This window comes from Phoenix dactylifera, chromosome 2 (assembly GCF_051530095.1).
Source record: "Phoenix dactylifera cultivar Ajwa chromosome 2, Ajwa_hap1_PhDact_Kaust_v1.1, whole genome shotgun sequence".
Lineage (NCBI taxonomy): Eukaryota > Viridiplantae > Streptophyta > Magnoliopsida > Arecales > Arecaceae > Phoenix > Phoenix dactylifera.
The window spans coordinates 42,976,307-43,030,362 of record NC_143191.1 but is presented as its reverse complement, the minus strand read 5'-3'; the positions used below and the strand labels follow the sequence as shown (position 1 = coordinate 43,030,362).

The 54,056-nt window shown below is 43.4% G+C and overlaps 3 protein-coding genes and 1 long non-coding RNA gene across 7 annotated transcripts; 2 read left to right on the top strand and 2 right to left on the bottom strand.

The window, feature by feature from the left end:
* The first annotated feature begins 5,203 nt into the window (after nucleotides 1–5,203).
* LOC103703656 (aspartate aminotransferase, chloroplastic) lies at nucleotides 5,204–32,632 on the top strand. Of its 4 annotated transcripts, XM_088716505.2 has the most exons (13): nucleotides 5,251–5,366; nucleotides 5,454–5,524; nucleotides 5,634–5,681; nucleotides 7,413–7,613; nucleotides 22,163–22,357; nucleotides 22,547–22,585; nucleotides 22,679–22,768; nucleotides 22,872–22,980; nucleotides 23,100–23,209; nucleotides 23,807–23,950; nucleotides 24,018–24,184; nucleotides 24,298–24,562; nucleotides 24,759–25,064. In XM_088716505.2, the coding sequence occupies exons 5-13, from the start codon at nucleotides 22,223–22,225 to the stop codon at nucleotides 24,888–24,890; spliced, it is 1,191 nt and encodes a 396-aa protein (XP_088572631.2). In that variant the 5' UTR covers nucleotides 5,251–5,366; nucleotides 5,454–5,524; nucleotides 5,634–5,681; nucleotides 7,413–7,613; nucleotides 22,163–22,222; the 3' UTR covers nucleotides 24,891–25,064. The 4 variants fall into 4 exon arrangements, with proteins under 4 accessions (XP_008784801.4, XP_088572630.2, XP_088572632.2 ...); XM_008786579.6 differs by lacking the exon at nucleotides 7,413–7,613 and having other exon boundaries at nucleotides 5,204–5,366; XM_088716504.2 differs by lacking the exons at nucleotides 7,413–7,613; nucleotides 24,759–25,064 and adding an exon at nucleotides 32,322–32,632 and having other exon boundaries at nucleotides 5,209–5,366.
* On the bottom strand, nucleotides 27,276–39,397 carry LOC148714832 (uncharacterized). Its single transcript, XR_015975649.2, has 3 exons — nucleotides 38,962–39,397; nucleotides 33,824–33,920; nucleotides 27,276–28,734 (listed from the first exon to the last, which is right to left on the bottom strand). It is a non-coding gene; the product is annotated as an uncharacterized LOC148714832 (long non-coding RNA).
* Nucleotides 39,398–41,837: 2,440 nt separating this feature from the next.
* LOC103703658 (putative receptor-like protein kinase At1g80640) lies at nucleotides 41,838–44,801 on the bottom strand. Its single transcript, XM_026803193.4, has 8 exons — nucleotides 44,051–44,801; nucleotides 43,818–43,950; nucleotides 43,670–43,733; nucleotides 43,462–43,558; nucleotides 43,255–43,357; nucleotides 43,031–43,149; nucleotides 42,821–42,910; nucleotides 41,838–42,727 (listed from the first exon to the last, which is right to left on the bottom strand). Exons 1-8 carry the CDS (start codon nucleotides 44,231–44,233, stop codon nucleotides 42,563–42,565), a joined length of 954 nt encoding a protein of 317 aa, XP_026658994.4. The 5' UTR covers nucleotides 44,234–44,801; the 3' UTR covers nucleotides 41,838–42,562.
* Nucleotides 44,802–52,002: 7,201 nt separating this feature from the next.
* LOC103703659 (uncharacterized) lies at nucleotides 52,003–53,419 on the top strand. The gene has a single exon (XM_008786583.5). The coding sequence runs from the start codon at nucleotides 52,239–52,241 to the stop codon at nucleotides 52,875–52,877; it is 639 nt and encodes a 212-aa protein (XP_008784805.3). The 5' UTR covers nucleotides 52,003–52,238; the 3' UTR covers nucleotides 52,878–53,419.
* The last annotated feature ends 637 nt before the right edge of the window (nucleotides 53,420–54,056 follow it).

Here is a 54,056-nt window from a genome sequence, read left to right as displayed (position 1 = left end):
GCAGCGTGTCAGGGCAGCAGTTATGGGGGTCGTATCCGTAGCTGGTGGCGAGGAGGAGGGGCGAGACTGCCGGGGCGCCGCGCCTGAGGATGGCCCCGCGACTCTGGGAGAGGATGAGTCTGAGGCCGACTATGTGGACTGTGACCCATGATGATACTTGCTTGGAATTGTAGGGGGGCGGTCAAGCCGTCCTTCATGTCTGCCTTCAAACGACTAGTACAGGTCCATAGTCCAGAGATCTGTTTCCTATGTGAGACCTGCTTATCGGGCGATGGGCTCAGTCGTTTGAGACGACGCATGGAGAGGGATTGGGAGACCTATGCAGTCGATTCCCAGGGGCTGTCGGGAGGCATTTTGGTTCTATGGAGGCGGGGTGTGGCGACAGTCGATGTTTTCCACAACTGCTCCCAACAAGTAATTATGATCGTATCACGACCCGACGCCGCTCCATGGGTACTGTGTGGTGTGTATGCTAGTACGGACCACCGGGCCAGGAGAGTCCTCTGGCAGGAGATCACCAACCTGACCGCCCAGGGCATTCCGGCGGTAGCAATTGGTGATTTCAACTGTATCCAGAGTGAGGATGAGAAGCGGGGGGGCGCTGCCTTCACGGATCGAGTGGACAGGAGAGAGTTTCAGGATTTTGTGTCGCGGAACGGCCTGGTAGATTTGGGTTTCACGGGACCACAGTTTACCTGGTGCAATAATCAGTTGGGCAGTGCTAGGGTTTGGGAGCGATTAGATAGGGCCCTTGCGTCCCCTGATTGGATCCTCCGTTTCCCTACAGGCCGGGTTAGTCACTTGCCTCGGACCACTGCCCACTGCTACTGTCCACCTCATCAGGCCCTACGCATCGCAGCCCCTTCCGCTTTGAGAAGGTTTGGCTGTCGTACCCCCAGTCCTGGGATATTGTTTGCGACGCGTGGCGGGCCCCGGTGCACGGCGATGCCATGCAACGGGTCTCACGCAAACTTGAGCTGACTAAACGGCGCCTTCGCCGATGGAACCGTGAGGTTGTGGGCAATATCTTCCGGCGACTGGAGGGGGTTGAAACTTCGATCGCTGAGCTACAGAGGAAGGAAGACTTAGGAGGCGTGCTTCCGGAGGACGATATGGCCAATCTTCGGGGACTTCTTGCGACTCACCACTCGCTACTACGGCAGCATGAGATATTCTGGCGACAGAAATCTCGGGTGCAGTGGGTAAGCAAAGGTGATCGTAACACCAGGTTCTTTCATCGGTCGACGGTTATCCGGAGATAGAGGAGCATGATCCACTCTCTGCGAGCTGGGTCTGGACATCGAGTGGAGGGTGAGCCTGCCATCCGACAGGTCTTACTCGATTTTTTTCGTACTAGATGGACGGAGGATGAGGAGGCCAGTGATGGGGACCCCCCTCTAACGGCGGACGTGTGTATTTGTGATGCTGAGAGTGTATCCCTGACCCGGCCAGTGTCGGCACAGGAGGTACAGGAGGCGGTATGGGCCTTGGCCGCAGACAAGGCCCCGGGACCTGATGGTTTCCCCCCCTTCTTCTTTCAACAGTATTGGAGTATTATCCGACTAGCGGTGGTGGAGGCTATCCAGTGTTTTTTTGCCCAGGCAGCATGCCTGAGGACTGGAAGGCCACCTTCATCACGCTAATACCTAAACGCCAAAATGCGGCTGAACCTTGTCACTTTAGGCCCATCAGCTTGTGCACAACCCTATACAAGGTTGTCGCAAGAATTATGGTAGGCAGAATAAAGCCCCTCTTGCCTGGCATCATTAGCCAGGAGCAGGGGGCCTTTGTGGCCGGCAGAAATATTTCCCATAATGTTATGTTGGCCCAGAAAATGATGTGGGATCTCCGACGAGCATCGAAGCGGCACAGCCTGATGGCAGTCAAGTTGGATATGGAGCGGGCTTACGACAGGATCAGGTGGAGCTTTCTTCAGCGGGCGTTGGAGGCGTACGGCTTCCCCAGGCAGTGGATCGGCTGGGTTATGGGGTGTGTTCGGGGGCCAAAGTTTTCTATCTTGGTCAACGGCACACCATCACCTTACTTCAAGTCCTCCATAGGGCTACGGCAGGGATGTCCCTTATCCCCTTACTTGTTTATTATCTGTGCTGATTTTTTATCCCGGTCTTTGTAGAGAGTGTGCGCCAGCTGGGAGCTGGAGGCCTATACCCCAGCCATGGGGGCTCGCCCTATCACCCATTTACTTTTTGCTGACAACTGTCTTCTTCTGGCCAGGGCACAGACTACAGAGGCTCGGGTCCTTCGCAGAGTGGTGGCGGCCTACTGCGCGGCGTCCGACCAGAGAGTGAATTTTTCCAAATCTACCATCTCTTTCAGCCCCAACACAGAGAGCGGAGTCAGACAGGAGATCAGAGGGATCCTCCAGATACCGGAGCAGGAAGGGACGCTTACCTATCTAGGCGTGCCTATTACTGGCCGGAGGCTACGGGTGGCAGAGTGCTCCGGTTTGGTGCAGTGGGTCCAGAGCAGGCTGGAGGGATGGAGGGCGTCCTCATTATCCATGATGGGGAGAGTCACACTGGTCAGGGCAGTGCTGGGATCTATACCGGTGTATCTCATGGCCAACACAGTGGTTCCCAAGACGATCCTGTTAAGGATCGAGCGCCTTCTTCGGAACTTCCAGTGGGGGTCATACGGTGGAGGTCACGGAGTGCACCTGGTCGCCTGGGAGCAGGTTTGCCGTCCCACTAGTGAGGGTGGTCTGGGAGTGCAGTCCCTTATTGAGAGGCGCGAGGCATTCATCGCTCGGCATGCGGCTCGATTCATATTAGAGCCACACGGCCTCTGGAGTCAGGTGATGGCAGCCAGATATGGCCGAGGGGCTTCAGGGTTGGCACAGCGGGGTCGCCGAGTCTCCTTCATGTGGCGTGAGATCGGGAGGTACCTGCCATCAGTATCGGCACACATCAGGGTTCTGATTAGCGACGGCCGGAGTATTGATGTGACCAGCGACTCATGGGTGGACTCCTTGGCCCTGAGCTGTTGGCCGACTATGTTTGACACAGAGGCAGTTGAGGGGCTACGGGTGTGCGACCTCCTTGCACCAGGAGGGGCAGTATAGGATGAGGCCAGACTCAGGCTATTGTTCGGGGTACACCTAGCTGCGAGGATTTGATCCCTCCCGTTACCAGGATGCGGGGGGCTAGATGTCAGGGTGTGGGGCACCTCGAGCCGGGCCAGTGTCAGGCTGGGAGACCTCACGCGCGTCATTCAGCCAGGGTACGAGCCGGGGCCGGACTGCACTTGGATTTGGAGGTCCGGACTTCACACGAGGGTAGCTCTCTTTCTATGGAAGGTGTTATGGAACCGACTTCCTACGAGAGTAGAGCTGAGCAGGCGAGGTTGGGGGGTCCCAGCTGAGTGCGGGACGTGCGGAGCTGAGGAGTCAGCGGACCACGTGCTCTTCCAGTGTACATGGGCGAGGTCGACATGGCAGTGGGCTGGGATCCCGCAGGGGGCCCGGAGTGAGCGGCTACAGTTTCTCAGGGTGATACGGCAGTGGTTAGCCAGTTTATGGACCCGCGAGAAGGGCATTAGAGCTACTTGCACAGCACTTCAGATCTGGCTGGCAAGGAATGCTCGCACTCTTGGTGAGCGCAGGGTGTCACCGAGGTTTGCGGCAAAGCTCGCTCGAGCAGAGGCCTCGGAGATCAGACCCGCCCCTCATACAGACAGACCTTTGACAGCTCGGGGCACCTGGGGTTCCCTCCTGCTTCGGCAGCTTCTCAGTTGGTGTTTTTCACCTGGGTGCCCCCACCCTTGAGCTTCCTCAAGGTCAACTTCGATGGGTCGGTTTTGGATGGTGGCACGCGAGGCGGTGCAGGCTTTGTCATACGGGGCCCGCATTCCAGAGTAGTGGCCGCAGGTGGCTGTCAGTTGTTTGATATATCGGTGCCTGGAGCAGAGCTGCGTGCAGCCTGGGCAGGCCTTCGACATGCGCGGGTAGTACTGCGGGCCAGCTCGATTATTTTGGAGGGTGACTCGGCCACTGTTGTCCGGTGGATTCAGAGGGGATTGGGGGGTGAGAGCACAGACCATCCCTTGATTCGCGATATTGTGATGATGAGTGAGGGGGGGCCATTCTGGCCAAGCATGTATTCAGGAAGGCCAATGGGGCAGCCGATTGGGTGGCTGCCCATGCGGCCCACCACTCGGGGTATGCCCTCTGGTCGGGGGAGGCGGAGCCGCCATTGGCACTCCGTGAGGTATTGTATTTTGATCTTATTGGGTGTATTCGTATCCGTACGGTATGAAGCATCCGTTTTCAGCAAAAAAAAAAAAACAATCTCTGAAGTTTAAAATATTTCTCGCTTGTGAGTTTTTTTTAAAACTAAAACATGAAAATATATAAATCATGAGAGTGAAAACACTAATTTTAGAAAAAAAATACGTTAAAAAGTTGAACTCTATTAATGAATTAGAAAACTTGTCCTTTTTCATTTTAATCATAAGAATTCAAAACTTCTAAATTCTAACTCAAAAGTCCTGTTTCAATTTTTTTTTCTTTTTTCTTTTTTCTTTTTTCTTGACCATTATATCGGTTTCTTCCCATTTCAGTTGTCTCCTTTCACGTTTTATCTTAGTTGTCTTCTAAATTCTAACTTGTCCTTTTTTCTTTTTTTTCTCTATTTAATTGTAGCCATTAATTGCAATTAATTATATTTCTTTTCTGTGGTAAAAATTAATCATATTTCATTTCGTGCGTATTTTATCTATTAAGATATGGACAACTTATTTGTAGCCCATAGGATATATATATATATATATATATATATATATATATATATATATATATATATTTTATATCGACGACTTTTTTTTTTTTAAATACCACCAACTCACAAGAGTCTCGCGTTCAACGCTTTACGCAACACCATTTTATTTTCTTTATTGTCGTTCGTTCGCCGCCCAACGTTTTGCCATCTACGGCTGGACGCGGAGAAACCATTCGAATCCTGAGTGTGCCTCCTCACCGCCGGTGTCCTTATCCTCCTCCACGATCGAATGGATCCCTTTCCTACTTCGGAAAAATCACGGTGAGATCACAGCCGCCCATCCACATGATATACGATGGACCGTCGCCATTTACCAAACGATTGGCTGTGATGTTACGCTTGTCTCAACTTCCGGAAAGAAGGCCCCTGTTTCTTAAAGCTACCGCGAAACACGGGATCCGTATGCCTATGACGGAGTACGAAGCCCGTGGCCCTCCGATAGGCAACCAGCTGCCATTCTCTCCGCAACGCTATATAGGCGTCGCCAGTGATCTTATCGCTCGCAAGATCCCTCCCTTGCTCAGCCTTGGCGTCAATTAGGGTTTTTGATTTTGTGGGTCTTTAGATCAGGTATCGTATCGATTTCGAGTTTCGCGATTTCTCTGGTCTTTTTTTCAAGATCAGTTATTTTTAATTTCTTGTTAAATTCTTCTTCAGATCGAATGGCTTCATCAGTGGCGCCTCTCGCGCTCTCCGCCTCGGCGGCGGCCATCCGGGAAAACCCAAAGGTTTTGATTTCTTTTCTTGTTCTAAATTTCTTTTCACGTTGATCTTGTCGTTTTGAATTCCAATATCTTTATTTGGTTGCTCGAATGAGAGAATTGTGTCATTGAGCAGCGGATTGGAGTCGGGAAGAGGGGCGGCAATCTCTTTTTTAAGGGAAAGGTAACTTTTTTAAATATTTGTTGGTGTTTCTATGGATTTCATTCAAGATTTTTTTTTTTTAAAAATAAATTCCTGCTGGTTGTGGTACGAGTGTCTTAATATCAGTAATTTGTTCTCATAGGGGGATGCTTCAATGAATAGGTTGGAAAAATTAAAAGTATTTGCCTGCACGCTTTAGTGTTAAGAGAAACTGTTACCCGTTTGTTCATTTACCATTATCCTTTTTTATTTTTGCATTATAGCTATTAATGATTGACGGAATTATATGTTAAGGCCTCTTCTAGGTTTGAAAGTGTCTAAAGTTGCCACTTCATTGGACTATAATATTTTAATTGCGTTTTTAATTTTTTGAAGCATATACTGTTATCCAGGTATACCTGTTAATGAACAACACGTTAAGTGTATTATTCATGATGATCTATAAATAACTAGAAAAAAGGGTGAGCTAGACTGGTCTTCATCTCAGCAAACAGTAACTGAATATAAGCAAATTAGACGATAAAACATGTCCAAGTTTCTATGCAGCTTCACAAACTAGTTACTTGAGCCTTAGGCAAGCAATTATTAGCCATGCTATCATTTTAGCAATTGATAACTTTAGGCAATGATTGGCAACTCTGTTCTGGTGGGGTTGAATGAGTTTTGATTTTGGTTGTTTTGCCTCTTATTTTGCTATTTTAACTGAGGAATGTTAAATGTGCTATAAAAGTTTTAAAGAAAAATTCTTTATAGAAAAAGGGGCTAAGAAAATGTATCAGAATTATCCCAGAGCATATTGTCTCTGTTGGATTTTCAGGTGTATATTCAACTCATTTTGGGCCAAAGCTATCAAATAATACTTTTTTGAACTCAACATATTGGAATTCATGTTTGCAGAGTGTAACACATCATTACATCTGCTGATGTCATTTGGTGACAATTTGAGACTGTGAGAATAAAAATATATGGGAAATTTGAGGTCAAGTTTTACAACTTTACACTCAAATCTAGTGAATGTACTCTTCAGAAGGCCCTACTTGATAAACCTCTATCCTCATATTTTCGCTCGTGGAACTTACAAGCACCCAGAAAGTCCCTTAAGCCTTAAAAAAATGCCTATTGCTATATACAAAATATAAATGCTTCAATGCTTTTAGAACTTGAAAATTCCATGTCGAGTTTGAGCAAAATGCTTCTTGGAGGTTGAATTTATTCCTCGTGAGTAAGCTTCTGTTCTCTTAACTCCAAAATGGAGAAATTACATAAAAAATGGCATTAATTACTTGAATATAAAGATTTTAAGATGATCTATATTGGCCAAACACTACTTGGGACTACCAAGACCAATAAAACAGTCATTATTTTGGATTTAGTTCAGATGGAATTGGAACTTTCTGGCCAAACTCTTGTAATCCCTATGATTTGCATTGATAACTTGAGGCAAAAAGGCCTTTCATTACCTATAAGCACTTATGTCATCCAACATTGGTTTTTTTTTTTTTGCATGATTTTGTGGCCTACCATCACAGGAACATCTTAATTTGTTCTCTTCAGAGATAGATAGATAGAGAGAGAGAGAGAGAGGTTGAAGTATTGGTCATATCTGATCCAATGTTATTTTGTCTAGACTGATGACTACCACATTATATCACAGTAGTATACATGACTGTTAGAGAAACAATGATTAGTTTGTGGTTCAGGATTACTGATGTTATTTTGGCTAACAGCATACGTGAACACATCACTTAATAGGTGATAGACAACATATTTTTTATTTTGGTGTATCGGTGTCTTCCTACATACGGCCATGAGTACGCCCGGAATAGTCACCGTACAAAATACGCTCTAGTGCCGATGGCACATGCTCCAATGCCCCCCAAGTGACGGCTCCAGAATGATGTGCTGCGAAGGAAGCGACTCAGTCCGCCACGCTGTTCGCCTTTCGAAGTACATGTAAACTACATATGTTGATCTTGAACTTGTACTGGATTCATTTTAATGTTGTCCCTTTTTTCTCTTCTATTTGAACAATGGGGAATACTTTGATGAATGGCCTTTAACATATGTTCTCACTGGATTATATTATTGTTCTTGGTTTTATTTTCAAGAAATCAATGGTTCAAGCATATCTCAAGACACATTCTAATATTCTAGTAAATGCGACTTTAATACATCCTACTTGCTTTTATTTCTTGTTCACTTTTATTTTGTCCGTTGATTATCAACTTTCACTATCTGGAAATACAAAAACTCGTTCTTCAGTTTTAACTTCAATTAAATCATTTTTCATAGGTATTGGAAACTCATCTTAGAACATTTTGAGATCTATGGAACTTTTTAAGAATGCTAATTCTCTTGGTTCCTGTACAACTCCATCCAAGATATTGGAAAACCATATAGGATACTACTACTTATGTTTCAATTCACTCTGTATATATATGCATTTGTGCTCTCTTACTTTAACAGGATGCTGAAAGAACTTTTTATCTCGATGGCTACAGTTTATCACAATAATGTGTTGAAGATGATGAGTAATTATTTTTGGTTATTGTCTTATGAGTTAAATTTTAAGTGATTGTAATTTCATATATCTGAACATCATGAGATGCCATTTAAAAACATAATAAATGTGATAAGACATAATTCTCTAGGTGTAAACAGGTTCTCATTGTTCTCTTCGTGTAAATAGGCATGCAATATTTGCATCAGAAATTACATCTAATTCTTAGTTTGTGGTTTCCTTATAGGCAACATTATCTTCTATCTTGCAGTGTATCTAAACCTGAACAGTGGGTCCATCTAATAGATCTTCAAAGTCATAAAAAAATAACTTAAAATTTCTCAACTTCTTGTATGTTCTGACAAGCTGTGATAATGATGCGAACTTGATATCAAACTATATATATATATATATATATATATATATATATATATATATATATAACATTTTTACAGCAAAAAAGACAGTTATAATTTTTGTAGATTTTTGTTTTTCTTGAGTTAAAGTAGCTTTGGTCAAAAATGTGCTCTCTTTTTCTGTGTCATAAATTTATTCTGCATTAGTTACTTAAGTTCATATTGTGGAATATCTGAATAGCCATAATATTTTGAAAGGTTGTGCACCTGATGTCAACCTCAATCACCAAAATCAGCCATGTTATGTACGAGCTTGAGGAGGTAAATTCTGGGTAAAACCAGGAAGGGTTGGATGTTAAACCACATGAAATGATTTTAAATTCCTGAACAAAGCAAATGAGGCAGTGCACCAGTTGGCCATATGCTAGTTTTTTGCATAAAGAAATCGACCCTCCAAAATTTAGATAGACTTTATGAAAGTTTAGATGAAGAGGGAACATGTTAACTTTTAACAAGAGGAAAAATATTCCTCTCTAAGAACGATTTCTAGAGGGTTGATAATAGGTTACAACTGGCCATAAATTTGCTAAATCCTTCCTTGAAACCTTTGCTATAATCAACCACATATCTGATGGAAGAGACTTGACTGATGATACTTGATGGGGGGCAAAATGGATTGTCCTGCTCACTACAATAGGGCCATCCAATTTTAGCCAAATAAACCTCAGCATCGGTTGAGCCGGGCCTCGATCTCGCTAAGAGTCAATCCGAGCTCGGACTTCGTCGAGAGCTCAGCCGACCTCAGACGGGTCTCTTCGCTGCTACGATTTGCGTCAACCTTTTTCTGATGCTCATAGCAACGACCCGAGCCTGAGCTCGGGACGCCCAACTGATCGGATTATGAACCCAAGGGCTCCTTCGACCATGGGTATATTCGCCGACGCGCTCCGATTGAGCTCGGGGCGCCCCCTTTATGCTCGCCAATGTGCCCTGGCCAAGCACGGGGCGCGTTTATATTCGCCGATGCGCCCTTGCGAGCCCGGGGCGCCCTTATATTTGCTGACGCGCCCCGACCGAACTCGTGGTGCCTTATCCAATAACGCACCCCAACTCTCGGGCTCGGGGCGCTCTACCGAGCACACCTCGGAATCAGGGATGCTAGGCCGACCTCAGTATCCGACAAGCCGACCTCGCCAAATATATGATGCGACCTCTCACTGAGCTCGGTCTTGCCTACGGCCACATTCATGAGCCTGCCCACGCTCGCCTACGTGGCCGTACATTGCAACGCTTCCGCGCCATGCTTTGCTTGCTGGCTAACGCCAGTCAAGGACAACGCCATACTGCTTCAGCCATACCCTGCTACAATTGTCAACGCCCTACCGTTCACAAGAACGGACTGTACCGTGCGCCTCAAGCAAGCTCTAGCTACGTGTCATCTGGCTTGAAGCCGTCTCCTCTCATGATGAGAACGGGCCATACCTCCGCTACCTGGGCACCTCTACAGGGACTATAAATAGACCCATCGGGCAACGCATAGGGGACTTTTGATCCATTTGAGATCCACTCTAACTTGAGCGTCGGAGAACCCTCACCGGACTACCGGTGAGGCTTTGTGCACGTACGCCATCACGCAGGAGGTGGCTCACCCTCTTCCTCAACATTTTGATAGCTCCTTCGACTCCTCCGGTGTGGTCACCGTCGGGCCAAATTTGAACCATAATATTTGGTGCTAGAAGGAGGGCTAGAGTCGTGATCATGAGCTTAAGGAGTCATGGAGCCCCAGGCAACCGGGTACCAACGCCCAACCACTCCCTTCAAAGTCCACCCCCTGCAGCACCTGCACCAGCGGATCAGATTCCTCATGTCCAGCCAGAGCAATTTGATTTGCTTCTTCAGCAGGTCCAAACACTGGCCGCGGCCGTCCAAGGCCTGTAGCGAGGTGGGGTCCAATCTGCACCCCCTCTTCGCGGGCGTGAGTCCACGGGACGTCACCCGCGGCGTTGTTCTCCTGCCAGGCAGCGCACGATGGACGAGGAAAGGGAGCCTTGCCACCATCAAAGCTCTTATCGAGCTCGATCCCCAAGTCAAGAAAGCTTGCCGCGCAGCCGCCGCCCTGAGAGCCTGCACCGAAGGCCGACGCCCCGATCGCGGGAGCAACTATCAGAGGCGGGGTCCGCCCTGTGCCGAGCTGCCTGTAGCGTCAATCAAGAGCCGAAGAGGCCCCGTCGACCACAGGCAACGACACCCCTACCTAGGCTCAACAAAAAAGTCGAGGAGTTGGAGCGATAGATCCAAACGCTTCGAGATCAAGCTCCGAAGTGCGACGTCGACTTCACAACCGAGTCTCCATTTCCTCAGTGGGTCGCTGATGAGCCGATCCCCCAGAGGTTCAAGATGCCGCAAATGGAGCCATATGACGGCTCATCTAATTCTCTGGATCATCTGGAGAGCTACAGGCCCTCATGACACTCCAAGGGGCTACAGGTGCCCTACTTTACAGGGCCTTTCTAGCAACTCTTCGCAAGGCAGCTCGCCTCTGGTTCTCTGGGTTGAAGCCCAGCTCGATCCTCTCCTTCGAGCAATTGGAAAGGCAGCTCGCCACCCACTTTGCTGCAAGCCGGCGTCAGCGCCGGACCTTAGACTTCCTCTTCGCCATTAAACAGAGGGAAGAACTCCTACCTCGGCTACATGGGAGGTTCGCGATCTTGACCAGTCCATCGCCATGTCGGCATTGATGACTGTAGCTTGGTCCTACAAGTTTCTTTTCTCCATCGAGAAAAGCTTCCCCGCCAACTTTGCAGAAATGTTGGCTTAAGCTTGGAAGTACACCAAGGCTGAGGAAGCCATAGCCTCTCGGCGCGAGGCAGCCGAGCAGCCTGCTAAAATGCAGAAGAAGCGCCACGAGGAGCGCTCTCGGCCAAGGAGCAAATCTCCCCAGCGCGAGAAGAATCCTCCTCGGCCCAGGAGCCCGGTTCGCCTGAGGTCTCCTTCCCAAAAGCTCAGTAAATACACTTCCATTCGGAAGTTTGGGAAATACACTCCTCACATCTACCCGAGCTGAGATTCTGATGGAGATCGAGGGTCGAGGCTACCTCCGACCCCCGCCAAAGATGCAGCTCTTAGCGTCGCGGAAGCGCTCAGACAAATACTGCTGCTTCCACAAAGACTACGGCCATGATACGGAGGACTGCTACCAGCTCCGTGATGAAATTAGGCACTCATCCGCCGGGGCCGGTTGAGTCGGTTTATCATAGGCTGATTTGAAAGGAGGGCGTCTGAGGAACATAACCATGACCCGAGGAGCAAAACAACAACCGGCCTGTTGCGGTCGTTATCCACACAATCGGCGGAAGGCAACCAGAAACACCTGAGGTGTCAGCCTAGAGAGAAGGAGCTTCTTCGAAGCGCCCGTGCACCGCAGAGGTCATCTTCTTTTCCGACGAAGATCTGAAGGGTGTTGAAACCCTCCATGATGACACTGTAGTTATTTTTCTTACCATAGCAAACTATGATGTAAAAAGAGTTTTGGTGGATAATGGAAGTTCTGCAGACGTCTTGTTTTATGATGCCTTCCAAAAGATGGGAATGACTGAAGCGCAACTTGAAAAAATGAGCACTCCCCTAGTTGGGTTCATAGGAGATTCTGTACCCGTCGAAGGGGTCGTCAGCCTACCAGTCATGGTCGGAAGGCTTCCCGAGAAAGCACTGTGAAGTTAAACTTCCTTGTGGTTCGGGTCGCTTCGGTCTACAACGCCATCCTTGGCCGACCAGGGCTGAACGCCCTCTAAGCTGTGGTGTCTACCTACCACTTGCTCATGCGGTTTTCCATAAGACGAGGAGTCGGTGAAATCCAAGGAGATCAGGCGGCAGCAAAGTAGTGCTACATGACTGCACTCAAAGGCAAGCAGCTAGCCGAGCTCCCTTCTCAAGCACTACCCATTGAAGGGTTGGAAGTGCGGGATGAACCAAGATAGCAACGAAGTGAGCCCAACGAGCCACTCTGCATTTTCTTGAGGGATGACCGACCCGAGCAGACTGTGCAGATTGGGTCTGGCTTGAGCCCAGAAATGCGAGCTCATATGATTGAATTTCTTCGGGCCAATGCGGACATGTTCGCTTAGTCGCCTGCTGACATGCCTGGGATAGACCCTGAGGTGATGGTCCACCGACTCAAGGTACACCCAACCCACAAGCCGGTCAGGCAGAAGAAGCGGAGTCGTGCAATAGACCGGCAGCAGGCGGTGACCGAAGAGGTCAACAACCTCCTTAAGACTGGCTTTATCAGGGAGGTCACTTACCCCGATTGGCTCGCTAATGTTGTCCTTGTGAAGAAAGCCAACGGAAAGTGGCGCATATGCGTGGACTACACCGACCTGAATAAAGCCTGTCCAAAGGACAGCTTTTCTCTTCCAAGGATTGACAGCTCGTCGACGCCACCTCCAAACATCAACTTTTAACCTTCATGGACGCCTTCTTCGGATACAATTAGATCCGGATGACACCAGAAAACGAGGAGAAAACCGCCTTCATCACTGACAAGGGCCTTCACTGCTATAAAGTCATGCCTTTTGGATTGAAGAATGCTGGTGCAACCTATCAGCGGCTTGTCAGCAAGATCTTCAAGGATCAGATCGGGCGGAATATGGAGGTCTACGTCGACGACATGCTAGTGAAAAGCCAGGCGGCCAATCACCATATAGCCGACCTGGATGAGGCATTCTCCACTCTCCGAAGGTATCAAATGAAGCTCAACCCCATGAAGTGCGCCTTCGGAGTCACCTCAGAAAAATTTTTTGGCTTCGTGGTGACACAACGGAGAGTTGAAGCGAATCCTGAGAAGATCCGGGCACTGCAAGAAATGACGCCACCAAGGACAATCAAAGAGGTGTGACGGCTCGTTGGTCGGGTAACGGCCCTTGGAAGATTCGTCGCCCGGTCAGCTGAGCGATGCCACCCCTTCTTTAAGGTCCTCAAGAAGCCAAAGAATTTTGTATGGTCAGAGGAGTGCCAGCAAGCCTTTGAAGAGCACGGATGCTACCTCGCCACCCCTCCTCCGCTTACAAAGCTCCAGTATGGGAAGGTTCTCTACCTATATCTTGCGGTCTCCCCAACCGTAGTGAGTTCAGTACTAGTCCGAGAAGAAGATAAATGTCAGAAGCCCATATTCTACACCAACCGAATTCTGCGAGATGCGGAGACTAGATATTCCAAGTTAGAGAAAACTGTCTATGCACTCGTCACCTTGGCCCGTAGGCTTCGACCATACTTTCAGGCGCACACCATAACCGTGCTGATCGACCAACCCATGAGGCAAATTTTGCAGCGGTCTGATCGAGCCGGAAGAATTGCAAAATGGGCAGTTGAGCTCGAAGATTTTGATCTTGGGTACCGTCCTAGACCGGCGATCAAAGCCTAAGTGCTTGCTGATTTCCTGATGGAGTCCACCTTATCGGACGACCCTCAAACCGAGCTCAACCAGGCAGAAGAAGATGCTCTCGGACAGCCATGGATTCTACATGTCGACGGCTCCTCGACCTCGAAGGGCAGCGGCGCAGGTCTCATCCTCGCCAGCCCGGATGGAGTGGTGGTAGAGCAAACCTTGCGCTTTGAGTTCCCCACTTTCAACAACGAGGTGGAGTACGAAGCTCTGATCGCCGGACTAAAATTGGCCAAGGAACTTAACGCCCCCGGCCTGAAAGTTTCCAGCGACTCTCAGCTCGTGGTGAGCCAAGTTCTGGGAGATTTCGAAGCTTGGGAGCCATCAATGATAAAATACCTTCAAAAGGTACGGGACATCACTTCAACTTTAAGCAACTTCGACATCCAGCATATCTCCAAGTCAGAAAATGCAAGAGCCGACCTCTTGTCGAAGCTAGCGACGTCCAGCTCGGTCGAGGTCCCTAAGAGCACCTTCCTGGAGTGCTTGAAGGCACTAAGCACAAAAGGCCTTGAGCTAGTACTGTGTGCAGAGACCGAGCCGAGCTGGATGGACCCTCTGACATGTTTCCTACAAAACGGAGTCCTCCCCGTGGACAAGCTTGAAGCCTGACGACTTGAGCGTTGGGCGGCTCATTACATCATATGCGAAGGCAAGCTGTACCGCCGATCATTTACATCGCCACTCCTCAGGTGTCTCCGTCCTTCGGAGGCAGACTATGCGATGCGGAAGGTACATGAGGAGATCTGCAGAAATCATCAGGGAGACCGAGCCTTGTCATAAAAGATTCTGCGGCAGGGATATTACTGGCCCACAATGCGAAAGGATACGGTGGAGTTCGCCTGAAAGTGCGACCGATGCCAACGCTATGCCAATGTCCAACGCAGACCTTCGGCGCCATTGACGCCAATCAGTGCCCCCTGGCCTTTTGCCTAATGGGGAATCGACACTTGGGGCCTTTTCCTCCAGCTACAGAATAACGAAAATTTCTCATTGTCGCCATCGACTACTTTACGAAGTGGGTCGAGGCAGAACCTGTAGCCCAAATTACCAAACCAAAAGTGCGGAGCTTCGTCTGGAAGATGATAATTTGCCGGTTCGGGCTTTTCTGAGTCATCATATCCGACAACGGCCGCCAATTTGACAATTTTCGGTTCGAAGAATTCTGCTCCGAACTCGGCATCAATCATCGCTTTACATCGGTGGCTCATCCTCAAGCTAACAGGAAAGCAGAAGAGACCAATCGGACCATCCTACAAGGGCTCAAAGTTAGACTGGACCGGGTAAAAGGGCAGTGGGCCGACGATCTCTACAATGTTCTCTGGGCATACCGGATGACTTTCCGAGTTTCCACTGGAGAGACCCCCTTCAACCTATCTTATGGCACAGAGGCGGTCATCTCCCTCGAGGTCGGGTTGCCCTCGCCCCGAGTCGAAGGCTTTGATGCTACAACCAACTCGGCACAGCTCCGGAGCAACCTGAATCTACTTGAAGAAACAAGAGAGGCTGCTCAGATTCGTATGGCGAGGTACTAGCGAAAAACGGCACAATACTACAAGAGAGGCCGCTCAGATTCGTCGGCAACCTCGTTCTGAGGAAGGCTGAAGCCTCCCGACCTCTGGAGCAGGAAAAACTCGCCCCAAACTAGGAAGGACCATACCGAGTCATCCGAATCCAGCGGCCAGGAGCTTACAAGCTGGAGTCTTTGGATGGTAATTCAATCCCTCAAAGCTGGCATTCTGGAAATCTCAAAATTTATTATCAATGAAAACAGCTTCCAAGAACTGCAAAATGTTTCTGAAATGCTTCGACTAGTTTGGCATATTTTAGCCATCTTCATGGCAAGTTCGCGACTATAATATAATGACGTCCTGAATCCGATCTTGGGATGCCTCGCAGAGTCGACTAAGAGCCGAAGAGGCCCCGATGACCGTGGGAACGAGCACACCCATGATCTGAGTGGGGGGCGCTCTGCGGCATCAACGGGGAGCCGCTGAAGAGCTCCTCCAACCGCAGCTGTCTACTAATACGCCCTTGATTTGAGTGGGGGGCGCCCTGCGGCATCAACAGGGAGCTGCTGAAGAGCTCCTCTGACCCTAGCTATCTACGAGTACGCCCCTGATTTGAGTGGGGGGCGCCCTGCGACATCAACGGAGAGCCGCTGAAGAGCTCCCCCGACCACAGCTATCTACGAGCACGCCCCTGATCTGAGTAGGCGCCCTACGGCATCAACGGGGAGCCGCTGAAGAGCTCCCTCGACCGCAGCTATCTATGAGCACGCCCCTGATCTGAGTGGGGGACACCTTGCGGCATCAACGGGGAGCCGCTGAAGAGCTCCTCCGACTGCAGCTATCTACGAGCACGCCTCTGATCTAGGGGGGCCTCTGCGGCATCAACGGAGAGCCGCTAAAGAGCTCCCCTGACTGCAGCTATCTACGAGCATGCCCCTGAACTGAGTGGGGGGCGCCTTGCGGCATCAACGGGGAGCCGTTGAAGAGCTCCCGCGACTGCAGCTATCTACGAGCACGCCCCTGATCTGAGTGGAAGGCGCCCTGCGGCATCAACGAGGAGCTGTTGAAGAGCTCCCCCAACCGCAGTTATCTATAAGTACGCCCCTGATTTGAATGAGAGGCGCCCTGCAGCATCAACGGAGAGCCGCTGAAGAGCTCCTCCGACTGCAGCTATCTACGAGCACGTCTCTGATCTGAGTGGAGGGCGCCCTGCGACATCAACGGGGAGCCGCTGAAGAGCTCCTCCGACCGCAACTATCTACGAGCATGCCCCTGATCTGAGTGGGGGGCGCCCTGCGGCATCAACGAAGAGCCACTGAAGAGCTCCCCCGACCGTAGTTATCTACGAGCACGCCCCTGATCTGAATGGGGGGTGCCCTGCGGCATCAACGGGGAGCCGCTGAAGAGCTCCCCTGACCGCAACTATCTACGAGCACGCCCCTGATTTGAGTGGGGGACGTCTTGCAGCGTCAACGGAGAGCCGCCGAAGAGCTCCCCCGACCGCAGTAACCTACAAGCACGCCCCTGATCTGAGTGGAGGGGCGCCTCGCAGTGTCGACTAAGAGCCGAAGAGGCGCTGTCGACCGTTCGCGAGAAGTGATGCCACGGCTGAGCCCGAGGCACAATGAGGTGCCAATTGGGAGGCATTCGAACTCCCTCGACCTCAACAAAAGTTCGAGTGCGGCCCGACCTTGGTTCGGGTACCTTAGCAAGGCTTACAGAAATCTCCAAGGCCGAAGAGCATCAAAGCTTGCAATGGCCTTCTATCCTGAAGACGTCCTAGAAAGCTACAGTACAAAAGCCAAAACAGAGTTCCGAACTCAATTTTTATACAAGGACTTGAAGCCGGCCTGATGCCCGATCTGGGCGCCTAAAGTGCGCCAACAGACGAGCTCGGGAGTAGCAGGCTCCGTCAACTCTCCAAGGCCAAGCCGGAAGTGAATGCCGAGCACAAGAACTTCGACGAACACCAACACGGCTCCTGCTATGCAAGCTAGGCCCAGACCTAAGCTACGCAGTTCGAATGTCGGTAACCGGACACAAAGCAGGACGAGCTCGAAAGCCTAGCCAGATTTCAAAGATAAAGCAAAATGAGCTCAAATACTTCATTGATATCAAAGGTACGGAATGCTGAAAGAAACACATACTTCATTGATATTAAAAGGGCCAAGGGCCGGGTACGAGAAAAACCAACCTTGAGGTCGGGTTGAATACAAAAGGTCCAAGTGGCCGACCTTACAAAAAGAAAAATAAGCAGAAGAAAGCTTAGCCGGCTCGGGCCACCTCGGGCTCAACCTCGAGGGTGGCCTCCACCTCAACTTCGGCAATGCCCTTCGCCCCGACCTCGGTGGCAGCCTCCATCTCGGCCTCGGCGGTAACCCCTGTCTTGGCCTCAGCGGTGACTTCAATAAGGTCCACCACCTCGACAATGGGCTCGTGCGCCTCCGCATGCTCGCTTATCTCGACTTCAACTCCGACCTCCGCCTCGGTGCCCCCATTCAGACATGGGCGCAAGCCGCGGAAGTCGACTCCAGGGCAGAGTTTCTGGGCCTGATCCTGGCAGTTCTCAAAATCCTGGATCATGGCATCAGTCGCCCCCTTCGCCAGCTCGTCCAAGTAATGCTCGGACTCGCGGAAGTTTTGGACGGCCCCCAGGACTTGCTCCTTCGCGAGCCGGTCGAGTTCCTCGGCCTTCAGCTTTAAAGCCTCAGCCTCGCGCCTCTGGTCAGCTAGTGCGGACTCCAGCTTCGAAATATGACCTTTAGCGGTCGAATGAGTCTGGAGGAGCTCAGCTTCCATCCCCTAGATTTGGGCGAGCCCGACCTTGATAAGAGCTTCGGCTTGTTGCTGCCCCTGCTCGGCAGCCGCCGACTTCTGCTCTGCCTCCCCTAGCCGCTGTTCGGCATTGGCAGCTCAGGCCTCGGCTTTCTCTCTTCGCCGCTCTGCGACCCCACTTCCGACCGCAGCTCCCGAATTTGCTTTCGGGAGTTGAGCACGGTGTTCGCCAGCATATCGACTAGATGGAGGGACTGGCGCAAGAAAATAGAAGTTAGCCGAGGTCAAGCATCCACGTAGAAGTGACATCACTTACCAGAATACTAGTAGTATAGGCCTCGTCGACAACCCCCATAAGCCCCAGCTCCTCCAGCTGAGTTCGGTCGCGCGGAAGCAGGGCGCATCGGACGAGCTCGCGGGCGACATCGCTGGACTCCAGCACCATGTCATCCTCGAATAATTGGTACCCGGGTTGGAAAGGCTTTCTCCCGGGCTCAAAGAAAATGGGACAAGCTTCGGGCGAGGCTGCGCCCCCAGAAGATGGAGCCCCGAGCCCGCCTCTTATCTCGGGACTCGATCGGGGCGACCAGACGACCTTCCGGGCACTCCGAGCTCCAGCAGGCTGTGCAACCGCCCGCTCCACTGCGCCCCTTTCTATGGCCTGCGGGGGTGGCTTGACCTCAATCGGGAGGACCTGCTCAGGCTCAGGCCGAGCAGGTTTGGCAATGACGATCCCAAGCTTGCGTCGTTTAGCACCAGAGCCCGAAGCAACTCGGGCTTTCTTCGTCTTTTGCTCGGACTGAGCTCCATCTGAGGCGGCCACTCTCTTGCGGTAATTTGGCCATTAGAGTCTCGGGGTCGAAAATCATCCCTGCAATTTCTGACAACGGAACTTAGTCAAAATTCAACGCAAAAAGGGAAGAGGAAGAAAGGAAAACGATTGCATCACCCTTACCCTTGGGATGAGCCGAGCTCAAGCCGACATTCATTAGGACCTCCTCGCTAAGCAAGTCGGAGAGCCCTCAAGTTTCTTCCAGGCCGAGCAGCGTGTCTAAAGTCGCCTGCTCGAGTTGTGACAGCTTGGGGAGTTTGTTATTAACGGCGACCCGCGGCGAACCCCAGGTCGGGTCAAACCCCCACAACTGCTCGGAGAAAAGAAAGAAAAATCTACGCTTCCACCCGTGGATGGAGGAAGGGGCGCCTCGGAAGAGCGTGCGGCTTTTCTGAAAGGAGAAGTACCATCATTCTTTGTCCGCGGGGTTGCCTTTCAATATGAAGCAGCTTCGAAAAACCTGGACCGATGAGGGTAGGTTATGTGCAAAGCACAAGATGAGGAAGCCAACTATCATCCTCTACGAGTTCGGAGCAAGCTGCGCTGGGACTAGGCGATAAGTCGCCAGGAGCTCGTTCACGAACCCATGCAGGGGGGAACCTTGGCCCTGTCCGGAGTGTTTCCACAAACACCCCGATCCGACCTTCAGAAGGGTCATCGCCTCGAGCCCTAGGCTCTGGGAGCTCCAGGTTGAACTGAGAAGGGATGAAGAACCAAGCTCGAATCAGGCCCAACTCCTCTTCACCTATGTCCGAGTCGATCCCATACGGATTATGATTCCCCTTGAGCTCGGCTTCCTTCGCTGGCGAAAAAATTCAAGCTCGGGGTGGGCCCGCACTAAGCACAAGGGCTCTCGAGGGCGATCCCATTGCCTTGCTTATGGAAAAACAAAAGAAAACATAAAAAGAACTCCTCCGAGCAACCGAAAAGGATAAAGACGCATACCTAGAGTTTTCACCGAAGAAAACAAAAAGAGAAAGCTCGCCGAGAGGTTCACCGAGAAGCTCCAAAATACTCCAAAAGCCTCTCAGAAAGCTTGAGAGCGACGACGGCGACCGAAAAGAAGAGAGAAAACAGAAGATCAAATAAAAGCCCCAAAGGTCTCTCGAAGGCTTTATATAGCTTGCTTTAACGGCTCCGATCGGCTTCCCCAAGCGACTAAGCAGCCAGATTCCACCACGCGGCAAGCCCCGGAGTCGTTCAGCAAATCTCTTCAGATCGCAGCACTAAAGGCTGATCATTATGGCGAACGCTTTCGAAAGACGGGACATTAATGATTGGCCCCTCGCATTCCACCCAGCAATGCCTTGAAAAGAAGCGCGCACGCAACACATTAAAGAGCTCCTACGGCCGCTCCCGCTTCGATTGATGTGACGGCCTGATCTACTCAAACTCGCCTTACGGAGCACGATCAGAAGTAATTGGCCCCTGATAGGGCGAAGTATATTCAGCTCGGTGTGCGCATCTTCGTAAGCACTTGGCTAAAATGTAGGACAACTAATAGTCCAGCTACTTCCTTTGCTCGAGCCAAAGGCCAACTCGACCTTGAAAGTCGGGGGACAAATGATGGGGGGCAAAATGGATCGTCCTGCTCACTACAATAGGGCCACCCAATTTTAGCCAAATAAACCCCAGCACCAGTTGAGCCGAGCCTCGGTCCCACTAAGAGCCAATCCGAGCTCGGACTTCGTCGAGGGTTCAACCGATCTCAGACGGGTCTTTCCGTTGCTACGACCTGTGTCAACCTTTTTCTGATGCCTATAGCAACGACTCGAGCCTGAGCTCGGGGCGTCCAATTGATTGGATTACGAGCCCAAGGGCTCATTCGACCACGGGTATATTCGCCGACGCGCCCCAACCGAGCTCGGGGCACCCTCTTTATACTCACCAACGCGCCTTGGCCAAGCACAGGGCGCTTTTATATTCGCCGACGCGCCCTCGCCGAGCTCGGGGTGCCCTTATATTCGCCGACGCGCCCCGACCGAGCTCGGGGCGCCTTATCCAATAACGCGCCCCGACTTTCGGGCTCGGGGCGCTCTACCGAGCACACCTTGGAATCAGGGATGCTAGGCCAGCCCCAGCACCCGACAAACCGACCTCGCCAAATATATGATGCGACCTCTCACCGAGCTCGATCTTGCCTACGACCGCATCCACAAGCCTGCCCACGCCCGCCTACGTGGCTGTACATTGTAACGCCTCTGCGCCATGCTTTGCTTGCTGACCAACGACAGTCAAGGACAATGCCATACTGCTCCAGGCATACCCTATACAACTGTCAACGCTCTACCGTTCACAAGAACGGACTGCATCGTGAACCTCAAGCAAGCTCTAGCTATGCGCCATGTGGCTTGAAGCTATCTCCTCTCATGATGAGAACGGGCCATACTTTTTCCACCTAGGCATCTCTACAGGGATTATAAATAGCCCCATCAGGTAACACCTAGGGGACTTTTGATCCATTTAAGATCCACTCTAACTTGAGCGTTGGAGGACTCTCACTGGAACTACCGGTGAGGCTTTGTGCAAGTACGCCATCGCGCAGGAGGTGGCTCACCCTCTTTCTCAAAATTCTGGCAGCTCCCTCGACTCCTTCGGCGTGGTCACCCTCGGGCCAAACTTGAACCACAACAATACTGACAATGATTGATGACCATGAAAACAACATTGATGATAGTGATGATGGAATTATAGAAAGCTGAGGAGTTGAACCAATAGAATATACAAGGATAGAGAGCAGAGTGAGATTTTATGAGCTTGTGCTGTGACAACTAGAATAAACCCTGACTTGGATCCCATATTGGATTGATCATGGGAGAACTTGGATAGGTTGACCTGGATACGGATATGAGAATGGATCTAAAAAAAGCTTGCTGGCAATGGGTATGTGTCCTTGGTAGGGATCGTGATGGAGGAGGATGCTTGAAGATATTTATGGATAAATCTTGTTGGTTCTGTTTAATATTGCTTTTTAAATTCATTATAGAACTGCTGATCGATAGGAATTTTTTGATTGTTGCTACAACCATTTCATTTTTATATTATCTATGCTGGGAGATTTTAGTAGTAATCAATATGTGCTTTGCAGGCTTTTGGTCGAGTCAGTTTGGCTGTTGCAGTTAATGTCTCTCGTTTCGAGAGTGTGACTATGGCACCTCCAGACCCGATTCTTGGGGTTTCCGAAGCATTCAAAGCAGACACAAGTGATGTGAAACTTAACCTTGGGGTTGGAGCGTACAGGACAGAAGAGCTCCAACCTTACGTACTAAATGTGGTTAGGAAGGTATGAATCCTGTTGATTATTTTGGAGAACTTCACCATGTAATACTTGGTGCACAAGACACCGCAAGCAGATTTTGTCATCCCTCAGGCTATGCTTTTCTGTTTTTCCTGTCAATTGAAAATTAAAAGCTCTGATTCCTTTGACCATCCAATATTAATTAAGGTAATTAATTAGTATTTTATTCTGCAGGCAGAAAATCTTATGCTGGAGAGAGGAGAAAACAAAGAGGTTATTTGAAACAGCCAGCTGAAGGGGTTTTATGGAGTTATACATCTCATTTGCTATTCTTCTCTTACCTTTGGGTTCTGTTTGATGATGCAGTATCTTCCTATCGAAGGTTTGGCTGCATTTAATAAGGTTACTGCAGATTTACTCTTTGGAGCAAATAATCCTGTCATCCAACAAGGAAGAGTATGCTGTTTTTTCTTATATTTTGATTTAATTTGCATCAAATTATGCAAATGGAGGAAATAGGCATGATTATTTTTTTCCTGCTATGGCATCTGTAATTCAGGTTGCTACTGTTCAAAGTCTTTCGGGGACTGGATCACTTCGTCTAGCTGCAGCATTTATACAAAGATATTTTCCTGATGCAAAAGTTTTAATATCATCTCCCACATGGGGTATGCATGTTCTCTTCCTAAGCATCTTTTGGCCTGCTGTGCTGTAATATCTCTTTGTCAGTTTGTCTACATACACTGGATCTGCTAATTTTTTTTCTTTTTTATTTATATGTGAACAGGTAATCACAAGAACATTTTTAACGATGCCAGGGTTCCTTGGTCTGAATATCGTTATTATGACCCGAGAACTGTTGGATTGGATTTTGATGGTATGCTAGCAGACATAAAGGTATACAAGACCTTGCTTTGGAGTCAACTGAACTGGGCGTCCTCTTGTATTCTTCAAGAACACCAATAATGATGCCCATTGACAGAGAAATTTTCCATCTTTTCTCGTGTCAAAATTCTAATACCCTTATTTGATATTACATTCATCAGTCATTTTCCTCCTGTATGTTTCTTCTTACTGATAGATCCTAAATCTATGTGCTGCCTCTTGAATCGTTCTTTTTCAGATGCCAATTTCACTTTTTTCTTTAATTTTTAGAATTGGAATATCTCAGTATCTTATGTTGCTAAGTTGGGAACCTTAAGTTTCAAGTTCCTGCTGGTTCTCAATTCACAGCCGTCCACTTCCATCTGCACCGGCCAGTTTTAAGTAATAATACTGTAAGAAGAGGTCTGAATTGATGTGAAGAAGTCTGATAAGATTTATTTAAATTAATTGATTACTTTCTTTAAAAACATTGCCGTGGTTGATGATTTCATTGCTTTGTAGAACTGATTTATGGTCTTGATAAGTAAAATTCCTACTTCCAAAAGATGAAATAACTATTTCTCTTAATATTTCCATCCAGTTTATTTAATTATTGATTTGCTTTTGTAGGCTGCACCAGATGGATCTTTTGTTCTGTTGCATGGCTGTGCTCACAACCCAACCGGAATCGACCCAACTCCTGAACAGTGGAATAAAATTGCTGACGTCATTCAAGAGAAGAATCATATCCCTTTCTTTGATGTTGCATACCAGGTAAAGCAGCTTCTATATGAATATTGTTTGCTTTACAAAATTTGTGCCTGACCTTGAAATGCTGCAGGGATTTGCCAGTGGAAGCCTTGATACAGATGCATACTCTGTTAGGTTGTTTGTTGAACGTGGTTTGGAGCTTCTGGTTGCTCAGTCCTACAGTAAAAACCTAGGGTTATATGCGGAAAGGATTGGAGCTATTAATGTTGTTTGTTCATCCTCGGATGCCGCAGCAAGGTACAATAAATGAAATTGCATGATTAGCAATTAGTTGGGTTGTTCTGTATGTGGCTAACAGTATACTCTGATTGTTAGTTGATGCAATTTCAATATATTCTTCTCACGATTAGGGTGAAGAGCCAGCTGAAAAGGCTAGCCCGGCCAATGTATTCAAATCCTCCTGTCCATGGTGCTCGGATAGTTGCCAATGTCGTTGGAGATCCAACTCTTTTCAATGAATGGAAACAAGAGATGGAACTAATGGCTGGGCGAATAAAGAATGTAAGGCAGAGACTCTTTGACTATCTCTCACAGAAAGATAAAAGTGGAAAAGATTGGTCTTTCATTCTCAAACAGATTGGCATGTTCTCCTTCACTGGCTTGAACAAGGCACAGGTAGACACACTCCTCTGAACTAAATGATATATTGTTTATATGTGGTTGGCTATAGAAATGAAGATTTTCTGAAAAAAAAATTTATTTTGTAATTCTGCACCATCTTCAGTTTACAAATTCTCATGACACTGCAAATCAGAATGAGCGGTCATATTGCCAGTATATTTTCTCATATTATCTGTTTTTGTCTTACCAGAGTGATCACATGACGAACAAATGGCGTGTATACATGACTAAGGATGGAAGGATATCTTTGGCTGGTTTATCTCTCTCTAATTGTGAATACCTTGCAGATGCTATCATGGATTCATTCCACAATGTCAGTTAGAATGTATCGGATGTTGAGTTGCTATATTCTGTATCGATGGCAATGCTGGGACTTTTTGATCTTGTTCCAGCTGTTACCTTGAATCATGGTAGCGAATCTCGCCGTAATTAGTTTGCTCGCTTGCAGCCATTTTGTGATGAGAATAAAATAGTGCATTTCTAAACAATTATTAAAGCATTTTGTGTTTGTGTGCAATAATAATTATAGCCTTGATTGTCTACAAAGGCCTTATTTTTTGGTAAATAATTAAGAAATGTTTCTATATTTAATTGTTTACATTGTAAGATATGGATATATGGCTTTTGAGTAGAGAAGATCGAGGATTATTGATGACTTGCTCATGGATTTTATGAATTTTAATGCTCAAAAAGAAAAGACGATGCGACTCCACATGCATGGTGGTGATTTGGTCAGGTGGATGAATGACTGGTAGTATGAGAGACGCATGTCTGCCTCAGCATAGGACTGCATTCTGAAACATAAATGGATAGACGCTTGCTCTTTCCAATGTAATTATGCTATCAATTATATTAACAAATTACATTTTTTTCAAAAGTGCTAGCTTACGAAGTTGGCAAAGTTTTTGGCGGTTGCAGGCGTCCTATCTTTGTGAATGGATGGGAAAAAAAAAAGGAGAAATTTTGACTCTATATAATAATAAAATAAACTTTATAAGTATGGCATATTACATGCATTTGAATAGATGCGGTGCACAGTGCTTCACAAATGCATGTATTGGAGGTTTAGGCTGTATGGTAGATATGGTAGAATGGACGAGATCATTATCAAGATCGTGTACTAATAAGATTAATTTATGATGGCTAAGGTCGGTAGAACCACCAGAATGAATAAGTTCATCGGCATCACTTGTTTTGATATGGTTTTTGGATTTAAGTTGCCTATAAAATGCAAGAACCTGTTGAAAAAGGTTATGAGGGCGGCCATGGGCATTATCACAACTTTCGTCCCTTCCTCCTTTCGTCCGGAAGAATATCATAGATCAGCGGTACAGTTGCATGGTGCTAAGGCAACGACAGCTGTGACCAACGCAAATGCCATATAGCAGCCATTGCCTATGCAAAACTATTACTCGGCTGCTGTTGGGTGTTCATGAGGCAATTGGGGTGCCCGGAAGACGGACATAGTTGCCATTTATAAAGCCATGCTGTCGTTGTAACCATACGTGGCATGATGGAAATGTTTAATCCCGCAATCTAATCACTCTCTCTGACAGCTAAACCTAAGGTTGACTTCGCTCGATTTTGTGCTGCAATCTAGCATCAGTGCACCGGGGCGCAATACACCTTCGTATTGCTTTTCAATAAAACATGCCAAGCGGATATTTGTACCTCGAACTGAACTACATCTGCTTCATTATTGTTTAGGGCCTGTTTGATTGCACCGTAGTGATCAAAGTGGAAAGGGATTACTTTTGGAGAAATGAGTTTGGAAATGTTGCTTTTGCTGGAGTGATACTTCCGTCTGAAAGAGGTGGAAACTAGAAAGCTGTAGTTCTAGAAATGGTTGGAGCTGAAGCTGGATTCTAGCCAGTCTAGTCGTGTGGTTGTATTGAAAGTGCTAGGATGCAGACATGCAGTCACCCATGAAGTGATCAGTAAAGTTATCCATAGCTTCTGATGGATTATGATGGCTAATCCTTGCATTGTATATAGAAATATTAGGGGGGGAAAAAGACTGTGATCCTAACCTTATATAACATTAGCTTTATATATAACTAGCACACTGCCCAGGTACATTAATGCCTCTGTCCAGCTGTAGTTAGGAGTTTTGCATCGCAACATGGGCTCCTCGAATTGAGAAGAAGATGTATAATCATTTTGGAATTACTTTATTGTAAGAGAGAATGAGACTGACGAGAGAACAAGCTATGACTATTTGTACGAATCAAAGTGTTGTAAGAGGTCATGGTGGAAAATCCCCCTCCATGTATTATTGATTGATAATATTAATAATAGCAGCATTCAAATTTCTCCATGATGCTCTTATTGTATTTCTTTTATAAATTTACTATTTTAATCATGTGAACAAATAGAAAAAAAATCTATCAATTAATAACAAGAAATCCTTGATCGAATATCAAGTCTATAGTAGCTACATCAGGGAGCACTCAGAAATCAGGGAGCATCATGGCTCCTGCCCTAAAAAAGTCCATAGCTGATAGATACAACCACAGCTCAATATGCAGTGTACACACACACACACACACACACACACACACGCGCGCGCGCACGCACGCACACATACACATACACATACACGTATACGTATATGTATATACACATGTATACATACATATATATATATATATATACATGTGTATATATATATATATATACACATATATATATAGATATATATGCACGATCTCAGGATAAAAGGTCATGAGGCTCCTGCAACTGCAAACTCTGGGAAGTCAATTATACACAGCTTTATTCTTGCATGTAGAGAGATTTTTACTGTTTTGAAACCGTGACAACAGGTTGCAATGGAGCAACCCCTTACTGTTGCACCAAGCCTCACCCAAGTGTTGATCTCAACATACATTGTAATATGTGCCCCACTAATGTGAAGGTGTTATTAAAGTAGCAAGCATTAATGTTTTCCTTCCTCTATCCAAGGTTTGAAGTTTTGGCCGAAAAGGAATAGTTTCTGCTGGTTCATGCCTGTTCCAGCGAGCTTAAGCCAAAACTAACTATTTTACTTTTTTTCTTTTTTCACAAATAAATATTTGTGCAGTGCTTTCTAAAATTCATTAACACACATTTACCAAGGCTCTAATGATCTAATCCATGTTATTTTAAAGAGATATATGTAATTAGTTTTATGTACACTTATTAGTTTATGCATGATTAAGTGATATATGATATTTTACTCCATATAATAGTAATTTACACGAAATGATTAATGCATAAAGCTTCAAGAAAAATGAATTGTATCGAAACTACTTGAATAATATAGCTATGATTCTACATGACTTAAAATAAAATAAAATGTCGTGAAAGAACTTGTCTTGAATTTTTTTGAATTTTTTTTTTTTTTTTGACAGAAACTCTGAAACTTAGGCAAATTGTCAAAACCACCCGAACTGCCAAAACCAAAACTCTATGGAGTGAACCAAAACCAAAAATTAATCCATACAATTATGTAATTTTTCAATTTTATAGGAATGTTAATTTCAAGGATTAAAGTACTGCATAACACTGTCATCCTGTTCTGTAATGAAGCTGTATGTATTGTGGGTGCCATGCCCACCTGTGCAGTGTTGCATCGTTTGATGGCAGTTCTTGGCACACATTGGCATGGCAACATGCCAATTCAGATGGCATTGTGCCAATGCAACATTGCCATGTGCAAGGCACTGGCACAGTGTATATCATGTTATGCCATTCTAACTAGCATTTAAGTCTATAAATATACCTTGAAAACATATCAAGATATAACCCAGCAATTATACAACAAGTCAATTGTCTTCTTGAATGCATAGATTTCAAAGATAAGTTCTTACTAATGTTTTCCTGAAATAAGGTTCTTAACAATGTTTCATAGCCCATCCGTACAAATATGATGAGAGTGGAAAAATGACAGGAAGCCAGTATAATCTACTGCTACCGCTTTTTATGGTAGCCTGGACAATGTTCCTCAAAATCCTATGCATCTCAGTCAACAATAATATAATATACAGAAGTATGTATGAGGAAAGCATATAAACTCATAAGTTGGAAGTTGGCACAAGTAGAAGAATTAAAGGAAATGATGACTTACTATATGCTGCATCTTGCCTGCAAAACCCGTCTTGAGAAAACAAAATCCTTCTTTGTGCCACCTAAAAAGCAATGTCTAGAGAATAAGACACAGATAATGATATCATCATTACAAAAAAGCATAAATTTTTGGGCCAAGTGAAGATTTGATGCCGATATGGTATCCAAACTCGCATTGAGAGATACATGTCCATGAACCCAAAACATGATGTTCTGGTTGGATACAGGAGTTCAGCTAAAGTAATTCCAACATGCTGAAGCATCAAGCTGAAAAGGTTACACAACAAATAATCACATAAGGATGATAACCATCCAACAGAAGTAGAAAATAAATTGTTGATCAACTAAAGGGCTACCTTAATCCAGATAAACTTAACATAGGGATTTGCATTCATGATTAGGTGCTTGAACAGGGAATTTGTTCCCAGAAACTAGTTGGAGAACATAAAACACATACACATAGGATAATATTTTTTTCTTTAGGGAAATGTGGAAACACAAGACCAGGATTTTTATTAAGGTTAGAAAATTGTTTGGCCCAAAAGAAAAGGCTCACTTATGGCAAAAACAAAAGCACCAAAACTAAACCAAGGGAAAACAAAGTCCACATAAAACACAAAAAGATCCGGGAGTGAAGCTAGGTAGAAGTCCCAGTGGCCGAAAGAGAGGAAGATATTTTTCGAAGTCAAAGAAGTAAGAAATCAAAAAAGTCTCTCCACACAAAATTACTCAATCGAATAGGAAACCAGACATATTGATTTGGTCCAATCCAAATTTCATGCTAAGCTTCGGCAGCAGAGATCATAAGCTTCTTTCCTTCTGAGGCAGTTTTGAAAACCTTTTGCTTCCTCTCAGTCAAAATATTCAATGTACACCCTTGGGGGGAAAATCATGTGGTTTTCTTTGTTTCAAATAAGAACAGGCTAGATTTCTATAAAGGAATTCTGAGAGAGAACAACCTACTTTATAAACCTTTCCCTTAAAATTTTCACCTAGTGGAGAAGAACAAATATGTGTGCACAAAAATATAGCATTTCAACCAATCTTGAGTACAGCTCCAAGTTGTTTCAGATGGAATTGGATCACGTATTAATAAAAGGACTTTTAACGGATCTTGAAAGTTCTTACAGGATAATGTCAACCCTCCTTAGAATATGAGGTATGATTTGGTTAAGTGGAAGAAGGTGCCAGCTCCTAATGAACATTCACAAAACTCATGTTCAGGGAAGAAAATATGGTATCATAATTTCTTGCTAATTTGGCTTGTGATAACTCTCTGAACACTTTTTTTAAAATTATTTTTCTCAATTTTCATTGCCTCTTCTTTAGAAGGCACCATCAGGTAATCAGGTAAATGTGGTTGTGCCAACCCCAGGTATGAGAGATGCTAAATCTTTGTATCCTGCACTTTGTGGTTCTTTTGAGAATCCATTGTTTCTTTGCCGATAAATAGGTAGGGATGTGTCTAATATCCAATCACATTATCAGGTGATCAATTAAAAGTGCACAATAAAATTTCAGATTCCAGGATGCATAATGTACATACTACATGTTTTGCCACTTTTCAATTATTGCATCGATAAGAAGCAAGTATGCATTGCAAAGGAAAGCATTTATTTTGGGACTTCTCTTGTATCAAATGCGTTATCTGATCACTGTATACTTAGTCAAAAAAATAAAAAATCATCAGAAGACTTCATATTAGGAGTTTAATGTATTCTGACAATGCATAGAGAGGATCAGAAAGGATAAAAAATTTAGCATTGTTTAGGTATTAGGATCCAAGAAGGGGTGTCCAAAGACAAACCAATATTCACTCACCAAAACATCTTGATTAAGGAAATCCAAAATCATCAGGAATCCCAGAATATTCCCAAATGGAATTCATGACATCACTCAGTACTCATTTTCTTTCTTTTAGCTACACCTTCTTTGTTTATTGGCAGCTCCATCATTAAATTTATGATTCAACACTCTATGCCTTCATTTAGATGTTGGAAGATCTTATTGGTCCAATAAGATCTTCCAATGGGGAATCTCTTTAGAAATTGTGGTGAAGCGGGATGTTATGGACTCATAGCCCAAATAGCATAAGCTATTGGGTGGAGGATCGACCCAAGCTTATAAACTCATGTGGCACTCCTTGATTGACCAATTTGGCATTATAACAATCTCCCTACCCAACCTTATGACACCCTCATCATAGATTGGCTTCTCCTCGAGAGGGGGGTAGGCGTGCACCCATGGCCCAGGTCCTACTCGACCTTGGTATCCCCTAGTGAGAGGCCCACATAACTAATAAGGCTATGATGCACACCAGGCCCACTCTGATACCACCTATCACAGACTCAGCACAAAAAGCTTAAGCTATTGGGTGGAGGACTGGACCTGCTTTTAAACCCATGTGACACTCCTTTATCAACCTATGTGGGACTATGATAGGGAGCTCTTGAAAGAGATATGGTTCTTAGATGGACCAACCAATTTCTTGTTTTCAGGGATAACTAATCACTTTTGGTAGGTGATTTATTTTTCCCTAAAACTAGGGATTAATTGCTTCTCCAACCACCCTGTCTTTTTTGGCCTCCCCGATTTATGCTTGAGTTCTAGAATATTTTCTCAAAAAGATGCCCGCCAGAATATCTTATCAGACCGACAAGATCTTTCAATATCCAAACAAGCCCTACAAGTGGCAAAAGGGAATGCAAACAATCTTTGATGTCATGTTGCCGTTAAGTTTCCTCCTCATAGTTGTAGGAAAGTCACAATGCATCTTCATCACATGATTCACGACACCCAAATTCTTCATCATCATAGTCCCAGGCCCCTTAAACCTTCATCAAATGGTCGGGGGACATCTTACATCTTCATCAAATGGCTGAGATATCTTAAGTCATGATAAGATGGTTTTCTGACACCATAAATCTTCATTACACAATTTGAAGACAGTTTGAGTCTACATCAAACAGTTAGAAGGACATTGTCTTCACTACATGGTTCACACACGACATAATTTTTCACTAAACATTTGGAGGACACTAAGTCTTTTATCAAACAATTCATAGACACCTTAAGTCTTGATACACAATTGATGGACACCGTAGGTTGTCATGACACAATCTGGCAAGTCATACATCTTCATTATCAATGTTCATTTCTCTTGCATCACCAAAAATGTCTGAAGACCTATAGATCTACAATATAAGCTCAGCACCTTCCATGAAAGGCCAAGTTTCATTACTGATGGCCTATGTTGAAGTTTGCTTCTCAAGGTGGTGAAGGAACAAGTTTTGAGACATCAAGCTTCATCTGTTATACTCCATGACGAAAGGGTACACTAAAATCACTAGGGACAGGTACTCCTTGAGGTTGGTTAAAATCTATGTTATAACTAGAACCTTTAATATCAAGAGAGCTCCATTTGAAAATAATTCAAGATTGATAGAAGCCATACTTGAAACCCATCAGGTTTAACAGGGAGATTATACTATCCATTTGTCCTTACTATAGTTTAATTTGTTTACATGCTCCAACAATCCCCTACCAGGATCATCCACATTTCTACTTCCAGCAGCTCTTAACCGGAATTACAAGACCATCATAAGCCACAACGACATTGTTTTGACCTCTAGTGCTCTCATCCTGACAGGAAAATGCGTGAAGACTCAGTACCAGAAACACACTCAATACCATTCATGTAGCTAAGGGATTTCAGTGCTAAAGATCTATGCCAGCGCTTAGCTCCTAAAAGGACAAGGAGAAGTCTGGAGGCATCTGAGACATTCTCCATCATTATCCATAAAGATCAAGACTATGATAAGAAGTTTGAAGACAAACAACATTACATCCACTGCATGACTATAATCCTTAGGTTGCTAAGAGGAACACATTTTGGTTTAATCATTTGTGTACACTGTGCATAATATTAATGATATAGCATATGGTGCATTTATTCCTCTATTCTGTAACCTTTTCCCACACTTGCACAACTATATGATAAGGTTGGGTACAGGGATCTCAACCACTTAATCAAGGGTCATCTGATTCACGGATCAAATTTAGTGAAGTCATACGACACATTTCACCAAAAGTTACCTCAGATCATCATTATCTATGAGAAATTTATTGCATACATTGAATCCTATTTACAAACCCAAAAGTTGCACAGACATTTGGTTCTTAGACCTTGTACATGTTAAAGGTCCAGATTAATGATGTAACACTTCCAAACATTTTTCCATGGTAAGGTTGGGGTGACACTTCTAGCAGACACTTGCGATGTCTTGCTGTGAAAGGGACTCCCAAATTGTCCTCAGAGTCCCACCTCCTTCCATACTGTGGTTTGGACAATACGTCTGGAGTTTGGAGCTTGCCTAAGCACAATCCAAGGAACCTATAATGAACTGCAAGAATAGATCATGCATGATAGGCTTTTCAGAAATACTCCTTTCTTTTCTAGGGACCAAATCTGATTTGTAGATCCATTTAACAGAGTATAGATGACAAAAGCTTTACAACTAAATCATATGACAGTCAATAGAAACTCCATAATGCATCAAGAAAAATATTATGAAACATAAAAACAACTTAGATCGATAATATGCATGGCTTCCTTATACAGACTCATATAATTCACTTTTTTCCCATTCGTATAAGCTTCGTAAAAGCTTGGGCACATCACCTCATTCTGGGTCAAACATGTCAGAAATGCACTGAACAAAATATCAGCTAAGGCGCTTATAAGATCATTTAAACATTAGGAAATAAATCATATTCAGAGTCGATATTTAGTCTGCTGTGGCCACTCCCTCTAAAAAGATCATACTCAACTTGTTAGGGAAGTTTCATGAACGTTGGATTATCAAGACAATGGAAGCAAATAACTTCCATGCACAACACATAGAATAACATGCCAATGCTTCAACCAAAAAAAAAAAAAAAAGAAATCAGCTACAGATGTTATTGGGATTAATTACATAGCATACACAATAATGGACATGCATAGACATCTTAAGTGAAAAACACTTAGGGATCATGAACACAGAAACTATTTTCTAAGTCACAGTAGGTTAAGACAAATTCAATTGCATATTGTCCGGTCATGCCATGCACCTACAGACTACCATAAGTTTAGGTTGTATGGTTGCATACCTGTATCTTGGCCTGCCCAAATTCCTCCCATCTGTCTATGTGCCTCCCCAAGAGAAACCCAAGTGAACTACCAAAGACAACTGTGAAAACTTAATCCCTGGATCAAAATCATGATCACAATTCTTTTTCTTTACAAAAGAAATGCAACAAAGATCAAATAAGACAGCAAAAATTTCCTTTGAATTAAAATTTCATAGAGAGAGAGTACCAGATATTGTACAGTTCATAGTGGTCCTGTGAGTTTACAATGAACAAGGGAAAACAACTTGCATATTTCCCATCATAAATGCATTATGAAGTCGAACATGTGTGTTTACAATGAACAAGGGAAAACAACTTGCATATTTCCCATCATAAACGCATTATGAAGTCGAACATGCATCCATCATTGGGTTAGATCATGGTCTGCTGAACCGACCTGTACCGGTCGGTTCAGCCTGTACTGAACCGGTGCCGACGGGCACCGGTACGGTACAGCGTATAAAAACAGTTCCGATTCAAACTGGGTCAGAATCGATTGGTTCCGTAATTGGACCGGCTTGAACCGGGCCGGTTCGCACCGGTACAAGCCGATACCGATGCGAACCGGGCACCGGTCCAAGTCACTCTTTCCCCGCATGTGGGCGCGCGGGGCAACGCGCCCCACGCACGGAGAAGAGCGCCCACGCGGCTGGAGCCCGCGTGGGCGGCATTTAACGCGTCCGCGCGGACGCGTTTTTTTTTTGGGAAACGCGCGCGGACGCGCGAGCAGAGAACGCGCGGCCGCACGCGATTTCCCGGGCAGGAACCGCGGCCGCGCGCGCTTCCCCAGCAGGGAATCGCGCCTGAGCGCGGTTCTCCGCGCAGGGCACCGTGCCCACGCGGGCTGCCAGCCCACATGGGGGCATTAAATGCCACTCTGTAGCATTTGACGGGTCCGCACACGTCCGGGGATGCGCGCGGATGCGTTTTTTTTGTTTTTTTTGGGAATCGCGCGTGGACGCGCGACAGGAGAACGCGCGCCTGCGCGCGATTCCCCTCGCAGGAACCGCGCCCGCGCGCGATTCCCCTCGCAGGAACCGCGCCCGCGCGCGATTCCCCTCGTAGGAACCGCTCCCGCGCGCGAGTCCCCAGTAGGGAACCGCGCCCGAGCACGGTTCCCGCCGCGGGGCACCGTGCCCACGCGGGCTGCCAGCCCGCGTGGGAGCATCAAATGCCACAGAGTGGCATTCTGTGGCATTTGACGCGTCCGCGCGCGGACGCGTTTTTTTTTGTTTTGTTTTTTTTTGATGTCCGCGCTCCGATTTGGTACCGGTTCCAAGCCGGTACCAGAACCGGTACCGAACTGGAACCGTACCGGTGCCCGTGCTCACTAGTACGCCGGAATGTGATAGTCATCGCATGGAATAAAACTCCTCTCCCAGTGAAGAATGCATACAAGATAACTTTCATTCTTAAAAGTACAAGTCGAAATAGTAGATGATCTTACAAAGATTAAATAACTTGTGCTGTTCATGTGTATGTGGACGTGGGTTTGTGTTGGTGTATGTGTGTGGCCGTGGTTTTGTATGTATGTGCACCGGCATGCATGTGTATGGAAGCGAGTGAGTGAGAGAGAAAGAGAGAGTAATCTCCTCCTTTAGAATCATTTTCCATTAGAACAAAATATTCATAAATGTATGTACACTCACAATAATAATTTATTGGAAAACCTAAAAACCGTAAAATGTGTACGCTAGTCAGCCTGCAGCATGTGGATACAAGCCTGTGTGCATAAGTGGTTTACTTTTTCTGCACTGAGCTTTAATATTTGACACAATTTTCAATTCTTCATAGTCCTCTGCTTGTATCATTCTGCAACCACTAAAACACAAGGTACTGACAATTGCCCATCTTAACTAGCTTTGTACAATTATCTGCGGACTACAAGCCAGTGCAGTGAGATATCTTAGTCAGCCATCTAAGCATGCCTCAGATGATAACAAGGCATGGTTTCTGCAGTGTTAAATATCATTCAGTGGTTGTGAATTCCCAATGTAAGTCCCTCAAACCTCTTGGAATAACAACAGATATTGTTTCAGGAAAAACAAAAGTGAAAAATCAGATAAATCAATCACAGAAAACTAAGAAAAAAACAGTCTGTGCGTCTAAAATCTTTTGAAAGTGAATCAAATGTGTTGGATTTTGACTCATACTTGGGTAATTAACAAGAATATTAACATCATTAACGTTGCTAGCTCAGACTCTTATCTATCATTTACAAAGGACAACATGTTTACACATCTAGACTATTTTCAGGTAATTGAGTAGATCCTCCTAAACAGATTGAAAATAATGTTAGTGCAGCAATGCATGTAATTTTCATGAAAAAGATTTTAAATATTGATAGAATAGATGAATCACACAATTACCACTGATAGCACATAATCAATGACCTGACCATTTATGCAGAAATTATTTTTTTCGGTGTTTCAAAGTACAAGGTTTTAGAAAATATAATGTTTATAAATGGTAAACTTAAGATCAAGAGATGCCGTACCGGCCCGAATCGAATGGTACAGGATGTACCGTATCATACTGGTTCGGTACCGGTACCCAGTATAGGTGGCATACCGAATATCGGTATGCCAAAAAAATTTTGTACCGTATGGTCCGTATTGTACCAACACTGTGTCAGTGTGGCATCAGTATAGGGTCTGGTATCGAGACGGCGAACCTTGCTTAAGATATTATCTTCCAAAAAAATGTATTAGAACTGGTCTCAAAGGCAAAATCACTTTCTTCTCCTTTTTTTGATCTGGTCCAATCGGTTGAAGAACGTGAGAATGTAGAGTCCCCAGATAAAAAATAGCATTTTTTCATTAGATTACTTGAATAAATAAATCGTATTAGAACAAATCCATACCTGAGAGGAGGAAAGAACGATAAACCTATAAAACAAAAAGCATACCAAAATTCCATCACTAACTACTGTAATTAAAACTGACAATCCCCGTCCCATCTACTAATTTAAATTTAATTAATTCTTTGACGATTACCCTATGATCGACATTTCGGCACCCCAGCACCTCCATCATGAGAGAAGGACTTATAACACCTTTCCTAATGGGTTTCTGCATAAATAGGGGGAAAAAGACTGCAATATAAATATCTCAACTCCAGACAACTTGAATTCTTCTCATGTTACAGACATCATAAATTTGGCCAACAACTATGACATTTACAGTATCATATTTCATAATTTATAGGCAAAACTGATAAGTTAAGAGAAATGAAAACAAGCACAGTAATGAAGAACTAACTCAATATACAATTAAAAGTAGACCAGAGAGTAAGTTCTCTGCATCTAATTGGAGGAGGCAGGCCTGTAAAAAGTCAATTTAGGAATGCATCTGCAGTTAATAGGTTCACTGATAAAATTGTCAACTGTTTCTTGATTCAGTCTTCTATGCTATAGTAGCTTTTGTACTTACTGTTTTCTTCTCATTTGAAAACTCCTAAACGTTTGTAGCATGAAGTCCTATTAATAATCCAGGTCGAGAATCCATGTCAGCAGTCATAGGGTCAAGCCTGTCATAAAATTTGACAGCTTCCTCGATAGAGGCATTACATGGTGTAAATATGTTAGGTTAAGCTGGTAGGCTTTGAATGATTCTGAGTCACATGGGCCTTATTAGTACATTGATAACAAAAGCTACAAAATATTTTTCTTAGTTGTATTATAACAGGAGACACTAAGTAGTAAGTACAGTGTTGAGCCAGAGAAAACACTAATGCGTGATGGCTAACATGAATATTTTGATGATTTGAAGTGTCCTACTCTTTTTCATTCTGTTTATTTTTGGAGTTTTTGGGAGGATGGGGATCATCTAGTGTGATGAAGCTTTAGGGTTAAGGGCAAGGAACACCTGCTCTATCTTATGCAGTTTGGAGTATTCAGTGAGAGTAAAGATTCGGTGAGGAGAGCCGATGTGGAAGAGGAAGAAAGCATATAAATTTTTAAGCTCTATAAAGAATTCTTGATTCGATTTGCTAGACTTAAGGCCTTGAATTTAATTTTTGAAGAAAACAGATCAAATGGTTCAAAAGTTTCTTTTATATGTTATAGCTATTTTGGCTTTAAAAAAGAAAATGAATTGAGACAAAGCTAATGATCAAAAACTGTCATGTTGTATTTTCATGCTGACTAAAATCATCATCAATAAGAATCACTTGCTGGAGCAAATCTTCAGAAACTCTTGCTTCCTAGTCCCAGCAATTACTTGCCACTTCTATTTTAAGTGTGATATATCGCATAGAAAAGAACATCATGATTTTAATTATAAACTTATGCACTATCCAATTTAGCAGTTAGGCTAAACTTCAAAAGAATTCTATTATATTCCCTTAATTTCATTAAAAACTCAACTAAGACACATATTATGCCACAGACAGAACAAAATAATTCAAAAAATTGATGAACCAAGTGCCAAAAATAAAACATTAGTTTTCTACTCATAATCACGTGGTTTCTTTATAGCAGGGAGGTATTAGATGGATTGAATGTGCTTTGGACAATCAAGCATCGTGAAGAACCCTAGTTTGTCCTTACATGCATCTCAACATTGCCTTCATTATGAATATCGAAATTTATAACAACTAATGTGCGTTCTTTCAACATCAAAACAGTACTACCGTTCAAATGAATTCCAAGTGGTGGCCACCGATACCAATACATCAACAGGAATTCCCATTATTACATCACACCAAAACAAGAGGCACAGAGAGAATTTTAATACCAAAGCAATATAGCTCAAACAAAATAAAATCCAAGGAAACCATCAATGCTTTAGAAAACACACACGCACACGAAAAAAGAGAGAGAGAGGAAAGTGAGGGGGAAAAATTTTCCTGCCATGCATTTCTTGTAGCCAAGCCAATTCGATCATTACCATATTGCAGTAACCACAATTCTAAAAGAAACATAATCAAGAAAATCTCAAGAAAGAATCGATGCTTCAAAGATCATAACGAAAAGAACAAGAAAAATGGCCAGGATCTTTTGTGAGGGATAGAACATCCTAACGATGCCATGGTTCTCCAGTTCTCCTGTGGATCCCTCTTGGACATGGCGACGTACTTGACCCTAAGTAAGAGGAACCGGAGGTGGCAGTACTCACGGCCGAAGGAACTGACGCCGACGTGGTAGACCCAGCAGGAGTAGTCGAGCTGCCGGCCGCTCCAGCTCCGGACGACGATCTCCTCCGACCCGTTCTCTGACGCCGTCCGACCCCTCGCCGGCCGCCGATTTCTTGGACGACATCCTTAGCCCCTCCGATCCCTCTCAAGAAACCAAAAGAACCCCAAGAAAAGAGGAGAGGAGAGATGTGTCTTTGGAAGCGAAAGAACTGGGAATGAGTCCACTCAACGTTAGTCTTTGGAAGCGGGAGGGGAGGTGGCGGAGAGGACCGTTGTTTCTTGGAAGGAGAGGCGGTGGGATGATAAAATTGTAAGCATAAATTTAAATAATAGAAGAATAAATAATTTTTTAAAAAAACAATATACGAATTTTAAGCAGAATATGTTTAATAATTAATTGATAATTTTAGTTCATACGTATCATCAACAAAAAAAAAAAAATTAACATAGAAAAGACGAACTCGACAACTACAAAAAAAAAAAGCAAAAAAAAGTTTTATTTAAATGGTTATTTTATAAAAGTGATATAGCAAGCAAAAAAAAAAAAAAAAAAATCAAGATAAGATGAAACCTGAGGAAAAGTCATTTGGAAGGATATGATTTATACACAGAGTTTTTTTTTTTTTTTTGCTTAGAAAACAAAAAGATAATATCCCATGGATTCTAAAATTATGAGATTTTTTGTTTGTAAATTTTATTTCATTGCTATCAATTTTCTCTTCTCATATCGGCAATATTTTTTTTTTAATTAGAAAACTAGATACACATGCTTTCTCCCCCCACACCCTAAATTGGTGACTTTTTCTTTCTCCCCATTTTTGGCATTCTCTTTCCCTAGTTCAACATGTTTAAAAATATTGTGCCAAATTTATTCTAATGTAGATTTATAGTTTTTAAAAAATTAAAAGGTTAGAAATGTCCCCTTTTGAAGTAAATTTCCAAATTACAACTCAAAATAGTTTTTACATTGAGAACCTGCTTGTCTATTGTTCTATTTTCTTTGGATATTAGAATTTGATTATAACAAACAAACTTTCAAACTGAAACTCTTCCCATTTGATTACTTTCATATTTCGATACTCAAATAAACGACTATAAATCTGACATTATATTCAAATATGCTATACACTCAGGCTCTAATTAAAAAATTTATTATGTCAAATTATAATAAAAATATGATTTCATTTATGGTAAGCTAAGTCCGAGAGAAGCTAGGCTAAGATTAGATCATAACTGTTTTTGCTAGACACGGAAATTGGTAGGATAGCGATGGGCCTGAGAATGACCATGGATGCTATTTAAATTTAGTGACCGTAAATAAACTACACCTAGTTTGTAAAATATCACTGGATCCTTTTAAATATGTTATTTCTAAACTGAATTATAATTTATAACACATGGGGTAGATTATAAATTGACAAAAAAAAAAGTTACAGTTAGTTGGATCTTATGAAAAATGGGGAATTTGACAGATCTAGCAAATAAAGATCCCTCTTCCTTAATTTTATAGAGAGAGATTTCACTTCCTAAAATACTTCTATCATATACGTGGTAGTTTTTAATATATTTAGATATCCATGGCTTCCTAAAATATTTTTTCTTAGCAAATAAAGATTCCTCTTCCTTAATTGGGTAGAGGGAGATTTCACTTCCTACAATATTTTTTCTAGATAACTCTTATTCAAAAAAATTATGGATATTTCCGATTTTTTTTAAGATTTTTTTGGGTAAAGGTGGAAGAACATAAATGGTCTCGGTTATACCGCAAATAAGAAAATCCTATACAATTAATTTGTAGTAGCAAAGATAACTCTGAATGTACATCATCACTCGAGGAAATATCATAATTTAAATCTTTACTTCATCATTTTATATGAGAGAGAGATTTTTCTGAGAAAAAAGATATCGGACGAGTTTTAATCAACTTGCATACATAGGGAAGCTAGCATGAGCAGGATGTTGTAAGTGCAGTAATATATAGCATAGAACATAAATAACATGTTTAGTATGTCCTTGAATCATCTCCTCTCAAATATGTCAAACAGAAGTGCCAGAATCTGCTATCCAGTCTCAGGTTTCATGATTAATGTGTTGTCTGGTAGAAATAGCTTTCAAGTCAAAGCTTCCATGGTTATCAAAATATTCTAGTTTTTCTAACAAAGTAACCAATCAGAATAGGAGTACCGGAGTTCATCAACCTTCAAGGGTGCTTTTTAGCTCCATATCAACCTCAATGGGTTTTTTTTTTCCACCTCCTTCCCAGTACAAAGCCTCAATGATTGATTTAAAATGATTATTTTGCCATGTTTATTCTATTCTTTTAACTCAACAACTCACATTTTCTCTCAAAAAAAAAACAACTTACATGTAGGTCCCTTCTTTTATTTCTGTAACAAATAATCAGATTTAGGGAGAACTTAGAAAGTTACTCTGAGTTTCAAATATACAAGCTTTAACAGATGACCCAATCAAGTATCATCTCGTCCTGATTCAGATAAAATTTAATTAGATTCCTTTATTAGGCAACATCGGGCATACGATACTCCAAAATGTTAATACAGTTGAGCTTTAGGTAGATTTCTGGTTCTTAATTATTAACACATATCGGTAACTTCTTACACATTTTGCTCAAAAAATCATAACAGCATATTTTCATGTGTTGTTATTCTTGAGAAATATTTTCATGTCTTTTTGCATATTCTGCACACTGTAGTAGGTTTAAAGAAAGTGAATGAACCTTCTATGAAAATGGCTGTACTGATCCATCTTCAAGATGTTTGCACTCTCACAAACAAGGGCCAAAGCAAGTTTATTTCAGATCACCTCAAAGTTTTGTCATGAAAGTGAAATGGTATTCTGTTACACCCCAAGAGGAGATCATTGTGGAGAGAGGATGTCTAATTTGTAAAGAAGTGGAGATAAGTAGGGTAGCACCCCAGGGAACATTGTGAGAGATGATTTACAAAGCCTATATTTCTCTCCATGGGGAATTAATTAAAAGCAAAGAATTATAAAAATAACTAGGACTGTTAGTTTGATCTGTACAAGTGAGATCAATGGCCCAGAGTATGCTGGTTTGTTTTCTCATCAGTTGCCTCGATATGATATGGTCCATTTCGGATTCTTCAGCTTAAATTTTTCAACAACTTCAAAAGAGCCTACATAAGTTTGATTAAAATCCATAACCTCGTTCCATGTAACTCATATCCATTTCTTTGGAATTCAACAACTGCCAAAAAGCTTACATAAATTTAGTTAAAATACATTAAAGTATTTCCATACAGTTCATTTCCATACAAGTGATCTTTCGGAATGCAAGAAAAACAACTGCTGCACAACTTTCTTATAACTGCATGAAAGAAAGAAAAAATGTTTCTTATGAATCAGCCCATCTTCTACAAAGAACTCTGTCAACCAAGCTTCAAAGCAAGCTACCAAGAGAACAACAATTTGGAACTCATTGGGGGCAACATAGGGACAGAACTAAGGAGAACCTGTGCATAAGCTATATAGATGATGGATCTGCACTCACTTGTTGCAGGCTTGCCATGTTCATCAGGTAAATGGATTGTGATATGCCAATCAAATGACACAGGATTCCTTGTTTGCACAGGCTAATGGCTCCATAACTCTCGTCGTGCCTCCGAGTTCTATCGGCACAAGAGGAATGAGAGAATGCAGGACATCTGTCATCAGTGGCCTGTAACCAGGTTCTGGTTGGACACATAAAGCAGCAATCGCTGCAACCTGCACAACCCCATATTATACTGGTAAGCAAAGCACAACAGAGAAAAGTTTAACATGGTAAGAAAATGAATCATTTAAGTCTAGATGGCAGACCTGGCATAAATGTTTTAGCTCCATAGTGTTCCTGATCACAGGATCCACTATGCTTGGAAGCTGTAATCTGTCAGCGAGCTGAGGAACGGCCTAGAGACAACCAAATGAGGTCTTCAGGTAAGGCCATGCAGGGCAAGGACATTTGGACGAAAATAATGATCAAAATGAAATTTCTTGAGATAGAATGGTGCCAAGCAAAGTGAAGCATACCCAAGTGACAATAGATTGGCATTGAGATGGTGTTGGTTTCTCCACTGGTTTTCTTCCCATCAGGAGCTCCAAAAGGATCACTCCAAAAGCATAAACATCGCTTTTCTCGGTGAGTTCCCCTGGATATCCATCTTATTATCTTAGATAATGATGCAGTTTGTTACATAAAATTTGTAACAAAGAATACAATTCTGATCACAGGGAAGAGCGGATGGAACTCTTACCATTTAAGAGGCACTCTGGAGCAACATAACCCAGAGCACCTGAACGCTGGAGGTTAGCTTTGTTTTGACTACCAGCAGCTACCGCAAGGCCAAAGTCAGAAATCTATGTCCATGAAAGAATCCACGTAAAATGAATGGTACCTTTTTCATGTGTCGCTGAGAAAGGTAAAGCAGAGATAGCTAAAGTTGATAATAGCTAATAAGTACCTTCACATTAAACTCAGAATCTAGAAGAATACTAGATGATTTTAGATCTCCATGAATAATTGGCGGGTTGCAGTGCTCATGAAGAAATTTTAATCCTCTGTTTGACAGAAATGCAAAAGCAATAATTGTAGAGGAGATTAAAAAGAAAATTAGGAAGTTGAAACTACTTATGAACTGATCTGGAGGCAGAGAGAGAGAGAGTATTTACTTTGCAGTATCAACTGCAATTTTCATACGAATGTGCCAGGATAACGCTGACCCACGAGAAGGTCCTGAAATAGCAGCAGGAAAGAAAATAAAAAGTTCAAGCTTTTCTTGCCTTCTTGCACGCTATACAGGAAATGCACAAGGTGTACCGTGCAACTGTGTCTCCAGAGTTCCATTTTCCATCATCTCATAGACAAGGAACCGAGTCCCCGCATGAACACAATAACCCACAAGAGAGATTATATTTGGATGGCATATTATACTCAGCAGATCTATCTCATTCTGCAATATATTATGAGCATAAGAAAACGAAAACATAAAATGGATATAGAGCATAATGTTTTAGTAGAGAGAGATATCAAACAGACTTGGGAAAAATTACCTCAAACTCTCTTTCATACTCCTGCTTGCGACCACTTAACTTCTTCACAAGAGCAGTAATGCCTTCATCAAAGTGAGCTTTATACAGGTATCCAGATACTCCACTAAACTCAGAAAACTGGTTACTAGCAGCTTCTAACAAGGTGTAATGAATCATGGGAAGCAATCCTTTCTTGCCTACCATCTTTCCTGATGTTAAAATATTTGTAGAAAAAGGCAAAAACAAGAGAAAAAGAAGAAAAGTGATTTTATTTTTCTATTTCATGATACTCGGTAAATCTCAGAAGTTATATATAGTCGTTTACAGACTCTATACAAAAAAAATAATATATCATTCTAGAATGATATGAGCAGCTGTTATACCAAAATAATAATAATATAGAAAAGAAAAATAATACTTGCTAATAGAAGTTGTTATGTAATCCCAAAATCACTCTAACAAGATCATGCTAGCAAAAGAAAATAATATTGACTGATACAGAATCACTCTAATCAAGAAAAATAACATTGACTGATATAGGAACACGCTAACAAAAAAAATAATATGGGTTGATACAAGTTATTACATGATCCCTAAAATTATACTAACATTTTTTTCTTAAACTCAAGATGGTACTACAAGTGTCAACTTAAGTTTGGAAACTAGATTACAAATGTATCTAGAAACTGACATACTAGGTCAAAAGTTGAAGTAGTAGCTTAGAAACTGACGTGATAGACTAGGAACTGACGTAGCAACTCAGAGGCTGACGTGGGATAGATCAAGATCTGATGTGGCAGAATACGAACTGCTATAGCATCTCAAAAGCTGATGTAGCATATTAGGATTGACATAACAACTCGAAAGCCAATATGGTAGACTGATGTGTCTGACTGACGTGATAAACTGACATATCTGTCGATATGGCTGATTGACTTGTTAAATGATGCGGCAGCGAGAAGACAGATAGAAGATGACAGTTGTAGCGAGAATAGAGCTCCGAAAGAAGGCAACCGAAGGTCAATGATTCTCGTGAACGGAGGCACCATAGAAAAGAAGTAAGAGATTTTGAACTGGATGGCGAAGGAGCCAGAGACAACAAATGGAATTGGATATGAAGAGAAAGAGACCGAGCTACGATGAGGAGAGACGATCGAAGATCTGAAGCTGAGAAAAAAAGTGGTGGAGAGAAGCTACGGATCCATTAGAAAACAAAGGATCTTCGGGTATTAATTTACTAGAAATAGAGAATATGTGAAAATAGAAGATCTGTGGATTCACTGAAAAATAGAGGATCTTCGGGTTAGAGAACAATAGATCGACAATAGAGGTCTTCAATGCTTTTAGACATAGCAACGACGACCACATCAAAGACGGAAAAGATGCTAGTGGCAGATTAGGTGATCGGTAGCTTTGATACTATGTTAAAATAATTGTAGAAGAAGACGAAAATAAAAAAAAAAGAGAAAAATAATTTTATTTCTTTATTTCATCATATTCGGTACATCTCAGAGGTTATATATACTCGTGTACAGACTCCATATAAAAAAAATAATATGGCCTGATATAAGATTATGCTAATAAAAAAAATAATACTCATTAATATAAGTTGTTATGCGACTTCTAAAATTACTCTAACAAGATCAAGCTAATAAAGAAAAACAATACTAATTGATACAGAATCACTCTAATAAAAAAAATAATATACAGAAATATGCTAACAAAAAAGTAATATGAACTGGTGCAGGTTGCTACACAATCTCTAAAATTATGCTGATACCTGACTTACTCGATGTTAGAGTTAGCATAATCTCTTTTGCATATCTAGAGCACAAAAAGTTTGACACCAAAGTGTGACAAAAAGATAAGAATCCAAATGAGCGAGCAAAAATCAACTAGTTCAAAGGTGACTGCCAAAACCACTGAAAAATTTAGTAAAAAAATGAAAGAGGAAATCAAAAACAAAAGGAGAGAGCATTGAAAAATGTTTATCACAAGAATACCTGATGGTCGAATGTCCTCCGAATCCGAATTTTGATGACTTTTACGCTGAAAGGTCCAGCCACAGCATATCGATAGCAAGATGATAGCAAGTGCAACAGAAGCCAGGATGATCGGCAAAACTAACACTTTGTCTAAATGGTGATTATGATGCTTTAGTGTTATCTGCATCTCTGCATTCAAAAGATCACACCACAAAGGAAATTGAGCAAATTTGCAACCCTGTGAAGAGCATGTCCACACAGAAGGCTGAGAAATTTAATTTCTCAGAAGAAGTTCAATAGTAACTCTGTTTTTTCTCCCTTTTTTTGCAACCTTAGTTTGCATAAAGGATTATCAAGATACAAAGGAAAAGTTTCCTGAATGCAAAGAATAATTAACATGCCCTGCCAAAAGAAAAAAAAAAAAAAAGGAATTATACAGATGATATAAAGGATAAGCTATCCTTCTTGGTGATGGTGACGTTATAATAATGCAGCACAGTTATTATCAGATATGCCTGATCAAAAGAGACATAGAACAAAGAAAACATTGCAAAGAACCAAACTCTCTTACATTGTATGGTAGATTAATTATGAAAAACTAAGCAAAGAAAACTGATAGATTTACATCATCGATGACTCGTTAAATAAAGGGTAAAACTAATAAGAGTACCTGGAGGAGGTGGAGAAATTAATGGAGAAGACACGTAGATGGGATCTCTGGCATTGGTGAGAGCTGTGGATATGAGAAGGAATAAGGCCCAAATTGGAAGAGTTGGGTTCATACCTGCCCCCTGAGGCATAGAGAGTCGTGTGTACTGTCGATAGGAGAAACAGGGGTATAAATAGTATTTTCTTTTGGGAGACAAGGAGGGGTCACGGCCTTATGGGAATAAATAGTGAAGAAAACAAAGTCTGGAGTATAAATACAAATGATGAACGGATGAATTCCTCCCTCTCTTATTTGAATGGCATCGGTTGCCGCTAGATCTCTGGTTTATGCATTGAAGGCGCCACGCGCCTGGTTAAGTCGATTCTGGATTGAATCTGCCAATATTGCCTTAGGCCTTCATTGGGCTCGTGCGTGCGTGAGCTACTTACTTTCTTTGAATGGCATTGGTTGCCGCTAAATCTCTGATTTATGCATGGAAGGATTCCTTAAGAATAGATCGCGCCCCTCGAAGAATGAATCTCGGTGTAGCAAGTAATGACGGCCTACGCGACGCGCCCGATTAACCCGTTTTCGGATTGAATCTGCTAATATTGCCTTAGGCCTCCATTGGGCTCATGCGTGCATGGGCTACTTACTTTCTTTAAATGGTATCATGCCCCTCGAAGAATGAATCTCGGTGTAGTAGGTAATGACGGCCTACGCGACGCGCCCAGTTAACCCTGTTTCCAGATTGGATCTGCCAATATTGCCTTGGATCTTTATTGGGCTCGTGCGTGCGTAGGCTACTTACTTTCTTTGCTTCACCGGGTTAAAAAGGTTGAAGGCTATATAATAATATAAAGATCATTTGAGTTTCATCTCTTTTCAATGTGAAATTAAAAAAAATATATATTAAAAAAAAATAAATTTGAAATTTTGAAATACTCCAACACACCACGGTATATTTTTTTAGGTTTATTAGGGTATCTTTTGAGATTTATTTCTGCGAAAAAATACTGCAGTTGTGAAAGGGAGGGAAATGATGGCTGAAAACATGATTGCTTTTATTCTTGGGAGCAGAAAAATAAGCGATCATGTTGCAGGTGGCAGTTAAGAAGAGCACAAAATAGATGAACGCATGAAGAAAGCTGAGGTACAGGGACAGGGCCAGGTTAGATAGCTTTTGAATGATCGAAATTACAGGGATGCCCTTGGAAATCTTTCCATCAGGATGATTTATGCGTAAATACGTGATGTTAAATTCAATTTCCTCAGAAAGAAAAAGAACAGAAAAGATTGATTTCTAGATTAAAAGGTTTGTAACACGGAAACAAAGATAGGCAATTAATCTATACTATGGAGAAAATTTTCTTAAAGAAAATACTTTTTTTACCAAAAAAAATAGAGAATATTCTTAAATATTTTCCCAAATTATCGGTCTCTCTTTAGTGTAACCCAACAAAAATAGAATATTGGTCAATCAACAAATACTTTCCTTTCAAAATAATAAATAGCTTGTAAGTTATCCTATCTTTGCTTTTTATTGATTGATTCTCTCCTCTCTAATCAAAATTTTATTTTACTTTTTAGATTTGTAGAATTATGTTATTTAGAATTCTTCCATCTCTATATAGTTTATAATAATAATCATTTCCTCTTATGTTTTTTATTCTCTTTAATCCATTTTATGTAATTTTATTTCTATTTATAAATTTTCTTTTATATAATATGTATAAAATATAATTCTTGGTAGTATATTGCTCCAACATCAAGGGGGGAAGAAATATTGGTTCCCACCTGTTGCTGGAAATTGGACCTGGGGGCGACCGCGGACCGAAGGGAAGGAGCTTCGGCTGATGGTGCAGCGGCGGACTGCTGTCTCCGGCGGACCTGCAAGAAGTCAGTGACCGGGGGTTCCGGCGCCGGCCCTCCGAAGCTTAAGTCAAAGGAGTTTTTTTATGGAAAGAAGTAGTGGAGAAGTAATCGAGAAAAGTAATGGCCGGGGGCCGAAGGGAAAGAAAGTCCTCATGCCTCGAGTTCTTCCCCTTTTTATAGGAGGGGGTGTAGGGGTTATCTGTGATTGGACGTGATTGTACGAATTAATGAGGGATCGTAGTGATTGGACATGATCGTGCGAATTAATGAACGACCGTAGTGATTGGACGTAATCGTGCGAATTAATGGATTACCGTAAACGGCCCGAGATTTTGGGCTGGCTGGCGATCCGTTGAGATCGTGTGCATTTAAATGTTGATAATCGTTGAGGCGGAGATAGCGGGATTTGATCCCGGATGAGGAGGAGGAGGACTTGATTTTCGGTGGAGTGGGGAGGTCTGCTTCTCCCTTTGACGGGGCCTTTCTTGGCCTTGAGGTCGATCGGGCTTAACTCAGCCGAGATCGAAGTTGTGAGCTCTGGGGTCGTCGGTACCGAGACCGAGTGTTCTGAGGTCGGACGCTCTGTGGTCGGGTGCTCTGAGATCGGACACTCGAAGAGTATGCTTGCTGTTGTCACGTTTGTCATCAAGTGCCGGCGATTTGACCACGTGCTTTGAGTGATCCATTTTTCCCAACACCACCTATACTAAAATTTCAAGAAGTATTGGCAATCCATTAGAATATGATTTTTTTTATGAAATATCTTATTAACATCAAATGGTTTGATCAATTAATGCTGTAGTATGGTAGCCTTTGTCCAACTCCAACATCTAAAATTTCGTAGCTTTCTTTTATCCAAAATCAAGTGACTTTACCAACCCAAGAAATTTAGCTTCTTTAAGTCTTGTATTGTAACTTGACCATTTTACGATCTATTAACTCTTGATTTAAAACCTAACATTTAATAAAAAAAAGTTCCGCCCAATGTAGTTGCGCAAAAAGAGAAAAACTAGACTGTGATGGGTTTTATGAACTAAAATTTTCTGCAGTTGTCGCCTCTTTGCTTAGTAATTCGAGCTTTTGTATTTGATTCTTGAATTTTGTATCTCCAAAAGCGCTCTTTCTATTAATAAAAAAGGAGAAAAAAAAAAAGAAGCAACAGTTCTTTATACAATTTTATATTCATCCTTGAACACTTGCAAGAACAAACCCATGCGATCTTAATATCTATTTTATTCTTAATTAAATGATGCTTTAAAATGAAATATAAAATTTGTTTTAGTAGTTCTAAAATTTCATAACTCTAAGAACACCAGTTTATCAAGCTGGTAAAGTAGATCATATATGCGTGTATGCATGAGGTGAAGCATGATTTATTAATATGAAATTAATATAAACAAACTCGGCTCAGTCGACTTGAGCCCACTTGAGCTTTATCTTTACATGATAATCACTGCACACAACATTCATGAAGAAAGCTAAAAAGTATTTAGAAAAACAACGTTCAAGTGAAGTGCGATGAATGTAAATTACTAAAACAAACCAAAAAAACTTAAATATTCTTTGAGTCATTGCACAAAAGGATAAAAATTAGGTTCCAAAAACTCCATACTGTGGATCATCACCATCATGTAATCACCGAATCAAAAAATAATTAAACACATGTAAATTTAATACGTGCAGGTTAGCTACAGGTTACACAGGATTATTACATGTAAATTTAAACATGTTATATGTTAATTCTAAATGTGGAACCATGGTATAATATTACACAATCAGAAATTTCAAACATTATTGACATGGAAATAAAGTATACCCACTTAATTGCCTAATTTTGTTACAAAATATGAGCTTGCTACAATTGTTGATGCATCTAATTACATAATTAGATCATGTCATGCATGTAACATGTTGCACCTCTCTTGTTGAATCCTAACCATGCTTCCAACCCGACAATGATCCATGCATGTGGGATTAAGAAGAGCAAGACCCAACATGTAGATAAACAATTATAAAATTATTATTATTTTTTTAGGGATTTTCATACAATACGTGTACGAATATATTCAATAAAATCAAAAAACAAAAAATTACGGAGTGCTCGAGGTAACTCCTCATCCACGGTCCATAAAGTGCTCTTAGAATGGCTAGTCACATAAGTGGCCACCTAATCCGTAGCTTCGTTAGTCTCCTTGATTAGCCATATAAGCGGCCACCCACCAATATAAGCCTACTTTACTCTCTCGCATTTTATAACAAACAAATCTTAATATATCGATCTCTTATCAGACATCCACCCATCATATGTGAACTAGTCCTCGCATCATGGTCCCTACACGTTAATCATAGAGTGCGTGGATATGGTTTGAGGTGTTCACATGACCGGCTTCAGTGGGTCTCTGTCACACGTGTTCAGCACGTGAAAAAGTCGGTGCTCACATGATGCTTTTCCTGGTCCTCGCTTCCACGCGGCGTTCTTATCGGCAACGAATCCGGTGACCGGCTCTGGCGGTGCCTCAAGCCCCCACTTCCCAGAAACCGAAGACGGTTCCTCCGAACCGCCCTGGTAGGTCGGTCCACGCCATTTTGGCCATTATTGAGGCCCCAATCCCCACCATCGCCAGCTGTCGGTGCCTAGTCTTCCTCACGCCACTACTGACGGCGACTCGCGTCCCTCACACCACGGGAATCGACGCCCCTTCCAAAGCTGCCCTTTCGTTTTCCAATTATCACAAAATCGCCAATGGACAAAATGCGCCTCTCGCTTCCATCAAGACAAGCAGCTGCCACCGGCCATCGATTTTCGTCGCTGTGTTTCCTTAGCTCCCCCTCTGCATCAATATCATCCGTCTGATCAAATATCAATAGTGAATGATTACCGAAACGGTGGACCCTATCTAATTGATCGTCCAGATCAGACGATCGGGATCGGAAAAGCTATCTCCTCGTACTTCGTGGTTCTGATCAGCCAGGCTGCCATCACGCGGTTTCCACGACTTTTAGCGCGTCTCCGCAGCAACATCCAATCAGAGCCGTCACGTCGGTAGGCCCACCACACCTCTTAGCGTGTAGGATCAGGTCCTAACAGAACATGCGTCAAGAAATTATTGCCGCGAGCATGATGACGACCATGGGTTTCTACAATGATGCATCAAGAAACGTGCTGATGAGGAAGGACCCAGCGGCCAGTGCGCAGCTGGGTTTGTGTGGTTGGACTGGTTCACCGATGAGCTGGTGGACCTGGTCCAACCAATAGCTTCGCCCTGTCCGGATCCCGGCCACTAGGCCACGAACCAAGAAGGTGGTAGCAATGCAATTTTGTAAACCTTGAAGGGCGTCAAGTTAACCCCGAGGATAATTGGGTACCCGGGTGGTTTTCTCGCCACGTCAGATCATAATAATACCAAACTCAGACGACTCTCCTTGTTATGTTTCCCTATATATATTTCTATACAAACACTGCATATGGGGATAGGAAGCCCTGAGCCGCGTAACAACAACGAAACCGGGAATATTTTTTTATCAAATCCAACGGTCGATCATATGCCCGCCTACGAATTCATACGCCGTTGTTGGGATATGTATCTCCCTTCCGAAACGAGTATCCTCTCTCCTACTTTTTAATTTTCTATAAAGCGAGCCGATCCCTTCATTCTCCTCCTCCTCTTCCACCATTTCCCTTTGCTATTCTCAGCGCCCAATGGGTACGGCGGTTCTCCGATCCCACGATTGCCTGAAAGGCCGCCTCCATCTGGAGGCCTTCGGATCCCGTCCCCCGCCGCCGGTAAAACCCTCGCGGAAGAAACCCCCACGTTCCTCCCCCTCCCCCTCGACCTCCCCGCCTCCTCCACCGCCGAAGGATGGCCGGAGTCACCAGACGCGGCCAGCCCGGCCGTCGCCGCCTCCACAGCCGACGAATCACACACGACCCAACCCCCCGCGGTCCGTCCGGAAGACAGGGTTCCCTGGCAAGGAGAACGCTGGCGACACCCAGATCCGGCCGCGTAGGCCCCTCGTCATGGAGGAGGTCACGATCCTGAAACGCGGGGACGAACTGAAGGCTTTCGGGCCCCCGGCCGAGGATCGGCGGTCGGACGGCGATGAATCGCTCCTCTGCTCGACTAATCGGCTGGGCCCCGACCCGGAGATCCTCCCGAAGAAGATCGGGTTCGCCGATCTGGGGTCCGTTTATGCCGGGCCGGCCTTCTTCGCATCCCCGTCCCCGAGCTCGCTCCCTTTCCCGGCTTCCTTCCTGAAAAAGGTCGGCGGTGAGGCGATCACGAGCGATGAGGCCACGAGGAGCCTCCGGTGTCTGCTGCGGCTCGATAATCTCGCTTGACGGTCAGGTGCTCGTCTCTTGCTTTAGATTTTCTTCGCTGGATCGATGGTTTATGGTGATTGTGGAATGGAAAAATTGGATCTTGGTGGTGTGTACACGAATCCCAGGTCTATTTGAAGGAAAAAAAAGGGATTTTGGAAATGATGCTTTGACGAAGGCAGGACAATAAAGGTCTTTGTGGAGAGACTGATCGTGATCGTCTCTTTGATTGGCGAGGGCTCCTCATCATCTCTATTAGGGTTTCTCCTATTCGAAGATCTTCCTCTATTTTTTCAAAAGGAAGACATGGAATTGGAGAATGAAGGGCCATGCTAGTCTTAGAAGAACCTATTTGGTGTTTATCTTGTTCTAGGTATTTGGGTGGTACAAGTAGCCAGTTATGGCATGTAATTTTAGAAGGTGGGATATGTTAGTGTTATTTGTGGGTAAGGTGGTACTCTGCCGATAGAAGATGTTATGGGTTAGTTTTGCATTAGAAGCTGGTAGATTTGTTCAGTATTGTACCTATTTTATCTCAATAATAGTTTGCTGTTTATTTGCTATTTTTTCTGTGAAAGTCGGTAATGTTGGATATGTATTTGAATTTGCTATTGATATTTAGGAGGAATATGAAATGTGTGTGGATTGGCATGATTTGGGTTTTGTTTTTTTATTTTAATCAAGAAAAAGTACAATTTAACAAGTTTTGTTGAAACAATATTACTTGATCATACACTTTAACAGCAGACCTTCCTGATGAATGAACTACTGATCGGGAGCTGAATTTTCAATGAATCAATTTTGTAGCAATATGTAGTCGCCTGCGAGTAACTCAATTCTTCACCGTCATAAATCTTGTAGATCCAAGGCTTTTAAGTGTTGATCTTTCTGATGGTGACCTGTGGTTGTCGGTGCTCCAACTATTTGTTCTGCCTTGGTGTGAATTCCACTTGTTTTATGTGTTGTTTCTTTTCTCCGACCCTCCTCCCTCTCCCTCTCTTTTTTTTTTTTCCCTAATGGGAGTGACGTGAATATGGAGGATACAAACCTTGAGAATTTTGTTTAGTCTGAAAGTTGTGCTTATCTAAGATGACTCCTTGGATTGTGTTACTTCGGAAATGTTAGAAATTTAAACTATTTGATTGTATACCTAGAGGGCATATTTGGTTGGAGAGAAGCTGGGCTCTGGAAAAAGAGAGA

Bases quoted from the DNA above. Each gene is read 5' to 3' on its own strand.
- LOC103703656 (XM_008786579.6), top strand. From the start codon at position 5,459: ATGGCTTCATCAGTGGCGCCTCTCGCGCTCTCCGCCTCGGCGGCGGCC. The intron at 5,525-5,633 runs GTTTTGATTTCT...GTCATTGAGCAG, and splicing joins CCATCCGGGAAAACCCAAAG to CGGATTGGAGTCGGGAAGAG. The intron at 22,358-22,546 runs GTATGAATCCTG...TTTATTCTGCAG, and splicing joins TACTAAATGTGGTTAGGAAG to GCAGAAAATCTTATGCTGGA.
- LOC103703658 (XM_026803193.4), bottom strand. From the start codon at position 44,233: ATGGTAGGCAAGAAAGGATTGCTTCCCATGATTCATTACACCTTGTTA. The intron at 43,150-43,254 runs GTAAGAGTTCCA...ATGGATATCCAG, and splicing joins TCCAGAGTGCCTCTTAAATG to GGGAACTCACCGAGAAAAGC. The intron at 42,911-43,030 runs GTATGCTTCACT...GGTTGTCTCTAG, and splicing joins GCCAATCTATTGTCACTTGG to GCCGTTCCTCAGCTCGCTGA.
- LOC103703659 (XM_008786583.5), top strand. From the start codon at position 52,239: ATGGGTACGGCGGTTCTCCGATCCCACGATTGCCTGAAAGGCCGCCTC.